General features: G+C 36.8%; 1 protein-coding gene across 1 annotated transcript; it reads left to right on the top strand.

The window, feature by feature from the left end:
* Positions 1-11,285: 11,285 nt before the first annotated feature.
* SLCO1A2 (solute carrier organic anion transporter family member 1A2) lies at positions 11,286-51,869 on the top strand. The gene is made up of 13 exons (XM_060165331.1): positions 11,286-11,345; positions 16,177-16,318; positions 18,418-18,550; positions 22,735-22,841; positions 25,773-25,919; positions 28,577-28,675; positions 29,241-29,459; positions 31,963-32,127; positions 33,460-33,655; positions 37,895-38,060; positions 45,268-45,440; positions 51,129-51,193; positions 51,748-51,869. Exons 1-13 carry the CDS (start codon positions 11,286-11,288, stop codon positions 51,867-51,869), a joined length of 1,794 nt encoding a protein of 597 aa, XP_060021314.1.
* Positions 51,870-72,089: the final 20,220 nt, after the last annotated feature.

Here is a 72,089-nt window from a genome sequence, read left to right on the forward strand (position 1 = left end):
AAAGTTGTTCATATTTTCTATTTCTTCCTGATTCATTCTTGGCAGGTTGTGCATTTCTAAGAATTTGTCCATTTCTTCCAGGTTGTCCATTTTATTGGCATAGAGTTGCTTGTAGTAATCTCTCATGATCTTTTGTATTTCTGCAGTGTCAGTTGTTACTTCTCCTTTTTCATTTCTAATTCTATTGATTTGAGTCTTCTCCCCTTTTTTCTTGATGAGTCTGGCTAATGGTTTATCAATTTTGTTTATCTTCTCAAAGAACCAGCTTTTAGTTTTATTGATCTTTGCTATCGTTTCCTTCATTTGTTTTTCATTTATTTCTGATCTGATTTTTATGATTTCTTTCCTTCTGCTAACTTTGGGGTTTTTTGGTTCTTCTTTCTCTAATTGCTTTAGGTGCAAGATTAGGTTGTTTATTTGAGATGTTTCCTGTTTCTTAAGGTAGGATTGTATTGCTATAAAATTCCCTCTTAGAACTGCTTTTGCTGCATCCCATAGATTTTGGGTCATCTTGTCTCCATTGTCATTTGTTTCTAGGTATTTTTAAATTTCCTCTTTGATTTCTTCAGTGATCACTTCGTTATTAAGTAGTGTATTGTTTAGCCTCCATGTGTTTGTATTTTTTTTACAGATCTTTTCCTGTAATTGATATCTAGTCTCACAGCATTGTGGTCGGAAAAGATACTTGATACAATTTCAATTGTCTTAAATTTACCAAGCCTTGATTTGTGACCCAGGATATGATCTATCCTGGAGAATGTTCCATGAGCACTTGAGAAAAATGTGTATTCTGTTGTTTTTGGATGGAATGTCCAATAAATATCAATTAAGTCCATCTTGTTTAATGTATCATTTAAGCTTGTGTTTCCTTATTTATTTTCATTTTGGATGATCTGTCCATTGGTGAAAGTGGGATGTTAAAGTCCCTTACTATGAATGTGTTACTGTCGATTTCCCCTTTTATGACTGTTAGTATTTGCCTTATGTATTGAGGTGCTCCTACGTTGGGTGCATAAATATTTACAATTGTTATATCTTCTTCTTGGATCAATCCCTTGATCATTATGTAGTGTCCTTCTTTGTCTCTTCTAATAGTCTTTATTTTAAAGTCTATTTTGTCTGATATGAGAATTGCTACTCCAGCTTTCTTTTGGTTTCCATTTGCATGAAATATCTTTTTCTATCCCCTCACTTTCAGTCTGTATGTGTCTCTAGGTCTGAAGTGGGTCTCTTGTAGACAGCAAATATATAGGTCTTGTTTTTGTATCCATTCAGCCAATCTGTGTTTTTTGGTGGGAGCATTTAGTCCATTTACATTTAAGGTAATTATCGATATGTATGTTCCTATTCCCATTTTCTTAATTGTTTTGGGTTCGTTATTGTAGGTCTTTTCCTTCTCTTGTGTTCCTTGCCCAGAGAAGTTCCTTTAGCAGTTGTTGTAGAGCTGGTTTGGTGGTGCTGAACTCTCTCAGCTTTTGCTTGTCTGTAAAGGTTTTAATTTCTCCATCAAATCTGAATGAGATCCTTGCTGGGTAGAGTAATCTTGGTTGCAGGTTTTTCTCCTTCATCACTTTAAATATGTCCTGCCAGTCCCTTCTGGCTTGCAGAGTTTCTGCTGAAAGATCAGCTGTTAACCTTATGGGGATTCCCTTGTGTGTTACTTGTTGTTTTTCCCTTGCTTCTTTTAATATGTTTTCTTTGTATTTAATTTTTGACAGTTTGATTAATATGTGTCTTGGCGTATTTCTCCTTGGATTTATCCTGTATTGGACTCTCTGTGGTTTCTGGACTTGATTAACCATTTCCTGTCCCATATTAGGGAAGTTTTCAACTATAATCTCTTCAAATATTTTCTCAGTCCCTTTCTTTTTCTCTTCTTCTTCTGGAACCCCTATAATTCGAATGTTGGTGTGTTTAATGTTGTCCCAGAGGTCTCTGAGACTGTCCTCAGTTCCTTTCATTCTTTTTTCTTTATTCTGCTCTGCAGTAGTTATTTCCACTATTTTATCTTCCAGGTCACTTATCCGTTCTTCTGCCTCAGTTATTCTGCTATTGATCCCATCTAGAGTATTTTTCATTTCATTTATTGTGTTGTTCATAGTTTTTTGTTTCATCTTTAGTTCTCCTAGGTCCTTGTTAAATGTTTCTTGCATTTTGTCTATTCTATTTCCAAGATTTTGGATCATCTTTACTATCATTATTCTGAATTCTTTTCAGGTAAACTGCCTATTTCCTCTTCATTTGTTAGGTCTGGTGGGTTTTTATCTTGCTCCTTCATCTGCTGTGTGTTTTTCAGTCTTCTCATTTTGCTTATCTTACTGTGTTTGGGGTCTCCTTTTTGCAGGCTGCAGGTTCATAGCTCCCGTTGTTTTTGGTGTCTGTCCCCAGTGGCTAAGGTTGGTTCCGTGGGTTGTGTAGGCTTCCTGGTGGAGGGGACTAGTGTCTGTGTTCTGGTGGATGAGGCTGGATCTTGTCTTTCTGGTGGGCAAGTCCACGTCTGGTGGTGTGTTTTGGGGTGTCTGTGGACTTCTTATGATTTTAGGCAGCCTCTCTGCTAATGGGTGGGTTTGTGTTCCTGTCTTGCTAGTTGTTTGGCATAGGATGTCCAGCACTGTAGCTTGCTGGTCGTTGAGTGAAGCTAGGTGCTGGTGTTGAGATGGAGATCTCTGGGAGATTCTCGCCGTTTGATATCATGTGGAGCTGGGAGGTCTCTTGTGGACCAGTGTCCTGAAGTTGGCTCTCCCACCTCAGAGGCACAGCACTGACTCCTGGCTGCAGCACCGAGAGCCTTTCATCCATACGGCTCAGAATAAAAGGGAGAAAAAGTAGAAAGAAAGAATTAGTAGAAGTAGAAAGAAAGAAAGAAAGGAGGGAGGGAGGAAGGAAGGAGGGAAGGAGGGAAGGAAGGAAAAAAGAAAGAAAGAAGATAAAGTAAAATAAAATAAAGTAAGATAAAATATAATAAAGTTATTAAAATAAAAAATAATTATTAAGAGAAAAAAAACGGATGGATAGAGCCCTAGGACAAATGGTGGAAGCAAAGCTATACAGACAAAATCTCACATATAAGCATACACATACACACTCACAAAAAGAGGAAAAGGGGAAAAAATCATAGATCTTGCTCTCAAAGTCCACCTCCTTAATTTGGGATGATTCATTGTCTATTCATGTATTCCACAGAGGCAGGTACATCAAGTTGATTGTGGAGCTTTAATTCGCTGCTTCTGAGGCTGCTGGGAGAGATTTCCCTTTCTCTTCTTTGTTCTCACAGTTCCCAGGAACTCACCTTTGGATTTGGCCCCGCCTCTGCGTGTAGGTCGCTGGAGGGCGTCTGTTCTTCACTCAGACAGGATGGGGTTAAAGGAGCCGCTGATTCGGAGGCTCCGGCTCACTCAGGCCGGGGGGGAGGGAGGAGCACGGAGGGCGGGGCGGACCTGCGGCGGCAGACGCCGGCGTGACGTTGCACCAGCCTGAGGCGCGCAGTGCGTTCTCCCACGTAAGTTGTTTCTGGATCCCGGGATCCTGGCAGTGGCGGACTGCACAGGCTCCCCGAAAGGGGGATGTGAATAGTGACCTGTGCTCGCACACAGGCTTCTTGGTGGCGGCAGCAGCCGCCTTAGCGTCTCATGCCTGTCTCTGGGGTCCGCGCTTTTAGCCGCGGCTCGCGCCCGTCTCTGGAGCTCCTTTAAGCAGCGCTCTGAATCCCCTCTCTTCGCGCACCAGGAAACAAAGAGGGAAGAAAAAGTCTCTTGCCTCTTCGGCAGGTACAGACTTTTCCCGGACTCCCTCCCGGCTAGCCGTGGCGCACTAACCCCCTGCAGGCTGTGTTCACGCCGCCAACCCCAGTCCTCTCCCGGCGCTGCGACCGAAGCCCGAGCCTCAGCTCCCAGCCCCGCCCGCCCCGGCGGGGGAGCAGACAAGCCTCTCGGGCTGGTGAGTGCCGGTCGGCCCTGATTCTCTGTGTGGGAATCTCTCCGCTTTGCCCCCCGCACCCCTGTTGCTGTGCTCTCCTCCGCGGCCCCGAAGCTTTCCCCCTCCGCCACCCGCAGTCTTCGCCCGCGAAGGGGCTTCCTAGTGTGTGGAAACCGTTCCTCCTTCACAGCTCCCTCCCACCGGTGCAGGTCCCGTCCCTATCCTTTTGTCTCTGTTTATTCTTTTTTCTTTTGCCCTATGCAGGTACTTGGGGGGTTTCTTGCCTTTTGGGATGTCTGAGGTCTTCTGCCAGCATTCAGTAGGTGTTCTGTAGGAGTTGTTCCTCATATAGATGTATTTCTGGTGTATCTGTGGGGAGGAAGGTGATCTCCGCGTCTTACTCTTCCGCCATTTTCCCGGAAGCCCTCATTGTAGTTTTGATTTGTATTTCTCTAATGATTAATGATGTTGAGCATTCTTTCATGTGTTTGTTGGCAATCTGTATATCTTCTTTGGGGAAATGTTGTCATAGGTTTTATGATAACTAAATGAATTGGCAACTCTAAAGCGTCTAAAACTGTGTCTGGACTATAGCAAGTAGTATATAATGTGTATATGTTGTATTATTATCTCCAGTTATATATAGTTTTACAAAAATGGTGTCACATTTTATGCAATATATTAGGGTTTGTGTTTTTCTAATCTGGTCGTAGCCCTTTAGGACAATCTGCTTCTACATGCTTTTCTTGTATGTTGGAGTCTTTGAGAGTGTCCAATCAATAAATACCAATAAGTACCAGTGCCCCCCCCATCCTAACTGTGAATCAATTGAAAAATAAGAGACACGTATGACTCACAGATTCCAAAACATCACTTCTAGCACTGACAAGCTGATGTGAGGGAATGTACCTTATTTCTGCTGGCAAGCAGGCTTTCTTACAGTTAACCTCCAAATAGATCAACCTCCCCACGTCAGCCTTCTCCACATGGAGTGAGTGAGAGTATGGAAAGGAAGGACATGTCATGCTCATGGAATTCCATCTATATAGAAGGAAATAATAAGAATGAGGAATAATAATATTATCCTTTTCCCTTTTTCTCCTCCCACCATGGAAAAGTTTTCCTTCTGACTTTAATGTACTGTTTTTACTCTGCTTGTTGAAGCATTTTAACAAAGCACTTAGTGGTAATTGAGACTATGTATCTCGAATTTCTTTGGACATTTTCCCCACATATAACTTAAATAAGAAAGCTAGATATACCTTGGTAAGTGATGATTTGGTGACAATGGCTGTGTTTTACCTGATGCGAAAGCAGTTGGTTAATATATCTGACCAGTTAAAAATCAGTTGATTTGATGACAAAATCTCATTTGGTATCACATAGAGATTGCAGGGTCTGCATATGTAATGTCAAGAGCTGGCCAATTATGCAAACTAGTTAAATCTCCTGAATCTTCTATTACTGAGAATAAAAAGAGCATTAAGGATTGAAGGTATAATATCAATAACATCAATAGGTACCCTTCACTGAATGTTGATTGTGTGCTAGCATCATATTACACACTTCTTATGTATTATCTTATTTAATTTTATTGCAACTGATTGTTGTCGTGGTCACTTGTATTGGGCCCTCTGATCCTTTCTGTCCTGCATGGGACTGACTTCAGAAAATTAAAATTTCCAGGTTCCCTGATTTCCAGTTAGGTTGTCAGTGGGAGGTATTGGTGTGAGACTGGGGTTGTAGAGGGGAAAAGCCATTTCTCCAGCTCCATGCATTAAGTGGTGCCTCTGGCAGTGGCTCGAGCTCCTGCAACTCAGCCCTTTTCCCTTTCTGATACATTCTCAGGAGTGAGAGAGACTTGCCACTGACATAAATCTCTGCGTTGCCCACCGTCTGCCAGTTTGGCTTTTTAACTCTTCCGATGCCTTTAGAACTAGTTTCCCGTAATTAAATCCTCTATTGAACTACCTGTCATGGGTTCTGTTTTCTTGTCTGAACCTTGATTTATGTAAAGGTAGAGATTATATTCATTGTATGGGTAGATTAAGTGACTTGTACAGAATCACACAACTAGTTTAAAAACAGGCTTTCAGGACTTCCCTGGTGGCGCAGTGGTTGAGAGTCTGCCTGCCGATGCAGGGGTTACGAGTTCGTGCCCCGGTCTGGGAAGATCCCACATGCGGCGGAGCGGCTGGGCCCGTGAGCCATGGCCGCTGAGCCTGCGCGTCCAGAGCCTGTGCTCCGCAACGGGAGAGGCCACAACAGTGAGAGGCCTGCGTACCGCAAAAAAAAAAAAAACGGAAAAAAAAAAAACAGGCTTTCAAACCAGTAGTGCCTCCTTGCGAAGCCCAAGTCCTTAAACTACTATGCTGTATCGAAATGATATTCCAAGTGAATGTCCAAATAAATACTTTTCATGAATTGCTTATTTTTATTACTTAGTTCAAATTGTCTGCATGATGGCACGAAACAGCTATTATTATCCTTTAATTGTCTATCTCTCCCATTAGCTTGTGAGACTGCTTGAGAGCAAGCACATATGTTATTCATCTTTGTAGTCTTAGCACCAACTACTGTGCTTGGAATGTAGTAGAGCCTTAATAAATATTTGTGGAATGAATGAATAATAATCACTGTCATTTACAGAGCGACTATTTCATTCCAGCAAGCATGCTAGGGGTCTTATGTAAAATTTATAACTCAGTCTTCATAACAATCTTGCAAGGTAGGCATAAATATTCCAACATCATAGGTAAGGGAAAATAAGGTCAGAGTTTAAACAATTCACAACTAAACTAGAATTAAACCCAAGCTAACTGGGCTTTAAAGTCTGACCTTTTGTCTACATCTAGCTGCTTCCATTAGTGTGAAGGAACAAATATATAAATAATTGGGTTGGAAAAAAATCTAACATCTTATTGGATTTCCAGTTATTAGAGGAACTTCAGAAACAGGTGAAGTCTTATCTCTATGAGAAAAAAGAGGAGTTCTGTATTTTCTTGCCATAATTAAATGAAGAAACAAGTTTTTGTATCTCAAACTATGCCTATTCAGGCAAAAGGAAGATAAATTGGGATAATAATCTGAAATATGAAATGGTTTAAATTGCCAATGTGGAAAACATTGGCTATTCCCATAATTACCTAATCATTCTCTAGAGTTACTTGGCATGAGATGTAACCCTGATGATATTCACAACTAGCTCTCCTAAAGACTTAGAAGTCAGGTTTTAGCTTTACTTTTCCATGTCTTGGTTTATTATCCAGCACGAGCCAGTAATTTTCCAAAGTACCTGGGTAGGTATTCTTATTGCTGAATTGCTGATGATGGTTTTCACTTGTGTTTCTGTGTGTTCCATACTTTGCTTTGCATGGTAAAATCATATGCATGAGTCTATGGCCCAGTTAAGTTTCTCCCTTAGTTTTACCAGAGTGATGCATTTCTAGTAACTCCTCTGAGCTTGGACTTAAAATAATACCTATATTTGTAAGGCTGATTTGCAGAATCCATGTCTTATTCTTTGATTTCTGATGAAAAGTAACTAATAGAAGCAAAATAATTTGGTAGGCGTCATACAAAGAGTCATTGTTAATTCTCCACGTGCTTCTTTGGCACATACTTGCTTGGTTTGGTATTGGTTGAAATTATTTCAGCTGGATACCACCAAGAGGCTGTTCTCTTCTTGCAGAGCTAGGAGCCATTTGAAGATTCTGGAAATAAACAGTTTTCATAAGATCTTTGCTGGCGTGACCCTGTCTTTTTTCCCAGGGAAAGGATGTTCTCCTAAATCTTCTTCATGTATGTACTACTGGTTTTGCCATGATAAAGTAAAGCCTTTATTTTGTTAATTCAATAGGAGAGATTAATATAAAATTAAATGTAGGCATTTTCCCAGGTGAGTTATAATCATAAAAGCTATGTCTATGTATTTAATACTGGGGAAAGAACACAAGAAGACCGTTTATTTGTTTGATAAAAAATTGTATTCTCTTGTCGTTGAGACACGTCATTAAGGACTGGAAACCAAGGGGTGTCAAAAACCCCAGAGTGTTGCTGTTGCATGGGTGTAGAGTTTCAGTCATGCAAGATGAAAAAGTTCTAGAAATCCACTAACCAAAAGTGTGCAGGGAGTGAACAATTCTGTAATGTGCTTTTACCACAATTAAAACAAAAATAAAAACAAACACAAAAAGCAGAGTCGTGACCAGTAGACATGGAAGAAACCCAACTACATTTGTGCTGAAGAATTACCTGCTCCCATCTGAATGTCGAGAAGGAGAAATAAACTGATTCTCTGCTTCATAACACTGCAGCAAGTCGTTTTCATTAGCAGTGATGACTGATGGAGATTGTCGGTGATGCTGTGATCCCAGGAGCAGAAGTCACCGTGTAAACAAAGCTGTGCTGACAAAAGGGGACTGTTCACAAAGCTGACACTAGCGCGGCGTTGAGAATATGAAGAAACAACGTGTGCATTCGCTGATTTGGGGCCAAAGTGCTCAGTAATGATTGTGGCATTAACTATTGGAATTTACAAATTTTAAGTAAAAAGAATAGATCTTATTCATTCATTTATTTATTTTCCTCCGCTAAAATTTTGCAAAAGTATCTGAAAAGCTAAAATGTTTTCACTGTATAAGTTGGCAAATTAAGGAAAGTTTAGTGTTAATTGAATCGCATTTAATTCTTTCCAAGTGCTTAGCTTTAAACACTACAGTGAAAAGACAACTGTTTAAAAACTTCTTTCAGGGCTGGAAACACATTTTGAAACAAACCTTTGAGACATGATGATAAAACCTGCACAACATCACAATGCATAGAAGGAAAAACAGAATTCCCTGATGTGGTGATTTTCTGTGTTACCAACTCCAACTTCTATGCCTCCTCAGGTATATAGGAAAAATAGGCATTTAGAATAGGGATTTTTTTTTTTTACATCTTTATTGGAGTATAATTGCTTTATAATGGTGTGTTAGTTTCTGCTTCATAACAAAGTGAATCAGTTATATATATATACATACGCTCCCATATCTCTTCCCTCTTGCGTCTCCCTCCCTCCCACCCTCCCTAACCCACCCCTCTAGGTGGTCACAAAGCACCAAGCTGATCTCCCTGTGCTATGCGGCTGCTTCCCACTAGCTATCTATTTTACGTTTGGTAGTGTATATATGTCCATGCCACTCTCTCACTTTGTCACAGCTTACCCTTCCCCTTCCTCATATCCTCAAGTCCATTCTCTAGTAGGTCCGTATCTTTATTCCTGTCTTACTCCTAGGTTCTTCATGACATTTTTTTTCTTAAATTCCATATATATGTGTTAGCATACGGTATTTGTCTTTCTCTTTCTGCCTTCCTTCACTCTGTATGACAGACTCTAGGTCCATCCACCTCATTACAAATAGCTCAATTTCGTTTCTTTTTACGGCTGAGTAATATTCCATTGTATATATGTGCCACATCTTCTTTATCCATTCATCTGATGATGGACACTTAGGTGAATAGGGATGTTTTTAGCCACTAAGATGAGTGAAGCCAACTTTGATACCAAGAGGAATATGTTATCTCCCTCTCTTATCTTGACTGGGTAGCTATATTGAGCTCTAATATATTGAAATATAAGCAGGCAGGAGCGGGGGAAGAAAAAAACATAAGGGAGAGAGATTGAGTTCTAAATGTATGAGAAGGAAAAACTGAGAGCAGTTGAGAGGCTTATGATAAAACCAGAGGTATTATAGATGAAGACCAAAAAAGAGCAGTTTCCACTCTTGAAAAATTATCCTATTCTATGGGTTTTTCTAAAACTAGTGTTATGTACTTGCACTATACTTAAGGTGACTTGGAATTTTATGGGAGGGATTTCAGCTTGAGTTCATTTGTATTGTCATTCAGAATTGCCAAGAGTGGTCTCTCATAATTTTCACTTATGACCTATGGATTTTTTCACCACTTACATACCAAACAATTTGTATTTGATCATACACTGTCCAGTTCTATTCCAATGTGTTTACTGAAAAGTTTTACCTTTCCCAATAAAAGTATAATTTCCTTGGGATCTGGGTCCAAGTACCTTTCACAGAGCCTTATACTTCTCTACCTAGTTTATATTGTCTGTAGGACAACTTGTCTGTCTTGTTCACTGCTGAAATCCTGTGCTTAGCACAATGACTGGCATGTAGTAGACTTCGGATAGATATTTGTTGTCTTCATAAAAGAATGAGTAAAGAGAATTAAGCTCATACGTAATTGTTCAGTGGCTGTTTCCTTAATGTGTATAGGGGAGTGGGATTCAGGTTTTAAAAATTAGTGCCATTTGGGATATTGTTAAATGGATATTGTTCAGAGGATTTTAATCAATTAACCCTGGGGATACTGTTAAGATAGCATCTGGCAACTGGAAGTAGATTTACTAGATTAAATATAGTCAGAGTGAAATACTTTGGTTTTTAGTACAAAATATTGCCCTAATTTCAAGAAACGAATAGACAAAATCTTTGACAAAGGGTTAGTAGAATTTAATAGAGTTTAAATCATCTTCTTGTTTTAGATATAAGACATTTTACATATAAAAATGTGTACCTATATATTATATATACACATAGACACACATATATCTGTATTTATTATATATGTATACATATAGGTTTCCACTTCTATGTTTGATCTTCTCTGAAACCTCACTTCTTAACTTGCAGGATTCTTTTCCAGATCATAGAATTATTTGTTATTTTTACTTAGGCGATTTCCATGATTAAAATTCCATGTCTCCCCAGGTTTCCGTGAATCAGCAGTGCCCCAGAAAGCGTTTCCCTTCCTGAGACTCCAGGGAAGTCTTGGAACACAAAGAACTTGAAGAGGGAGCCTGGCCAAATAGAGATTTTTGAGCCTTTGTAGCCTTGCTAAAGCAGATTATTAGTACAAACAAAATCAAAGTCTGTGTGTTCCCGAAAGCAGCATTTTCATGTAAGTCCAAGGAACTCACTTTAGTTTTATTTGCTTTGGCTAAAGAAATGAAAAGCTTTGTTTTAACCACGTGGGCACTATTTTGCAAGGGGATCATAACAAATTGTTCTAATCTTTAATTTCACTAAAGAGTTACTACAGTGATTTGATGTAACTTTTTCAATGGAAAATTAACAACTAAATCTTTTCTAACGTCATTGTTTTCTAGATATGAATCAGAAGCTTCCTAGGTATTTTTGTAACACAATGGATTCTGATTCTGTTATTCAGATTCAGTGTTTTCTTCAAAAGAATGACGCTTTATGACTTTGCCAGCAATTTAATAGATTTTTGTCTTCTTAAAAGAATAGAACTAAGAAATATCAAGATTTAAAGCATAAATACCTTGGAACACTCAGAAGAGTAACATGGGAGAAACTGAGAAAAGAATTGAAACTCATAGAATAAGATGTCTTTCCAAGTTGAAGGTATGGACTGCTTTGTGTGGATATATGTGTATGTACCATATATATATTTTTAAACCGAGACCTTGTAAAGTTGCTTATATCTTCATGTATTAATCTAATAATAATGTCATACTACCTGATATATTGATAAGTTCTTGCTTTAATGAAGGTGGTTTGTAACTGAAGGTGTGTCTAAATAGGATTATTGATTCAGGCAATTTCAGCAGAAATAATGTTGAGGGATTTAAATGGAAGACAGGATCTTAAACACTTTCAAGTACACATTATATGACAGTAGGATTTAATTTCCTGGATTAAAGGCCAATTTAATGTTCACCCTTCTGGGGCTTCTAAGTCAGAGGAGTATGGAGGTCTCTCCTGGAAAATGGTTCACTGGACAGAAATGCTTTGTTGATCTGTATTCAGTGATGCCTTCACAATGACCCACTAAAACAAATGTTTACTTCAACCTCTGGCAACATACCAATCATTCTTTATAAGAAAAATGCCCATTTTGTTAGCGGTTTCTGGTATTCTTGACTATTTCAGAGCAAATTCTTTTTGCGTAGCCTCAAAGCTGTTTTGCCTTCAAACAAAATTTAAATTTATTTTAAACCAAGGAATCTGGATAATTGTCTTGATTCCACAGCTAATGCCTGCAAGTGGTTTCCAAACTATGACACTGCCACCAGTTTCCTTCCTATCAAAAGTTTGTTTTCTCTTTATACATGTGTAGGAAACATCTACACATGTACTGGAAAGGGGAGAATCATGATATAGAGCTAGAAACTTACTTTTGCCTGAAATGCTCTGTTAATTATATATTTTTAAAATCCCCTTAAATTCTTCCTAATTCTCATGTCCATCTCCTAACATTGAGGGGTTAAAAATAAGGACTGAGGCCCAGGCTTGGTTTATGTCGAGTTCAACTACTGACTTGCTGTGTGACCTCCTTGTGGCTCGGTTTTCTCATCTGAAAGGGGTAACAACAGTACTCATCTCATAGAATGTTTTTCTTTTTACATCCTTCAAACAATGACTGGAATATTGTAAACATTCAATAAATATTAGCTATTATTAATAATAGCATTTGTGGATAAAGGTCAAGTATTATTTATAAACAATTGGTCCTTAATTTTTTATGACTGGAGTTTGGCAGGACTAGATATTGATCTGAAATGAGATAGCAAAATACTGCAAGCACAAGTTTGTCAGGTAAAAGTAAGAGACAATTGCTTCATAATTAGGCGGGTTTCTCTGTTTCTCTGACCTTAGACATAGGCTCATTAAGCAACATTTTTAGAAGGTATCAAAGGACTGTCTTCAACAAATTTGCTTCAAACTCTGGGGCATTATTAAAAACTGGTAGGACTAGCTTTATAAATATAGAGGTTATTTTGCACTAGACATGAGTCACAATAGCCACTGGTTGCTTTCACTCTATGAAGAAAACCGTACAGGTTAGGAAGCCCATCTAAATGTTTCAGGAAAAGCACTGGGATCATGATTTATCTAGTTTCCTTTCTTAAAGTGTTAAATAAAAGAAATTATTCTCTCAAACATGATTTGTACTTTATTTGATAGGCCTTGCTTGCTTTTAAATATAAAATCTGAATTATAAAACCATGTGAAAATTGTTTACTCTCAACAATGTGCTCTGAAAAGATTTACATTGTGATGAGAGACAGAATTTCTACAACTGGTATTTAATATAAAAGGATAAATAGCTAGAGATATAGTTATACTATCTTGGCAGTTATATAACGATATTAATTTTTTTTTTTTTTTTTTTTTTGCGGTACGCGGGCCTCTCACTGTTGTGGCCTCTCCCGTTGCGGAGCACAGGCTCCGGACGCGCAGGCTCAGTGCCATGGCTCATGGGCCCAGCCGCTCCGCGGCATGTGGGATCTTCCCAGACCGGGGCACGAACCCGTGTCCCCTGCATCGGCAGGTGGACTCTCAACCACTGCACCACCAGGGAAGCCCCACGATATGAATTTTGACTCATATTGAGCTTGATATTTAAATTTCCCAGGTCTTTTCCACATACATTTCTATTCAGATTTCCCCCAAACTAATGGGTGCCGATAACTTTTGGCTTAGTTGTATTTAATCCTATTGAATTTCATCTTATATTCAGCTTACTTTCAGCAGTGACTACTTCTTCAAGGTGTTTTTGAATACTGATTCTGTCATTCATTCAGTAAACTTGTACTGGATGCCCTACTGTTTGTGAGGCATGTACTAAACCCCAAAGATACGAAGGTAAATAATATATGGATCCTGTCATCGAGTTGTTCACAGTATAGTGAGGGAGAAGGTTATAGGCATCCAAACACATAAATAACGTGCACTGTGGGGAATTCCCTGGCAGTCCAGTGGTTAGGACTCCGGGCTTCTACTTCAGGGGCAAGGGTTCAATCCCTGGTCAGGGAACTAAGATCCCACATGTCACGTGGCACGGCCAAACAGATAAATAAAGTCCTTAAAAAAAAATAAAGTGCACTGTGCTGAGGGCTGTAATAGAGGCAGGCACACAGCAGCGTGGGGAGATAGGGAGTGAGTGGTCAAGGCTACCTGGGAAGTAGAAAGACAAGGAAGACTCCACAATAGAAATAATGATAGAGTTGAGTTTTAAATATTGAGCATATATTTATCAGATGCACAGGTGAAGAAAAACATTGCAAGTGGAGGACCATCTGTAAAAGAGATGTAAAGTGGCATGGTGAATTAAAAGAACTATAAATAGAACATTATGTTTAGGGACAAGCGGCAAGAGATGATAACAAGGTATATACGAGGTTTTATTTGCCATCTAAGAAGTAGGGATTTTTGTTTATGGGAAGCCACTAAACAGTTTCAGGAAGTGGAGTCACATGCTAAATATGCATTTTATTCATCTGTTTGACAAACATTTATGAAGCTCCAAATTAGTGGTGGCAGGAGGTGGAAGGGAGATTGGAGGTGGGAAAGACTAGAGGAGACTAAAAAATGATTGCAGTTGTCTAAGATAAACTGTGTATACATTTGAGAGATTTCAGCATCTGGGTGGTAGTTAAAGCCATGGGAATAAGTGAGATTTCCTAGGAAGAGCGTATATAGCAAAAAGTGGAGGGTATGAGACAAAAGCCTGAGAAGAGAAGACTGGATAGAAAGAGTCTAGAGATAGGTGGAGATATAGGTATGCATGGGGGGAGGGCAGGGAATTTCAGGAAGAAAAGAATGATTAATGATCTTAAATGACTCGGAGATATCAAGTTAGCTGAGGACTGAGAAGTACCTATTGGATTTGAAAATCAGGAAGTTGTTTATGACTTTTATAGAGTAGCTTCAAGAGAGGCTAGACTGAAGAGTGAGTGGAAGGTTCATGTAGGCAATGAATCTAGACTATTCTTCCAAACAGCTTGATGGTAGCTGGAGCTACCATCAGGGATGAGGGAAGATTTTTAGGACAGAAATGTCTTGGATATATTTATAAGTTAGTGGGGAGAGAGGCAGTAAAGAGTATGAGGATGAAAATAGAGGAGGGGGTCAACAATTGACGAATTAGGATCTCAGCAATGGGAAGAATGGATTCCAGACCATGGCTGGAGGGAGTTTCTTATACAGGAGGAGGGATGCATCCTTTTAAGATGGGAGGGAAATTGGAGGGGTAGGGAGGGGTAAATTTGAAGGTGAAGTTGCTGAGATCATTTGCTGGTCAAGAAGAGCATGGGGCTGAGTTGGAGACTGAGAAAAAGAAAAGATTGTGAATAATCTTGAAGGGAGTGTACAAAGTGCATTATAAATTGTGGAGTTGGTTCAAGATTGAGAAATTGGAAGATGGAGGGGTGAGGATTTTATAGATATGAGTGTACTGGCTGGAGAGTAAATCGAATGGTCTCTCAGGATGGAAGTGTCATCAGGCAATGGAAAACCCCTATGGCATAGGATTAGGGACTACCATTCAGGCTGACATAAATATATTTATCTATAATTTGTTGATTTTGAAGCAGTAATTAATCTACGTAACTTATGATTACCCAGTATACAATGCTCCTTTTTCAAATCCCTTACTAAGACCTAAATCTTTTCACTTCCAACTTAATAAAACTATCAAAATTTAAACTTTTTAGTAAAACCATACTACTTTCTGCTGATCACAATGGTTCTATCTGTTAAGTTGTCCTTGATTTTTTTGTTACAGATGGTGTCAGCCTGACTACTGTCTGGAATTATATCAATACCTAGGAAGTGTGATTCAATATGCAGAAATTTATTGTACTGTATTCATATTCGTTTATCATAGCAAGTACCTGTTCAGTTTAGAAACATTTTTGTATGGTTTATAATTAAAATATTGCTTTAAATAAATTAACTGGCAATGAGTAGCAATAGAATGTTGTATAAATTGCATATTACTTTGTTCGAGAGAACTTAAGCAAATTTGCTACAGAAATAATGTCTTTGTGTAACGTCACATTCCTTTTTAAAAATTAACATACACATATTCTTTTGTACTACAGATAGTGTTGCAATGCTGAAGATCAATTTAAATCATTTGCTACATGTTATTTAGAATGATTACTTGCTTCTGTGTATGTATAAGACGTGCCCATAAAATAATGAGGCTACAAATGACCTACACAATTCAATATCACTAATCAATTAGTCCCACTTTGGATTTTCAAAGAGAGAACATAGTATGGAAGACCAGAAGAAGAGATCACTTTAAAAGCTTCTTCCAAATACAAGAGTTACTTGAGCTGGAGACAATCAGTCTTTTGGTAGAAGATATTTTGCCAACGGGTGGCAAACGTACAATTTAAAAATAAATTTTTCATATATTTTCTTGCACTTTTTTTCTCCCTAGATGTTTCTGTTGGCAATAACATGTGCGTATGTATCCAAAACACTATCCGGATCTTATATGAATTCCATGCTCACACAAATAGAGAGACAGTTCAACATCCCAACATCTCTAGTTGGATTTATTAATGGAAGCTTTGAGATTGGTAATGAATTACTTTTCCATTACTTCTTTTTATACATTATTTTATCCAGGGAGCTAGTCTGAATTTTACTCTCCTTATTTTCCACTTTGTACCATTTAATGTATTTTCTAAAATGACTTTGTACCATTTAATGTATTTTCTAAAATGACTTAAATAGCCTAGCTATTGTATTTAATGTATTTTCTAAATGTATGTATTTAATGTATTTTAATGTATTTTCTAAATGTAATGTATTTAATGTATTTTCTAAAATGACTTAAATAGCCTAGCTCACTTTCGAATATGTTGAGAAACAATTAATTTCAATATTATCCCTGAATAACACTTAAACATCGTCACATATCCCATCACGGGACTTTTTATTCTAATAGTCCTTTGGTTAGCTAGCATGAGTAGCAGAGTGTTTAGAGTACTAATATTTAATCTATTATTTGATAACCCTTAGGGCTTTATTTTCATGTTTAGAAGATATCATGGGAAACAAAGGAATCTGTTTTCAAAAAAAAAAGCAAATATTTTTCTTCTCCCATCGTTTCTGGGAGGTTGACAATTCTCCTTTCTAAGTGCAGAGGGAAGAAGAAACAGCTTTCACATCTTGCTGAATTTATTTCAGAAACAGGTTTTAGGGAAGAATAAAGCCTTTTCTTAGGCTCTGATTTTTGTGGCCGACTGGGAAGATGTGAGGACAGAGAGAAAGAATGAAGGAGGGAAAGATTTCTTCTGTGGACAAACCCGCAGAGAAATACAAATGTCACTCCTTTACAGTTTTGTAATGGCTTTTACTTCCTTCAAGATGAAAGTTGCCTTTAATATTTTTAATCAGTATCTGAAAGAAAAATTAGGATGGGATAGAGGCAAGACTGAAACAGGTGGTGCTTGATCTTGTCTACTAGCGCTCAACTCTCTCAGACCTCATTCTGTGCCACCCGTTTGCTGGCTATGGAGATCCTGGCTGTGGAGTCAGAAGTCACTCCTTGTAGAGTCCCTGTGTAAACTCACCTCGCAGTCTAATGGAGGGCATAGGTGCAAAATAATTTAACTGAATGCAGTAAGTTTGGTGACATAGGTATATGCAATGTCCTATAGGAACACAGAGGAGGGACACAACCTCACTTAAGGAAGAGAGGATCTTGAAGTAAAAAGTTTTCTGGGTGACGAAACAGGGTTAGATAAGTGTGAAGAGAATTCCAATAGAAGAAGAAGCGTAATGTTGAAACAGCATGGTAGTTGTGTAGGAAGCAACATTCAGCCCAGTGTTATGGACTGGCCACACTTCAGGTGGCAATTCCTAGAATATAGGTCTGGAGAAATGGGCAGGGGTAAGAAATGGACTATTGGAGAGCTTCGTGTGTGTGTGCTATGGAACTGACCTTTTATCCTCTAGGTAATGGAGAGTCACTAAGAGATTGGCAGAGGTTATTAACATTTCTGTGTCAAGGACCTCTTTGGCAATCTGATGCCATATAATCTCAGAATAATGTAATTGCGTAAAATAAAAACCCTAAGGGTACAAAGGAAGTCAATTATACTGAAATAAAATTATAAAAATATTAAAAGAAGCTTTTATAATAATACTTCTTACCATCACATTAAATAACAATATCTACACTAATTTTGAAGTAATCATCAGTGTCAATAATATTTTGAAGTATCTGCAACAGCTGTAATGTTGTATGCAAATACCTGTAACTTCTGTTGGTGATAATTGATGACAAAATCATACATACTGTTAATACTAATGTAGTTTGTGTCTACTTTCACAGTCAAAGGAAATACTAATATTAAGTTACTGAAAATAAAGATGCAATTTTTTTTCTCACTCAAGTTCATGGAGCACCTGATTTCTATCCATGGACTCGTTTGGGGTTTATAGATAGCAGGTCAAGAACTTCTGTTAAAAGACATTGTGAAACAGAGCTCTCCCTCAGGGCAGGGGTTGCGTCCTATTCATTTATTTCATGCATCCCTAGCACCACTCCCAGTATTTCAGATATTTATTATACAATAAATGCTGGATAGTCAATGATTGGGTGACGTTGTTAATTTAGACTTTGTTCATACTAATTGAAATATTCATTTTTCACATCAATTTTTTCTAGGAAATCTTTTGTTGATTATATTTGTGAGTTATTTTGGAACTAAACTGCATAGACCTATAATGATTGGTGTTGGCTGTGTGGTTATGGGCCTTGGGTGTTTCTTACAATCACTACCTCATTTCCTCATGGACCGGTAAGTACTGCAGTCTCTGATGATTTCTTTAGGTGCAACTTTCTGCAGGAAATAAGCTTGGATTTCTTTCTAGGAACAATGCTCCTAAAGACACAGAGCGCTGTAATAGAAACTGCAAGGTTCAGATTCTGTTCCACCCGCCTGTTCTGTGCTCTTAGCTGCCTGGCTTCCACTTACACGTCAATTTATGAAATAGAGATTTGGGACAACTCTTTTGTGGAGTTGAGTCTGATGAAAAGATTCTTAGGACCTGGCAAGGTTTGGGATTACTCCTTTCTAGGGACTATTTAGACACTTCTAATTATAGTTGAGTTTCTGTTTAATTATGGGTCATCAAAGGATAGACCAGTCTGAAGGTTGATTTTCATTTTAAATTTTTATCAAAGTAATATGTGTGCAAAATTGTGAAAAGTAAAATTATATTGAAAAAAGCATTGTCGCCCACCCCTTCAACGTTGCTCATATTACTCCTCTCCGGAGGCAACTACTCCCGACTCTTCTAGCTCTTTCTTCTTCTATTTGCTTCCATATTTCTAAGTAAATGTTTAACCCTTTAGGTTTTGATACTTTAGTGTTCTATAATATACATATTGACTTCCTACTTCCTATAAAATCATACTCACTATTCCATGTGTGTGACTATGTAAATGTTTTTCATATTTCAGCTGAACCATGCTGTTATTTTCCCTTTCTTATATCACTTTTTATTTTCCCTGGATTTAATAATTCCCTCATTTTATATTTGATTCATTTTCTTTTTATGTCTCACTAATCAGCAAATTCTTTACCGGTAGGACAATGTCTTCTCAATATAGTCGTACATATCAGAGGGTTTCATTTTTGTCTTTGAGATCCCTCTCCTGTCATCATCAATTTTCCATCTGCAATCTGAACTGGGAACTCTCCAGGCCTGCTGCATGGCTGCTTTGAAATTTTCACTCACCATTCTCCTTGGGAATTTGTTTTACCTCTTTCTTCCATTCAGTTATTTACTTCCTGGGTAGTAATATCTTCTCCTTTCCTTTTCATTCTTACTCTTTTTGTGGAAAATGTCATCTAATAGGTTTCTGAAAAAGTGTGCAAGGAAAGTAATAATTTTAAGACCTTAAACATCGGGAAATATTCCTGTTCTACTCCCATACCCGGTGACAGTTTGGATGGTATAAAATTCTGGTTTGAAGTTTTTTCCCAAGGGATTTTTTTTTGCGGTTCGCGGGCCTCTCACTGTTGTGGCCTCTCCCGTTGCAGAGCACAGGCTCCGGACGCGCAGGCTCAGCGGCCATGGCTCACAGGCCCAGCCGCTGCGCGGCATGTGGGATCGTCCTGGACTGGGGCACGAACCCGTGTCCCCTGCATCGGCAGGCGAACTCCCAACTACTGGGCCACCCCTTCCCTAGGGATTTTGAAGACATCATTTCCAATACTTTCTAGTTTCCAGTGTTACTCTTGAGAATCCTATACCATTCTAACCCCTGTGACCAGTTTCTTTTCTCTAGGAGCTGTTGGGATTTTCCTTTAAACTCCAGAATTTGAATTCATGATAATCATGTTGGTATAAATGATTTTCCTTTATCGTGCTAGGTGCCTTCAATCTGGACATTTGTAAAAGTTACTTGTATTGTTTCTTTGAAAATATCCCCCCTTCTTCCACCCCTCTACTTTCTCTTTCTAGAACTTCTACTTGTTCTTGAATATTGTTACATCCTGAGTTAAGCTTATAGTTTTCTCATCTTTTCTCTCCAACTTTCTATCTCTTTGCCTTCTTGTTATTTTTAGGGGAGATTTCTAAAGATTTTTTGTTTTTTTTGATGTGGACCATTTTTAAAGTCTTTTATTGAATTTGTTACAATATTGCTTCTGTTTTAGTTTTCTGGGTTTTTTGGCTGCGAGGCATGTGGGATCTTAGCTCCCCAGCCAGGGATGGAACCCGCACTCCCTGCATTGGAAGGCGAAATCTTAACCACTGGACTGCTAGGAAAGTCCCTGGGGGAGATTTCTTTATCTTCCAAACCTTTGAATGGATTTCTAACTTTTGCTCTCATATTTTTAAGTTTTAAGGACTCTTGTTCTTTGAATGTATCTTTTTAGGGAACATCTTGCTCTTACTTTAAGAATGCAATGTCTTTTCCATCTACATTTCAAGTGTACAGTTTTTTATTTGTTTTGTCTTTGTCTTTATGTTATAGGCTTCCTTCATATCTGGCGGTCCTTGGTTAGCTATTCATATTTGAGAGAGAGGAATAGCAACAACAAGCTAACCAGAAGTTCTGTGGTACATGTGTAGGACGTGGTTGTTGGAGGGCTTCTTCCCAGCACAGGGACTGCGTGTTTTAGAGATGGCTCAGAACTGTCCATAACCTGTCAGTTAACTCAGGCAGGGATTCTCCAATCTGTTGCCTGAGACATGGCAGCTTGGCTACCAGCCAGGTGGGAGTGGGAGTCTCTCTTATCACTATGTAGATTTTTCTTTTACTTAATATCCCCAGGTTTTAGTATGGCCTCCTGTCCTCAGTGTGCTTGTTTTGACTCTCTGCAGTCTAAGGCCATGTTTGTTGGGATGGTGGAGGGTGTCTATTATAAGGGTTTAACTGTTCCTTATGCACACTTTAAACCAATCCTCCGATTTTTTTGGATCATACCCACTCCCGCCTTTAGAAGTATCTTGTATCCTGCCTGAAACTTTCCAGGGATATGTGGCACATGTTTGGTTCCTCCCCTGCAGGCACGCACTTAGGCTTGTGTTTCTCATATTTTCTAGTTCAGTGACCACTCATCTCCTTTCCCGTTTTCAGAATCTTTATCTTCCTGTCGAATATTCAAACTCTCTTTCTCCTTGTCAAATCTTCCATTTTCTTTATCCTTGTGGCATTATGCCTTTTCCTTTACTATTTTATAATCCATCAACTGTCATTTTGCTGAAGTTTTGGGGATGAATGAATGTTGAATGAGTTATTGGGGTTTAGTGGATAAGTTAAATGAAAATGATATGTTATCTTCTCAGGTATTTCTGAAGGGATCATAAGTGTTCAGGCAAAGAGTTTTACTGTCCTTTTAGTTCCTATCCTGTCCAAGACAACATCAAGTAATATTCAGCTATTATTTACATTTCTTTCCACTCTCTGCCAAAGGTGTTATTTTTTTTGTCTGAAGCTGGCAAGTCTCATGGGATCATGAGTATGGAGAGAGAAGCCTTTGTCCACAGTTCACAGCCACTCTGTGACCATGACTGGACAATTGTTCAAAGGGGAAGGCATTTTGACCCTTTTTGTTATGTTCTATAGCATAGAAATCAGAACTATCAGTGACATACAAGCATAGCACTCTTTAGCTCATTTGGAACTCAGAAGGGCAAGGTTGTCTCTGTGTGTGTGTGTGTGTGTGTGTGTGTGTGTGTGTGTGTTTTGTTTTGTTTTTGGATTTCTCTTATCTACTAGAAATATAGAAACCAGTCCAGCATAATTTCTACCAAAGAGAGACTTAGCTGGACATATTTTCTTCCATTATTGCAACTTATAATTTACTTTCTGTGAAAGGGAACGGGATCTTGTGGTGATTTGCCTAAGATAATATGGTCACAGTGTATTAACCCTTTTGTCCTTACGAGAAGAGAAAAACTCATTACATTGCACTATCACAGTGTTTGAATCTCCAAAGGTCTCTCATTGTGATGGGCAAATATTTTGTTTTTCTTGGGGATTGATGAATGCATGAAGGGATTATTGTTTGAATTCTCAGAAAGTGGGGTATATTTTTTACGAGCAAACCTCAGAGGATCCAAAGTTGGAAACTTGTTTGTTGTGTTGTTTTTCCTCCCAAAGCTTTATCTTCTTTATTATACTTCGTAGAGTCTATTATTTTTCTTCCTTTTAGTTCCTTATCCACAGCAATTATTTCCAGGAAATGATCACCTAAAAACCACAAAGCATTGATGTTAGGTAATCTAAAGGATAGACCATACATATGCAGATAATTGAAAGCTGGCTGTCAATGAATTGCACATTTTCGTGAGTGGCCAGTTCTTTTTGATGATATCAATCTATGATGACTGGGTGGCAAAGAGGAAAAGACATCTGCTTTCCTGGGTTTGGATGTTGTATCTTAAGTGAAGCAGGAGCATCTTCACAACGCTCACATTGTCCTCATTGGCTCCTTAACACAAATGTGTTTTCCCTGTGTTCATACAGATATGAATATGAATCTACAGTTTCAGTTTCTGGTAATTTGTCCTCAAACAGTTTCTTGTGTATGGAAAACGGAACCCAGAGTTTCAAACCAACAGAAGATCCATCAGGTTGTCTGCTTCATTTTATTACTTTAGTTAATTTGTAACTGAACACTTTCTGTGGAGGGTCTTGGAATGAGTTACTGGGTTTGGTTAAGTAAGGTAGAGGAACAAAAAGATATTTTTTCCCCTCTAAAGGATTTTAGAGGGGATCATGGAGGAGAATAAGGAAGAGGAATGGCTAATAATAGAAAATGTAATGCCTCTTATATTTGAATATACCTATTAAGACTGCCTTTTTTTTTTTTTTTTTTTTTTTTTGCGGTACGCGGGCCTCTCACTGTTGTGGCCTCTCCTGTTGCAGAGCACAGGCTCCGGACACGCAGGCTCAGTGGCCATGGCTCACGGGCCCTGCCGCTTCGTGGCATGTGGGATCTTCCTGGACCGGGGCATGAACCTGTGTCCCCTGCATCGGCAGGCGGACTCTCAACCACTGCGCCACCAGGGAATCCCGCCTTGTCTGGTCTTTAAAATGGTTATTTAAAAATCAGTCAAAGACATCCACCCAAGGGCCACTGTAAAATTAATTCCTTAGAGGAAAACATCTTAGAAGGATGGGTTTATACTGATGATTTGGTCTATACAATTATCTAAATAGGAAACAGAGGTAGAAACAAAGTTCAAAAGATTTGTGTTATATTATTGATATTCTATAGCAGAGAAAGCAGGCAAGTATGCTATAGTTCTGAATAGTCTCTTTCTTCTGAACTAGGAACTTGTCTTTTTTGCCCAGTTGTCCCTCTTTACCAGAGACTACTTCCTAATCCAGCACGATAGTGTACAATAATGGTGTTTCTTCCAGGTTCTTGCAGTCCCAGGCACCAGCATACCTGCATCTGCCCCTTCATGTGCTAAAGGACCTATATAATCTGGTGATACTTAGTCTATAGGTGACCCTGTTAATTTACCTCAGACCAGAACTTCTTTTCCTGTGATGGGCACATTTTCAGGCTGGATTCGTATTAGTGGAAGTTACGGTGGTTCCTTAGGCTGGGAATTTCACCGCCAGCATGGGATAAGAGGGAATCAAAATAGTTCAAATGAGTATAAGAATAGCTGTCTCAGAAACTCTAAATCAAAGGAACCCCCTGGGGAAGCAAAAGAAAACAGTGACATCAGCAATAGCCCGCGTTCTCTCCTTGAGTTGGCTTTTGCCAAAGAATGACTCAGGTCCTGTTTCCTATTTTTCCTAATGTGCATTGTAGTAGATAAACAAAACCTTCCCAGTTGGGTGTCTCTCCAGGGAAATGTGTTGATTCCTTAATCACCTGATATTTTCAGTTTTGCCCTAGAGGAAACCTGGAGTCTGCCTATGATCTGTAGACATAAACATTGTGCTCATCATAGATAGAAATATGAATACCCAGCAACGGAGACTATGATTTTCTGGACTGGGAATGACTGAGAGATAGGCTCACAAGAAATTTTGAGACTCAGCTGTGTTCAGGACCCTCACATCTGTGGGTGGCACAGTTTACTAATCATCGGGAAAATGCAAATCAAAAACCACAATGAGATATTATCTTACACCTGCCAGAATGGCTGTCCTTAAAAAGGTAACAAATAACAAATGTTGGTGAGGATGTAGAGAAAAGGGAACACTTGTACGCTGCTGATGGGAATCTAAGTTGGTGCAGCCACTATGAAAAACAGTGTGGAGGCTCCTCAAAAGATTAAAAATAGAACTACCACAGGATCTAGCAGTTCTACTCCTGGATATATATATACATATCTGAAAAAACCAAAAACACTAGTTCAAAAAGATACATGCACCCCAATGTTCATAGTAGCATTATCTACAATAGCCAAGATATGGAAGCAACCTAAGTGTGATCAACAGATAAATGGATAAAGAAGACGTGGTGAATACATACACAGTGGAATATATTACTCAGCCGCAGAAAAGAATGAAATTTTGCCATTTGCAACAACATGGATGGACCAGGAGGGTATTGTGTTTAGTGAATAAGTGAGAAAAAGAGAAATACTGTATGTTTTGACTTATATGTTGAATCTAAAAAGTGAAACAAATGAATAATATAAGAGAACAGAAACAGACTCATACGTGCAGAGAACAAACTAGTGATTACCAGTGGGGAGAAGGGTGGGATGAGGGGGGGAAAACAGGAGGAGGGAATTAAGAGGTACAAACTACTAGGTATAAAATAAATAAAAGGATGTAATGTACAACACAGGGAATGTTGCCAATGTTTTATAATAACTTTATATGGAGTATAATCTATAAAAATATCAAATTACTATGTTGTACACATGAAACTAATATAGTATTGTAAGTCACTGTACTTCAATTTCAAAAGAAGTTATTTGGTGATCACAGTATACAGTGGGCTCTATAGAGAAAATGTGATTACTACTCAGTTAAATATTTTTCATTTCTATAAAGTACTTAGAACTGTAGAGAATTCAAAACTCAGTGAGCCTCTTACATAAATCTTATATAGTCTCAATTCTAGGGAGAGATATTTGTGTTTTTTCCTCTCCCCAAAGTTGGTATATATATTGGGTAGCACTTATAACAGCTAACTAAGTTTAGTAGTTGCTGGTAAACTAACTCTCTGGAGGGAAAAAAAAGCCTTGATTTTTAGTGTTTGTCAATTTCTGTGGTGTAAATACTCTCATCAAACTACCAGCATGTTATCACTAAATACTGAATTGGGAAGAGATGTATATACTCATCTCTCCCCAGCCAGTAGGAACTGGCTCCAGCGTACCACTTATTGTTGGCCATACGTAAGTACTCTGTCAGAAAGTGCAAAAGGGGTGGCCCAGTGAATCATTGCTGGCATAGTACATTGTTGGCAAGGTGCCATGGTCACATAAGAACTGTGAAATGCTTACCTACCAAAAACTTAGAATTAAGTATTGCTAATATTTCACTACCAAAACACTAATGTAATGTCTTTTTTTCTTTTAATGCAGAATGTGTGAAGGAAGTTAAATCATTAATGTGGGTGTATGTACTAGTTGGAAATATTATACGTGGAATTGGTGAGACTCCCATCATGCCTTTGGGTATTTCCTACATAGAGGATTTTGCCAAATCTGAAAACTCTCCTTTATATATTGGTGAGTTGGAAAATCTGCCTTAGCCTCTTTTCAGGACAGTAAGCTCCTTGAGCATGGGTATTAGTTATTTATTTGGATGCTTAGTGATGAACAGAATGATGAACACAGTGCTTTGGCACAACTGGCCGTCATTTAAAGTTTGTTGAATGGAGCAATTATGGGCTGACTCCAAATAAGCCACTTTGCTAAACCTGCTTTTTACTATTGAAAATGCCATTAATCTAGTGCCCCTGGAGTTCTATTTGACTCCTCCATTTGCTGGGCACCACTCTATACCCAATCTGTTAAGAGATTTAGCAATGTTTTCTCCAAAATGTCTCATATTCAAAACCTGTCTCACTACTTTCATTACTTCTGTTTTTGTTCAGGTCTTCATCACTTCATGTATATGTTATTATAATTTCTATATTGGTCATTTTATCTGTAGTATTTATAATCAATTTCTTATAAAAATTCTTGCAGTATAATTTTTCTTAAGTATTTTAAATATCTTCTCTTTAATGTTGATGAAACATACTGATTCTATCTATTAAATATGAGCTCTTTACTTATTACTAGCTCTGCACTCAGTTTATCTATTTAGTTTCCTATATAGTTTCTCTTTATCACAATTTCTTTTGATAGCCAGGCTGTTTCATATTTTTCACAAATATCTGTCTTCATAATTTTGGTAATGTTTCCTGAAAATTCATTTTCTAAAATCTATCAGTATCTCCCACAATAGGCGACTTAAGATCCACCTTGTATGTTGTCTTACAATCTCCTGAATATTCTTAATTTATTACGCATAACTTGCTTATATTCCTTAGTTACTCCATCTGTTGTTGGTTATAAAATCATAACTTTGAGTACAGGGACATTTTTCTGTTAAAGTAGAAATATCTTTTTAAAACCAGAAAAGTCAAAGTGGGTGAGAGAAGATAGTAACAGAGCTACATGTAATGAGGAGATTAAAATATTTAGGAATGATCATCCCAAGCAACTTTGGGTGATTTTGATGACTCACTGATTTTGCAATAATCTTTTTCAGTGTTTTTCTATTCAGTCTTTGAAATCCATTCACATACTTATATTGAAAGATTACAGAATGCTCACCTGCAATAAATTAGCAAACACCTTGGTAAAATATGTGTTTCTTTTTTCAACAAATATTAGGGTATATAACACATAGAAACAATGGATAATCTCTACATGTATTAAGATGAATAAGACATTGTCCATATAAAGTTTAGTATATAAATAACTACATAATTATATATCAATCAAATCTGATAAATATGTGTATAATTAAATTTGAAAATCAAAGTAATAATTATTAATTAATAATCCGTGTATAATTAAATAATTATAAGTCAATTAACTATACATCAAGAAAACAATTCCATGTATGGCTCTGGAGTTTAGGAGAGAACATAAAAGCTGGACATGAAATTTAAGAATCATCTATACAGAGACAAAAAATAAAATCAAGAGGGAGAAATGAGGTTGCCATAGGAGGTCAGATGCTACATAGTGAGGAGCCCTAGGATAAAATACTAGGGAATACTTCTACTTAAGTGAATAGAGTAAGAGGAAGAAAACTCAAAGAAGGGGTAGTCATAAGGTACAAGACTAAGACAATAAATGAATGTATAGTTTTGTATCAAGTGATAGATTTGGGAGTGAAGCTTTCCTGAGGAATATGCCACAAGATATTTATCATAACATAGCATTTCGTTAAAAATCCTCCAAAAATATGACTGTGGAAGGCAACAAAAGAATTTTGCTCTATACTGTGACTTTCTTAATAGTAAGATCCCAGCTGTAATACTGAAGGAACCATAGAATCAAAATATCCACCCATGATACAGTAGTGATAATTCTATTCCAATACCGGACACAGTAATAGTTTACTCACAAGACACAACAAAACTCACCGAAAAAGGCCATCACTTTAACGAGTCTAATACCACAAGAGAAAATGGCTTTGAATCATAATAGGGACAGTCCCACTAATCTCATCTTTTTTTTTTTTTTTTTTTTTTGCGGTACGCGGGCCTCTCACTGTTGTGGCCTCTCCCGTTGCGGAGCACAGGCTCTGGACGCGCAGGCTCAACGGCCATGGCTCACGGGCCCAGCCGCTCCACGGCATGTGGGGTCTTCCCAGACCGGGGCACGAACCCGTGTCCCCTGCATCGGCAGGCAGACTCTCAACCACTGCGCCACCAGGGAAGCCCCATAGAATTTAAGGGTTCCCATTTCCTTAGTTTTATTTCAAAATTATTATTAAGGAATGAAGTCATACATACACACTGATAATTTTAAGTAAGTTAGTCTTTCATAAGAGAAAAGGAATATTTTCATCTTCGAGAAGGGCGTTTGCACACAATATGGTCACCCTGCTGCAGCCAGTCTCTTCTAACTGCAGATCTTTACCTGTAACCGAGTGTGAAAGAGAATTTGGAGGCTTAGAGAAAGTGGCTTCAAATTAGGAGGCTCCTGTTTCAACATTTAAACAAACATCCTTGTTACTTATACATACACCAAGTTTAATTTTCCTACAGATTGAACACATAAGGCAAAAATATCTAAGGTAAAAACAATTCAACCTTCAGACTCTTCATGGGATTAGAACTCTTTATGTGGGTGTATAACTTTATATTTTCCTTTATTTTTAGGGTTTATAGAAACAGGAGCTATCATTGGTCCTTTGATTGGACTTTCGTTAGCGTCATTCTGTGCAAATGTTTATGTTGACACTGGAGCGGTGAACACAGGTAACTCCATAAAATCTATTTATACAGTGTCTAAAGTACACAAAGCATCATCAGGTATGTTGTCACATTTAATTGTTACTTTATCTGACCCTCAGTTAGATAGAATCTCCACTTTCCAGGTGACCAAATTGAAGTTGAGGAGTTTAAATAATTTTCAATATTTCAAACCAGTGAGGAGAACAAGATACAGTGCTGATCTTCTGACTCAAAATCCAGTGCTCTTTCTACTGCATTAATCATGTTTCTTGTTTTCAAAAGATTTAAGCACATAGGTTTGAATTCTTTTTAAATCAAGCAATCATTTGAGGATAATGAAATAGAATTTGTAGCTCTTTAATATGTACCTATTTATAAATTCCTTACATGATAGGAGAGATAGTCAAACGAGCTTATTGCTAGACAGTATTGTAACACCACATATTTTCAGACAAGTTTTATCAATGTCTGAATTATATGCAGTTTCTTACTTGGATAGAACCTGACAATTATAATTGTAATAATTTTCTATAGTTCATAAAGGAAATAATGACTCAAGCTAATAAAAATTGTGTGTATCTCTTTACAGATGATCTGACCATAACTCCCATTGATACTCGTTGGGTTGGTGCATGGTGGTTTGGCTTTTTGGTTTGTGCAGGGGTGAATGTGCTTACTGCCATTCCTTTTTTCGTTTTGCCCAAAACGCTTCCAAAGGAAGGACTAGAGGATATTGCTGAGACCATTAAAAATGACAAAGAAGAGAAACAAAGCGAAGTCAGGAAGAAAAGGGTTGGAATCACTAAAGGCAAATATAAACATTTTATATTTTACAATTTACTTTTTATTTTCTATAGTCATGTCTGTATCTTAGTCTATTACAATATGCTAGGCTGAGTTAAAACAATTTGTCACTGACAGTCAGCAGTCAATAATGTCTAGCTGTGCTATTACAATAATGTTTTCCCATGCTACCACATGGGAGTGAATGATATAGTTTAGAACCTGACTTAGATCAGCATTTATATGAAATTTTATGTCAATCTGGGTACTCAATAAATAAATAAATAAATTAGGTCCCATCTGCCTTAAAAAATCTATTTTACAGAGAGCATAGGTCTAATTAAAAATGAAACTCAAACCAAGAACAAAAGGAGGAAAAAATATACGCTAATCCAAATAAGTACCATATAGGTCTGAAACCAAAAGTATTAGCTGAGCTGTGAGCTTCTTGGAAGTTAAGGCAGAAAAGAAAAAAGGCACCTCAATTATAGGTCATATAATTATCTATATTTGAGAGTGGAAAGGATAACAATTCTTAAAGAGAAATTGTTGCCCAAGTAACAAGTTGTAAAAAAAAGAAAAAATTATATGATGTACAATACAGGTAATATTGAGTCACATAGTTGTTTTCCAGCAAATTCAGGAGCATATTTCATGTAACAGGTTTTTTTTTTTTGGTATAGATCCTCAATAAAAGCTCAAAGCATAATTTACAGAAAGCGTATCTATGGGAAACTAAGTAAGATAATCTATGTATAGTATTCAGGAATACTGGTTCTCAAACTTGGCCACATATTGGAATCACCTAGGGAATTTTGCATGGAAAAATTTTGTAGTATTACCCAGAGGTCTGATTTAATTAGTATAAGGTATGGCCTGGGCCTTGGAATTCTTAAAGAGTGTCCATTTGGAAGGTGGTGGGGGGCTTAGTTTCCTTACCTCAAAGATAGGGATAAAATACTATTTATTATTATAAAGTTGTTGGGCGAAGGTAAAAGGAGTTCTGACACATATTACTATTATTACTGCTTACTAGTATAATTATTGTTGATGTTGCCACTTCTACTGTCACCCGTAAATTATCATATCAATTTGCACAGAATTCTTAGCAGTTACAAATTCACTTAAACCACAATTGAACATAATTTAATACTTCTCATATCATTAGGAGCCAATTCAGAATCTTACAAATTCTCAGAGTCCTTACGATTATATTCACAACACTTGTCAAAGGGCCGGTATGGACGGGTAGGGAATTTTAACACAGAATATCATTTATAGTCTGCAAGATAAACTAGGAAAGGGCTTAACTTAGTATATGACATCTAGAAAAGAAATTGAAACTACTGAGACTCATCTATTAGGACAGTATGTCAACAAACATGTGTGACTTCAAAAGCTCCGAAGAGCTGTGAACACAAGTCACTTCTCTGCCATGTACTTTATTCATAAATATGAATTCTGCAACTAGAATTCATTGCTTTGCATTAAACTATGCTTCCTCCTCTTCCAAGTTGTTTACTGATTGATACTTTGCTAGATTGGATTTTAGGCTGTTTATTAAGCAAACCAGGATAATACACAATAAGTAAGGAAATCAAGGCAGACAACATGAAGATAGGAAAAGTGAAAAGAAACTATAAGTGAGACTTTGACCCAAAATGGAGACAGTGTGAACTAGAACATTTGCTAGAGCTGGCCACAAATTTGGCTCTGAGCTTTGTCTGTCCACACAAACAGGAAAACATTCGGTTAACTCATTCACATGGTCTTTAATATATAGCAAATGAATCAGGATCTCAGGGAGCGAGACCTGGGGGTTGGTATTTTAAAAGACTGTGAACGGTTAGAAGCAAAGAAATGCCTAGTACTTGAGAAAATTTATATGTCATGAATTTCCACATCTAACTACATCTTAAATGTTCAGGAATGATTAATCAATATGTGAGTGTGAACTCCTTTATCAAATTGTTTTCCTTCCTGGCTTTAGAGGACAGAACAGGAGAACAAGCATCTTTCATTCTAGATGATCTCTAGAGAAGAGAGGATATTAGTACAAGTAAAAGAGAAGGATAGGGCTTCCCTGGTGGCGCAGTGGTTGAGAGTCCGCCTGCCAAAGCTGGGGATACGGGTTCGTGCGCAGCTGGGCCCGTGAGCCACGGCCGCTGAGCCTGCGCGTCTGGAGCCTGTGCTCTGCAACGGGAGAAGATGAGAAAGAAATGGTGTGAACTCGGACAATATTTTTGTCATGTAATAGTTATACTTTTTCCTTAAGACATGTTAGTAACTTAGTGAAGGTAAAACGACTGTATTCTGATCCCTTCCCACTCAGCTGCCTCACTGTCTTGCAGAAGCTACCAAAACAATGATACAATTTTAGCTTTCAAGGGGCAAAAAGAATCAAGAAACACAAGTGCATTATAAAACAGGAAAACATACTTTAGAGGGGAGGTTGATGTTTCAGAAAAAGTCAATCATAAAATGCAAAGCCAAGTTTGTATGACACTGTTGTCATCCTTTCCTTTCAGATTTTTTACCATTCATGAAAAGTCTTTTGTGCAACCCAGTTTACATGCTTTTCATACTAATAAGTGTGCTGCAATTCAACGCATTTGTCAATATGATCTCCTTCATGCCTAAATATCTGGAACAGCACTATGGAAAATCAGCTTCAGATGCAATCTTTCTCATTGGTATGTTTGTTCTTCTCTGCAATTGTAGCCTACCTTTTTTCCCATGAAATGGTGAACAGTGTGATGATGGGTCTAGGAAACTCCTCAATTGAAATCTGTTAGGATATTTTTGCCTCTGGTAATATCCCCCCGTCTGCTCTCCAGGGAAATCAAGAGAGGGTAAGGAAGGGAAGAAGCCAGAAAATCCTGGTTTTCTTCTTTCTTTTGCTCTTTTTGTAGTCAGAGTGCAAATCTGAAATATTTGTGGGAAGTTCAGGGAATGTACAAGTTAGATACAATTTTCAGATTGGTAATTCATTTATGTAAAAAGGCAGACAGAGTTAACGCATCAGGAATTTTGTTTCACATCCAGGTTTTACTTTTTTGGCTCCAGTTCATGAATTCCGTGGTTTCTAATTTAGTTCCCTGGCTCCCCTGGTGTTTTGAGATGTCTCTGCAGCCCATACATTCTGATTTTCCTGCAACCACACTAACCTCGGTGGTTCTACTCCACCCTGAGTTTCTCCTGGGATCTTTTTTACTGTTTTGAAAAGAGAATTTCCAGATTACATGTACCCACATCATCACCTAGAGTGTTTGTTAAAAGTTCAGATACCTGGGACCCATCTCAAATATACTAAATTAGACTCTCTGGAATGGGACTTGAGAATGGATATTAAACAAGCTCTCCCAAGAGTGTGATTCAGTGAACAGACCCTGGCACTGTAAGGATGAAACCTAGGGCTGTCTTTTCCCTTTTTTGGGGGGGAGGATTGGGGGAGGGAGAGTGCTAGTCAGTAGCAGCAAGACATGAAATGTAAAGATACTTGACAATCACAGGCTCAGCAAAGTACCTCTAAAATACCTTGAGCTGAGTCAAATTCTTAACAATCAGAGTGGGAATAAAAAGCTGCAGAATCATACAAATCATTCTATGTATGATTATATAATACTGTATATGTTATATACAAATCATTATATATATATAAAATCCCACCCGAAAGAATGGAAAGCAATAAATGACTGGTCGACTTTGACTTGTCACTTCTACCTAGATCCTAAGAAAAGAGATATAGACCATGATCTCTGCATACAAGAAATTTACAACTTACTGCTATTAATTAAATGAATGACAATGGTAACAGTCTTCCAAAATATATTTCAATATTGTGGGGCATTTAAAAATCTCTCTGTATGTAATACATAACTAAGTGGGGATAAATTTAAATTAGGCTTCTTCACTATGAGTTGGACCTAAATGGTTTTTTATGTGAGACATATTAGATAAATGTGTTATCATATTTTTTCCTTTGCTAAGTCACTTTGTACATAATATTTTACTTGCATTTATAGGTATTTATAACTTACCTCCAATATGCATTGGATATATAGTTGGTGGTTTAATTATGAAGAAGTTCAAGATTACTGTCATACAAGCTGCCCACATAGGATGTTGGTTATCTTTAATTGAGTACCTTCTCTATTTTTTGTGTTTTCTCATGATCTGTGATAATTCTTCAGTTGCTGGCATAACCACCTCTTATGAAGGGTATGTTGTTTTCTAATGAATGTCATACTCTGTCAAAAGTTAATAACATATTTTCTACAGTGATTACTCATGACCAGATTATTTGCTAATTGGAGTTAATGGCAGGAATTTGTGGTCTTTCTCCATCTTATTAAAGAGGTTGGGAATATATCACAGAGTTAGTGAGCTTATGATTGCGTGTGTGTGTGTGTGTGTGTGTGTGTGTGTGTGTGTGTGTTTGTCTTTGTGATATCCTAGTAGATAGTAAAATGAATATCACAGAAACTGGTTATGGTTTTAGGTTGTATTAGGATGTGTTATTCATACATTTTATACAACCATAAATAGGTAAAATTAAGAGTTGACTATACAGTCTCAATCACCTTTATATGGTTCCACGATGGGCTTAAATTTAATGTAACTGAATCCTAATACATGATATATCGATGCTTATATAAATTTATATATTTTATTTGTATAGGTATATCTATATTGTTGAATGGTTTTAGATTTGCATTTTGAGGGTTACCTGGGTTCACAGGAAGGTTTTGCATAGTGATATGAATTTTTAAAAGTAATTTGTAGGACATATCTAGATAATGGAGTGATTAGCTGAAATGAAGAGCATCCTAAAATGATCCCTTTAAAATTACCAAGGACTATACAATTGGAATAATATTAAATATATAATCATAAAAGTAATTTTATATATTATCTTATTTGAGTCTTGCAAATTCCATTTAAGATAGCTGTTGTTATTTCCATTTTACAGATGAAGAATTGAGATTCAGAGAGATTAAATGACAAAGGGGGTCATGGAAAACCTCTTCAACTCCATCAATATATAAAAATAGAATTTAAAATTGGTAAAATCTTAAAGATTATCTCCATCTCCAATTATCCTGATTCCCAGAGCAAATATGTAAAAAGGCATAATCTAGTCATGAGTCAGGACTTTAATTCAGTTTCTAGACTCCCATGCTAGCGTTCTTTTCATCATATTACATTGAACATAAGAAAAGTAATCTTGTTAGACCTTTAGATCTGTTTTTAAATCGAAGTATAGTTGATTTACAATGTGTTAGTTTCAGGTGTACAGCAAAGTGATTCAGTTACACACACATATATAAATATATATATATATATATATTTCTTTTTCAGATTCTTTTCCATTATAGGTTATTACAAGATATTGAATATAATTCCCTGTGCTATACAGTAGTTCTTGTTGTTTATTTTATATAAACTATTCATTTTTTATACAATTCTATTTATTTTTTTATAGTGTATATCTGTTAATCTCAAACTCCTAATTTATCCCTCCCTTCTTTCCACTTTGGTAACCATAAATTTGTTTTCTTCACCTGTGAGTCTGTTTTGTAAATAAGTTCATTTGTATCATTTTGTTTAGATGCCACCTAAGTGATATCATATGATATTTGTCTTTCTCTGTGTTAGACCCTTTTAAAAAAAACTTTTTCCCTGGTTTTATTGAGATATAATCGACAAAAAACATCATGTAGGTTTAAGGTGTATAATCTGATGATTTGATACATTATATATTGCAAAATGATTATCACAATAAGGTTAGTTAACACATCCATCACCTCACATATTTACAGTTTTGTGTGTATGGTAACTTTTAAGATCCACTCTCTTGGGAACTTTAAAACATACAGTATTGTTAACCATAGTCACTAGGATGTACATCGTATCCCCAGAACTTATTCACCTCGTCTCTGTAAGCTTGTCCCTTTGACCACCTTTCCCCATTCCTTTTCCTACCTCGCAGCAACCACCAATCTACTGTTTCCATGAGTTCAGTTTTTTTAGATTCCACAAATAAGTGAGACCATATAACGTTTTTCTTTCTCTTTCTGACTTACTTCACTTTGCATAAAGCCCTCAAGCCTCATCCATATTGTTGCAAATGGCAGGATTTCCTTCTTTTTGTACGGTGGGTGATATTCCATTTTGTGTGTGTGTGTGTGTGTGTACATGTACCACATTTTCTTTATCCATTCATCTGTCAATGCACACATAGGTTATTTCCATGTCTTGGTTATTATTATGAATAATGCTTCAATGAACACAGGAATAGAGATATCTCTTCAATCGTCTATTTTCATTCCTTTGGATAAATACCCAGAAGTGGAATTGCTGGATCATATGGTAGTTCTGTTTTTAATTTCTTGAGGACACTCCATACTGTTTTCCACAGTGGCTCTATCAATTTACATTCCCACCAAAGGTGCACAAGTTTTCCCTTTTCTCTACATTCTTGCCAGCATGTGTTATCTCTTTCCTTTTGATAACAGACATCCCCTTAAACATCCTAATAGGTGTAAGGTGATATCTCATTGTGGTTTTGATCTGCATTTCCCTGATAATTAGTGATGTTGAGCACCTTTTCATTTACCTGTTAGGCTGTTTGTATGTCTTCTTTGGAAAAAATGTCTATTCAGGTCCTCTGCCCATTTCTAAATTAGATCATTTGGTTTTTGTTATTGAGTTGTATAAGTTCTTTATATTTTGGAAATTAACCTCTTATCAGATATATGATTTGCAACTATTTTCTCCCATTTCATAGGTTGCCTTTTCATTTCGTTGATGGTTTCACTTTCTGTGCAGCAGCTTTTTAGTTTGACGTCATCCCACTCATTTATTTTTCCTTTTGTTACTTGTGCTTTTGTTGTCAAATCCAAAAAACTCATTGCCAATACTGGAGTCAAGGAGCTTACCCTTTATGTTTTCTTCTAGGAGTTTCATGGTTTCTGGTCTTAAATTTAAATCTTAATCAATTTGAGTTGATTTTTATGTATGGTGTAAGATAAGGATCCAGTTTCATTCTTCTGCATGTGGCTGTCTGGTTTTCCCACCACCATTTATGAAGAGACTTTCCCAACCCTATTGTATATATTCCTGGCTCCTTTGTTGTAAATTAATTGACATACATGCATAGGTTTTTTTCTGGGCTTTCTGTTCTGTTCCATTGATCTATGTGACTGTTTTTATGCCAATACCATACTCTTTTAATTACAATAGCTTTGTAATATGGTTTGAAATGAGGAAGTGTGATATTTACACCTTTATTCTTTTTTCTCAAGATTCCTTTGACTATTCAGGGTCTTTGTGGCTGTAGGATGGGCTCTGTGGCTGCCCAGGCTCTCTGGCCAGGCATTCTGGATGGGTGGGACTGGAGGCTATACTTAGCAGTTGGGTGGAGCTCCATGGCCAGGGTGGCACATTGACTGGGAACCCAAACCAGGCAGAACTGCCAACCGAGCTCTCTGGCCAGATGGGGTCACCACTCAGCTCTGCAGATGGGCAGAGGCACTAGCTGGGATCCCTGCTTGGGCACTGCTGCAAGCAGGAATTCAGTTTACCAAGATCTGACTGCTGGTTGCTGTAAGTCCTTCCCCCTCTCCTTCTTCAGTGGTCAAACCCCCCAGATTCTCCCAGTGATCCCCTGTGGAAAGATCTGAGTGGGCCTCCTGGAGAGCATTCAACAATCTGGGGGCACTGGGCTTTCTTTTCCCACTGGAGAAACCATAGGCTTAGGGGGACTTGTCTTGATGTGGTGTTGTGCTAGCCAGGGGGAGGGGCAATCTGCTCAGAGTGTTATTGCTCCTGTTATCCTTCTAATGTCATCCTTCTCAGTCTCTGTGGCTCAGGAGGTGCTTCAGCCTCACAACTGTGTTCTGGGATTTTCACAGTGGTGTCTTGTTTATGGATAGCTGCTAATTGGTCTTCTTGATGATCACTGAACACTTTTTATACTAGAAGAATATATTTGTCTACTCAAGTAGTTGTTTCTGGAGCTAAGTGTATTATATACATTATAAATTGCACTTACAGACTTTGCTCTTACAGATTTTGAGCCCTTGAGATTGTTTTTATAAAATATGATCTCTCTTGTTATTTTCCACCATGTGGACCAACACTGGGATTTGTTCATCTTCATTTTTGAGTTCTAATTAATACCTGGAAAAATACTTTCTGTGTAGTAGGTGTTCAGGTAATGCTTGTTTATTGGCTTTTGTTTACCTGAAAGAAATCATTGAAAAACTGGCTGTGGTCACCAAAGTAAGGTGTATTTTCTTGCAGAGTTATAGTATCCAAGCCATACATTGACAGTTGGAAGATTTATGCTTCTATTTTGGGAAGTAGAAGAAATATAATTGGGAACTGAGCTGAAAAGAAAAAGAAAATGCTCTAATATTCTTTCAACATCCATGGCATTATTTTAAATCATTTCAGAGTGCAACAAGATTTACATGTGGGAAATGGCATCCTTGCTGACTGCAACATGGATTGTAACTGTCCAACTAAAATATGGGACCCTGTATGTGGAAATGATGGTTTGTCATACATGTCAGCTTGTCTTGCAGGTTGTGAGACATCCTCTGGAACAGGAATAAACATGGTAACACATCTTATTGGCCTTTTATACAGAACTTTTGTTTTATGCACTGCATTGGCACATTCCAACTATGAACTGGGTCCATATTTGACAAAAGTAAAATTAAAGTCTTTCCTCAAAACAAAATTATAATTTTTTTTGTGGAAAAAATAAGTTAATTTCTATGTGCTCACTTAATTTATCTTTTACTTCCTAGATCTTATTTGAATTCTTCTGCATGTCTGAGCTCTGATCTTTAATTTCATAACAGTTGACATTATTACTTAATGTCATTTAAAAATACTCTAGACTGAAAAAAAATACTCTAGACTGAGATAAAGTAGGCAGTTTTGCTCTCAATTATCCAGTCAATCTCTTTGTTGGGTTTTTTTTTCTTTTTTCCTGTGTATATGTACACATGTACTTTCTGTGTTTTTACATCGTGACAGCTTTTTAAGAAGATAGAATTGGGCATGTTTTCTTGCCTAAAAAATGTAACTTATAATGTTGGTTGGTGATCAAAATAAAATACAAATTTTGATTTTTTTATTTTATTGCTGGGTCAAAACATATACAAAATTCTAACGTTTATAATGGTTATTTATTCATTTATTTAAAACATCTTTATTGGAGTATAATTGCTTTACAATGGTGTGTTAGTTTCTGCTTTATAACAAAGTGAATCAGTTATACATATACATATGTCCCCATATCTCTTCCCTCTTGCGTCTCCCTCCCTCTCACCCTCCCTGTCCCAAGCACCAAGCTGATCTCCCTGTGCTATGCGGCTGCTTCTCACTAGCTATCTATTTTACATTTGGTAGTCTATGTACGTCCATGCCACTCTCTCACTTTGTCCCAGCTTACCCTTCCCCCTCCCCATATCCTCAAGAACATTCTCTAGTAGGTCTGTGTCTTTATTCCCGTCTTGCCCATAGGTTCTTCAGGACCATTTTTTTTCTTTATTCCATATATATGTGTTAGCGTACGGTATTTGTTTTTCTCTTTCTGACTTACTTCACTCTGTATGACAGACTCTAAGTCCATCCACCTCACTACAGATAACTCAATTTCGTTTCTTTTTATGGCTGAGTAATATTCCATTATATATATGTGCCACATCTTCTTTATCCATTCATCTGTTGTTGGAAACTTAGGTTGCTTCCATGTCATGGCTATTGTAAATAGAGCTGCAATGAACATTTTGGTGCATGACTCTTTTTGAATTATGGTTTTCTCAGGGTATATGCCCAGTAGTGGGATTGCTGGGTCGAATGGTAGTTGTATTTTTAGTCTTTTAAGGAACCTCCATACTGTACTCCATAGTGGCTGTATCAATTTACATTCCCACCAACAGTGCAAGAGGGTTCCATTTCTCCACACCCTCTCCAGCATTTATTGTTTGTAGATTTTTGATGATGGCCATTCTGACCGGTGTGAGATTATATCTCATTGTAGTTTTGATTTGCATTTCTCTAATGATTAATGATGTTGAGCATTCTTTCATGTCTTTGTGGCAATCTGTATATCTCCTTTGGAGAAATGTCTATTTAGGTCTTCTGCCGATTTCTGATTTGGGTTGTTTGTTTCTTTGATATTGAGCTGCATGAGCTGCTTGTAAATTTTGGAGATTAATCCTTTGTCAGTTGCTTCATTTGCATATATTTTCTCCCATTCTGAGGGTTGTCTTTTCGTCTTGTGTATGGTTTCCTTTGCTGTGCTAAAGCTTTTAAGTTTCATTATGTCCCATTTGTTTATTTTTGTTTTTATTTCCATCTCTCTAGGAGGTGGGTCAAAAAGGATCTTGCTGTGATTTATGTCATAGAGTGTTCTGCCTATGCTTTCCTCTAAGATTTGATAATGTCTGGCCTTATATTTAGGTCTTTAATCCATTTTGAGTTTATAATTGTGTATGGTGTTAGGGAGTGTTCTAATTTCATTCTTTTACATGTAGCTGTCCAGTTATCCCAGCACCACTTATTGAAGAGGCTGTCTTTTCTCCACTGTATATTCTTGCCTCCTTTATCAAAGATAAGGTGACCATATGTGCGTGGGTTTATCTTTGGGCTTTCTATCCTGTTCCACTGATCTATATTTATGTTTTTGTGCCACTACAATATTGTCTTGATTACTGTAGCTTTGTAGTATAGTCTGAAGTCAGGGAGCCTGATTCCTCCAGCTCCTTTTTTCTTTCTCAAGATTCCTTTGTTTATTCGGAGATTTTTGTGTTTCCAAACAAATTGTGAAATGTTTTGTTCTGTGAAAAATGCCAGTGGTAGTTTCATAGGGATTGCATTGAATCTGTAGATTGCTTTGGGTAGTATAGTCATTTTCACAATGTTGATTCTTCCAATCCAAGAACATGGTATATCTCTCCATCTGTTTGTATCATCTTTAATTTCTTTCATCAGTGTCTTATAATTTTCTGCATACAGGTCTCTTGTCTCCTTAGGTAGGTTTATTCCTAGATATTTTATTCTTTTCATTGCAATGGTAAATGGGAGTGTTTTCTTAATTTCACTTTCAGATTTTTCATCATTAGTGTATAGGAATGCAAGAGATTTCTGTGCATTAATTTTGTATCCTGCTACTTTACCAAAGATGCTCGTAGCATCTTTAGGAATCTCTATGTATAGTATCATGTCATCTGCAAACAGTGACAGCTTTACTTCTTCTTTTCCGATTTGGATTCCTTTTATTTCTTTCTCTTCTCTGATTGCTGTGGCTAAAACTTCCAAAACTATGTTGAATAATAGTGGTGAGAGTGGCAACCTTGTCTTGTTCTTGATCTTAGTGGAAATACTTTCAGTTTTTCACCATTGAGGACGATGTTGGCTGTGGGTTTGTCATATATGGCCTTTATTATGTTGAGGAAAGTTCCCTCTGTACCTACTTTCTGGAGGGTTTTTATCATAAATTGGTGTTGACTTTTGTTGAAAGCTTTCTCTGTATCGATTGAGATGATCATATGGTTTTTCTCCTTCAGTTTGTTAATATGGTGTATCACATTGATTGATTTGCATATATTGAAGAATCCTTGCATTCCTGGGATAAACCCCACTTGATCATGGTATGTGATCCTTTTAATGTGCTGCTGGATTCTGTTTGCTAGTATTTTGTTGAGGATTTTTGCATCTATGTTCACCAGTGATATTGGTCTGTAGTTTTCTTTCTTTGTGACATCTTTGTCTGGTTTTGGTATCAGGGTGATGGTGGCCTCGTAGAATGAGTTTGGGAATGTTCCTCCCTCTGCTATATTTTGGAAGAGTTTGAGAAGGATAGGTGTTAGCTCTTCTGTAAATGTTTGATAGAATTCATCTGTGAAGCCATCTGGTCCTGGGCTTTTGTTTATTGGAAGAATTTTAATCACAGTTTCAATTTCAGTGCTTGTGATTGGTCTGTTCATATTTTCTATTTCTTCCTGGTTCAGTCTTGGCAGGTTATACCTTTCTAAGAATTTGTCCATTTCTTCCAGGTTGTCCAGTTTATTGGCATAGAGTTGCTTGTAGTAATCTCTCATGATCTTTTGTATTTCTGCAGTGTCAGTTGTTACTTCTCCTTTTTCATTTCTAATTCTATTGATTTGAGTCTTCTCCCCTTTTTTCTTGATGAGTCTGGCTAATGGTTTATCAATTTTGTTTATCTTCTCAAAGAACCAGCTTTTAGTTTTATTGATCTTTGCTATCGTTTCCTTCATTTCTTTTTCATTTATTTCTGATCTGATCTTTATGATTTCTTTCCTTCTGCTAACTCTGGGTATTTTTTGTTCTTCTTTCTCTGTTTGCTTTAGGTGTAAGGTTAGGTTGTTTATTTGAGATGTTTCTTGTTTCTTAAGGTAGGATTGTATTGCTATAAACTTCCCTCTTAGAACTGCTTTTGCTGCATCCCATAGGTTTTGGGTCATTCTGTTTTCATTGTCATTTGTTTCTAGGTATTTTTTGATTTCCTTGTTGATTTCTTCAGTGATCTCTTGGTTATTAAGTAGAGTATTGTTTAGCCTCCATGTGTTTGTATTTTTTACAGATTTTTTCCTGTAATTGCTATCTAGTCTCGTAGCGTTGTGGTCAGAAAAGATACTTGATACGATTTCAATTGTCTTAAGTTTGCCAAGGCTTGATTTGTGACCCAAGATATGATCTATCCTGCAGAATGTTCCATGAGCACTTGAGAAGAATGTGTATTTTGTTGTTTTTGGATGGAATGTCCTATAAATATCAATTATCTCCATCTTGTTTAATGTATCATTTAAACCTTGTGTTTCCTTATTCATTTTCATTTTGTATGATCTGTCCATTGGTGCAAGTAGGGTGTTAAAGTCCCCTACTATGATTGTGTTACTGTCAATTTCCCCTTTTATGGCTGTTAGCATTTGCCTTATGTATTGAGGTGCTCCTATTTTGGGTGCATAAATATTTACAATTGTTACATCTTCTTCTTGGATTGATCCCTTGATCATTATGTAGTGTCCTTCTTTGTCTCTTGTAATAGTGTTTATTTTAATGTCTATTTTGTCTGATATGAGAATTGCTATTCCAGCTTTCTTTTGATTTCCATTTGCATGGAATATCTTTTTCCATCCCCTTACTTTCAGTCTGTATGTGTCCCTAGGTCTGAAGTGGGTCTCTTGTAGACAGCATATATACAGGTCTTGTTTTTGTATCCATTCAGCCAGTCTGTGTCTTTTGGTTGGAGCATTTAATCCATTTACATTTAAGTTAATTATCGATATGTATGTTCCTATTCCCATTTTCTTAATTGTTTTGGGTTTGTTATTGTAGGTCTTTTGTGTCTGTCCCCAGCGGCTAAGGTTTGTTCAGTGGGTTGTGTAGGGTTCCTGGTGGAGGGGAATAGTGCCTGTGTTCTGGTGGATGAGGCTGGATCTTGTCTTTCTGATGGGTAGGTCCACGTCTGGTGTGTGTTTTGGGGTGTCTGTGGCCTTATTATGATTTTAGGCAGCCTCTCTGCTAATGGATGGGGTTGTGTTCCTGTCCTGCTAGTTGTTTGGCATAGGGTGTACAGCACTGTAGCTTGCTGGTCGTTCAGTGAAGCTGGGTCTTGGCGTTGACATGGAGATCTCCTGGAGATTTTCACCGTTTGATATTTCTTAGAGCTGGGAGGTCTCTTGTGGACCAGTGTCCTGAACTTGGCACTCCTACCTCAGAGGCACAGCCCTGACACCTGGCTGGAGCACCAGGATCCTGTCATCCACACAGCTCAGAATAAATGGGAGAAAAAAATAGAAAGTAGAAGATAAAATAAAATAAAGTAACATAAAATAAAATAAAGTTATTTAAATAAAAAATACTTATAAAAAAAGTTTTTAAGTCATAAAAAGTAAAAAAAAAAAAGAAAGAAAGAAGAGAGCAACCAAACCAAAAACCAAATACACCAATGATAACAAGTGCTAAAAACCATACTTAAAAAAAAAAACAAAAAACGGACAGACAGAACCATAGGAGAAATGGTAAAATCAAAGCTATAGAGACAAAATCACACACAGAAGCATACACATACACACTCAACAAAATAGAAAAAGGGTTAAATATATATATATATATATATATATATATATATATATATCATTGCTCCCAAGGTCCACCTCCTCAATTTTGGGATGATTCATTGTCTATTCATGTATTCCACAGAGGCAGGTACATCAAGTTGATTGTGGAGCTTTAATCCGCTGCATCTGAGGCTGCTGGGAGAGATTTCCCTTTCTCTTCTTTGTTCGCACAGCTCCCAGGGGCTCAGCTTTGGATTTGGCCCCGCCCCTGCGAGTAGGTCGCCGGAGGGCGTCTGTTCTTCACTCAGACAGGATGGGGTTAAAGGAGCAGCTGCTTCGGGGGCTCTGGCTCACTCAGGCCGGAGGAGGAAGGGGTACGGAGTGTGGGTTGAGCCTGCGGCGGCAGAGGCCAGCGTGACGTTGTACCAGCCTGAGGTGGGCCGTGCATTCTCCTGGCGGAGTTGTCCCTGGATCCCGGGACCCTGGCAGTGGCGGGCTGCATAGGCTTTCGGGAGGGGAGGTGTGGAGAGTGACCTGTGCTTGCACAGAGGCTTCTTGGTGGCGGCAGCAGCAGCCTTAGCGTCTCATGCCCGTCTCTGGGGTCCACGCTTTTAGCTGCGGCTCGCGCCCGTCTCTGGAGCTCCTTTAAGCAGCGCTCTTAATCCCCTCTCCTCGCGCACCGGGAAACAAAGAGCGAAGAAAAAGTCTCTTGTCTCTTCGGAAGCTCCAGACTTTTCCCGGGCTCCCTCCCTGCTAGCCGTGTTGCACTAACCCCCTTCAGGCCGTGTTCACACGGCCAACCCCAGTCCTCTCCCTGGGATCCGACCTCTGCAGCCCGAGCCTCAGCTCCCAGCCCCACCCACCCCAGCGGGTGAGCAGACAAGCCTCTCCGGCTGGTGAGTGCCGGTCGGCACCGATCCTCTATGCCGGAACCTCTCCGCTTTGTCCTCTGCACCCCTGTTGCTGTGCTCTCCTCTGCGGCTCCGAAGCTTTCCCCCTCTGCCACCGGCAGTGTCCGCCCGCGAAGGGGCTTCTAGTGTGTGGAAACCTTTCCTCCTTCACAGCTCTCTCCCACTGGTGCAGGTCCCGTCCCTATTCTTTTGTCTCTGTTTTTACTTTTGCCCTACCCAGCTACGTGGGGGAGTTACTTGCCTTTTGGGAGGTCTGAGGTCTTCTGCCAGCGTTCAGTAGGCGTTCTGTAGGAGCTGTTCCACATGTAGATATATTTCTGATGTATTTATGGGGAGGAAGGTGATCTCCACTTCTTACTCTTCTGCCATCTTGAAGCTCCACCTTCCAAATTTTGATTCTTATTGAAACCTGGGAACATAAGAATTCAAAAAGGGTTGACTTTGTTCTGTTTGTGAAATAAACTATATTTTTTGAAATAAAACTTTGTTTATTGGTAAGTAAACATTTCAACTGAGCATTCTGAAACAAATTTTATTTGTCATATTTAGCATGTGGCAAAACAGCATGTGTTTCTAGAAAGCATGACTTTTAGGCAACAGAGCTATTGCAAATGTACTCAAATTTAGAAAGAAATACCCTTTTTCGGAAACCACCTTCTATGTTTTGTCTCACGAGATAATCCTGAGACACAATAAAGGATATGAGAACAAAGGGAATAAACTGTCTATCTTGACCTAATTGGGCATGCAGAAAATATTTGAGATTTGTATTCAAAACTTTCCTTCCTTAAATAGGATAATATATTATTTTTGACAGGTGTTCCAAAATTGTAGCTGCATTCAAACACCAGGAAATTCATCTGCAGTTCTTGGGCTATGTGACAAGGGACAGGACTGTTCCATGATGCTCCAGTACTTTTTAATCTTGTCGGTGGTCAGCAGTTTCATCTATTCTTTATCTGCCATCCCTGGATATATGGTTCTCCTGAGGTACAAGAATTATTTTCTTTATTTAGATTTATTTCTGGTTATTTAGTAAGGGAGCTTTTTCTAAGAAAGCCACTTAAGTCCACAGTATCTAAGAACCTGGTGCTCTATATATACCAGTTATTAAGATTTTCCCATTAAGCATTGTTGAATTTTACCAAATTTTAAAGTTAGCAATAAAAATGTTTATCTGTTGGTATTTCCCTCCCTATCTTTCCTACCTTATTTCTTAGAGTTAAATTAGTGAACCTCTCATTGTTTAACACAAGAAGAGACACATTTACATTTTAGGGTAAACCATATGAAATGATCATTTTCCTAGGTACAGAGTGGTTGCCTAGCTGTCATTTCTTATAGTTCAACCTATAGGACAGCAGAGTTTAAAGCTGTCGGAAGTCTCAGTTTCACCAATTACTACCCACAGGGCAAAAGGCAGGTCAATTGATCTTTCTGAGCTCCTTTTATCTTTAATTAAAAAATGGATATATAATGAATGCTCAACTGTCTTATAAGGCTACTGTGAGACACAAACATTGAAGGGCTTACTGAAAATAGGAAATTGCAGAGCTAGGATTCAGACTTAGGTTTATTACATGTATTTTTCCAATTACAGCAGCTTCATGCCTTGTAAACAATTCTAAACATGCCTAGTAAGCAAAGTGCATTGTTTTCTCTTTTCTTCATCTTGAAGCAGAGTTAAGTTGATCATAATTCTCAGTTCATAGTTTATCCTAGGTGAGGTAAGGTTTCCCTCTTGTTTTATTTCATTTTATTTTAATTTTTTTCATTCCATTCCCCACTTCCTATTACCACCAACATCTATATTAATATGATAGACATATGTTCTTAAATACGTATTTTCCTTTGTAAAATATTAAGTTTTTTGTGTATTGTGTTTTATATTCACACAAATAGTGTTGTGCCATAAATTTGTTTTGGTTCAAAAGGCACATGGATACATAAATTCACCAAGTACTGCTAGTACTTATGAGTTATTCTCATACCATCAATGCATGGGAATTTCTACTTCCTTATAGCCTCACCAACACTTAGAATTATTGAACTTTCTGACTTTGACTCTTCCAATGGGTGTAAAATGGTAGCTCACTGATGTTTTAATATGTGATTTCCTAATTCGATGAGTTTAAGAATTTCTTCAAACTTTTTTCTAGCTATTAATGCTTCTGCTTCAAGATGCTTATTCATTATTTTTGCCCATTTTCATTATAATTCCTATACTTTTCTTGGTGAATTATAGACATTAATGTAATATTGTTTACTCGCTACAATTATCTTTTCCTGGTCTCTCATCTTTCCTTTGAATTTTTTCATAGTATTTTTTATGAAATTAAATCCTAAATTTTGTTGTAGTGAAATCTAACAATTTTCTTGCCTTAGGGTTTGTGTATTGGGGAGTTACATTTCAAAAGGGTTCCCATATTCCTAATTTATAAAAGTATTCCCGTAAATTTTATCCTACCAGCTATACAGCTTTACCTAGTTCTTTAAGTCATCACAAGTCTATCTTTATGTGTGGCTCAAGAGAGAGAGATATTCAGTGTTATTTTTCTCCAGAAAATAAAGTAGCTTTCCCAGCATCATAGCACAAATGAGAGGTCTTTATTCCATTGATTTGTGGTGTCATCTTTATCGTATTTAAAGTTTTTATATAACATGGGCCATTTTCATTCTTATTCTGTTCCACAGTTTATTTGTTCTCATACCAGTGACATTGCATATGTTAATGTCTTATACAGTACCTCTTCCTCACCCACCCAACACTTTCACCTTCACTCTTCCTTTATTCTTTTCTTCCTAAATTGATTTAGCTATCAATGCATGGATCTTTATACTCACATATGAATTTGATTGTATGGATTCTATATATTAATTGGAGAAACTCTGACATCAAATATTTGTGAACATGGAATATTTTTTCATTTATTTAAAATTTCCTTTATAGATACTACACACACACACACACACACACACACACATATAATATGTATATACACACACAAAATGTTACCATGTACAATTGCAAATATATATGTACCCATATATATCCAAGCATACATATATGGACATGTACTTATTTGTAATTTAACATGGTGTTATTTTCTTTTATATTTTCTGGTTGGTTATTGTTGGTTTAGAGGAATGCTGTTGAGTTTTTAAAGTTTACTTTTTATCCAGCAACTTTTCTTATTTTTCTAATAACTTGTTGATTTTGTTAGGTTTTCTATGTAGAAATATGTGCACATATGGAGAGTTTTATCTCTTCACTTCCAAACCTTACACATCTTAGGTTTTAAAAATTTTCTTACAGCATCAGGTTGGACCTCCAAAACTGTGTTAAACTATTTGGTGATAGTGAGTATTCTTGTTCTTTTCTAATTTTAATGGAAACCATGTAAAATTTTTCCATTAAATATGATGCTTGCTATAGATTTTTAGTATGAGTTTTCATCTAGTTTCTGAGTTTTTAATAATAGAATCAGTATTCAACTATCAATATATTTTTCTTCATCTAGGAAAAAATTTACATATAATCTTCCAACTCAGTACTTTTAGTGTAGTGGAAAAAAGTGATAGTTTTTTTCTACATTGAACTGCTTGCATATCTAAGAAAAACCACACTTAATCACAATATATTTTTATATATGATTTGATTTAGATAATAATTTATTTAAAATTATTATATCTATGTTGATAAGTAAAACGTACCTTTTATTTTCTATTCTTTTTTGTTTGTTATTTTTGGAATCTTTCTAGGCCCACAAAATAAATTAATAAATTTTCTATTTTTAAACTTCTGGAACAACTTGCATTAAATATCTGTTTGTTGAAAGTTTTATGAATTCACCTGTAAAACTATTTGTACTTTGGGCTTATTTGGTCAGTGATACTTGGTTATTATTTTCATTTATTTAATGTTAGTGTCTATTCACATTTTCCATATCTGCTTACACCAGTTGTATACTTGTTAGTGTATGGTGTTTATAATATTCTTTTATCATTCTGATATTCTCTGATATATATATATATATATATCAGAGAATATATATATATATATATATATATTTCTTTTTTAAAGAACCAGTTTTGGGCTTTGATAATCTTTATTTCATCTGTTTCTGCTCTTTATTTTATTTATTTAAAAAATTTTTTCCTTTTGGGCTTGCTCTGTTTTTCTTTATTCAACTATTTGAGTTTAACACTTAGATAATTTGCTCATTTTGATTAATGTAAATAAAATCATACATTTCCTTGCAAGTATTGCTTTAGTTATATCTGAACTAGTATTTTCCATGAAGCTTACTTCTAACTCTTTTGTAATATCTTTTATGTTTGCTCCACCACACAAAAATTTATTTATGTGTTATATAATTTCCATATCTATGAGAAATTTCTATAGGTATCCTTTATTATTGTTATTTCATTTTCACGTTCAGAGAATATAATCTGACAGATGTGGGGTTTGGGGGGAAATATTGAGGCTTTCTTTGGGGCATAATGCATGTTCAATTTTTGAGTGTTTCATGTGTTTCTGAAAAGAAAGTGTAACTTCTGCATTTTGGATATACAGTTTCCATATTTCTTGGATTGAAGTTAATCACTGTTATCTAAATTTTGTAGATCTATGCTTGTTTTTGGTCTGCTTAATTCAACAGTTTTTTGAGGATGGATGTTAAAATCTTTTAAAATTGCTGATGTACTTCTTCCTATAATTCTGTCAGTTTTTTAATTTATATATTTGGAGGCTATATTGTAGGATGTAAATGTGTCTTTATCATTATACTTCTATTATTAGCAGCACTTAATTTTCTTCTTTATCTTTTAGTCATTTCTTTCAGGCAATTCTATTTTGTCTCTTATTAAAATTGCAGTACTGGCTTTCTTTTGGTTCACTGCTTCCTGTTACACCTTTTTCCTTCCCTTTCTTTTCAATCTTCAATCTTCTATTTCACTTTATAGACAATATGCTAGATCTGATTTTGTAATTTCAGATTGGTGAGTTTAACCCACTTAGATTTATTGTAATTAATGTGATAGGGCTCTTTTGCCACTTTATTTCATATATTCTATTTATTTGACTTTTTGCTTCTGTTTTTGCTTTCCATTGTATTTATTGGATTTTCTTCTGCTGCTTTAAAAGTCAAATCTTTCCAATGGCTAGCCTGATTATTGAAATTCTTAGCTACATTTCTGTTTTACTTATCAATTTCAAAACTTTTCAGTAATAATATCTACTTTCTATTAAGATGAATACTTAATCATGCTCTCATATCTCTTCATATCTTTACTCTCTTCCTCCAGCTCTTGCCAAGATCACATTGTTGGATTTAACACCTGAATTTTTAGGGATATACTTATGCTTTTCTCTATTTTTGTGGAATCTTCCTGGATCTCCTACCATGATGGTAGAGGGATGCAACATCTATGCTACTCTGCCAGTTTTTAAGAACTATTTTAATTTCTCTCAGCATTTTCCCATAATTTGAATTTTAATTTTTCTTTCTTATTTCTGGATTCTAGAATTAATGTTGTTATCAATGTCAAATAGTGACAGCATTTGGAGAACAGTTTAAACTGTTTACAATTTCTTAGCTATAAGGATTTCATACTTTTGTGAGATCATAAGGTGGTATATTAGAAATAGAGGAGAAAGAAAAATTCTTCAGTGAAATTTAAATGCCCTATTTTCTGTATTAAATGGTAACTATGGGAGCAAGAGGGTCATGCTAGGTCTCCTGGCTTTTCTTACTTCCTTCTCAGTAAAATCCTTGATGCTGTCTAAATAACCTACGTGTTAGATAGATAATGACCAGATCAACTGTATTTCAGTCTATGACGCTGAAGAGTTATTTGAATTGGTAAAATACTTATGCCAGGAAAATGCCAATAATATGATGTTTTTGCTAAAAATGTACTACGTCCTTTTGTGAAGAAAGCTGCTTTCATTTTCTCAGCTTTGAGTTAATCAAAGAAGGGAAGGGAATACAGAGGAACTCTCCAAGTGAATTCTTGGAGCAGGTAGCCATGCTGCTGATGAAGTGAGTGGAGCACAAAAAGTGCCATTGGGGAATTATAGTCTTCATTTCTACTCATAGGAATTTCAGGCAACAGTGAAAACATCAGGGAATTTCTGGAGAGAATGGAGGAATCTATGCCACTCTTGAAAAGATACCAAGTCACTTAAAATATGTTAGCTTTGGATTTTTTTCATCACTTTCCTTTGAAAATTTTTATTCTGGCTTTCTTTTCTCCTTACATTTATTTTTTTAAATTCTTGGCTTTTCTGTATTTTGTTAATAGAAATAATTTAAATACACCTAGGGTTGTACTGTTCTTGTTTTAGGCTAAAGTTTTAACCATCAGAATCAAGAAATACTATTCAAGAAGAGGATACTGGGGTAGAAATCAACTGATATGAAACATTTTCTTCCTTGATAACTTTATGATAGAAATGAATGAGCAAAAAGTGATGGATAAAATGCCAAGGACCAGAGGTGGGGCTCCTGTGAAGGTTATGAACTGGATAATCAGGCCTTGAATAACTAAGACCTGAGCAGGCAGGAAAATTTTCTAAGGCTCAGTGTGTTACTAGCACACAAAGAGTTCTTTTAAGAAACTGTGGTAGATTTTAAATGTCTACTTTTTAAATTTATGAATTCATTTATTTTTTAGGTGTATCAAGCCTGAAGAGAAGTCTCTTGGTGTGGGATTACATGCATTTTGCACAAGGGTATTAGGTAAAAATAGTTATTTTTCCCAACATCACATCAGACCACTATTAAATACTAAGTAGATGAAATCACTCCCTCAGAGTAACAGTCTAGCAAATATCCCTTCTGCTTGTAAACAGCACTTTGTAATTAGTGTGAGAATGAAGAACAAAAAGAAATAGAGAACTTCTCTTTTTTATTTGAAAAAGACCTATCTGACCTTAATTCTACTTTTCATCAATGCAATTTGAAAAGCAAAGGAACAGGAAATGCTTTGTTAAAGTATAATGTGCATGTGATTGGCCCAAAACATTGCAGAAAAAAAATGTAAAGAATCATTAATTCAGTGTTTTTCTCTACTGATGATTTTTATTTTGCATTTATCCTTCCGATTACTTATTTTTTATAATCTAAAAACTTTACAGTAACAGTAACTTCCAGTTTCTAAAAGTAAAATTTAAAGCAATAGATGTATATTTTGTTGAACTTTATTTGTTCTACGAATAAAGTTAAAATGTTTCCAAACAAAATATATCTTCTTCCCTTGCTAATGGATTCTTCTTTCTCCCTTTTAATTGTAGCTGGAATTCCCGCACCTATATATTTTGGAGCTTTAGTGGACTCCACATGTTTACACTGGGGTACTTTGAAATGTGGTGAGTCAGGGGCATGTAGGATATATGATTCCACCAACTTCAGGTAAAGATAATTTTTTAAATTGCTTTCTAAGCATAGGCAGTGTGTAAAACGGTACCATTCATATCTAACATTTTCTTTGTCAAGGGACTAGATTACTTTTGCCTTTGTTTCCAGAATAGATAGTGGTACTGTATCTCCAATTCTTATTTATATACTAGAATTTTATTTCCTCAATATTTTCAAAGTACTTGATAAATATAAGCATGGGTGGCTTTCAAAAGCTTGTTCCTTAAATTGGTTGCAATCAATATATTGTTGAAGGTCATGGCTGTACAAAAGCTGTACAAAAAATGGGGATACTTGAGAGTAATATAATTTAGATTATAATCTAATATAATTTAGATTAGCACTGCTGGCAATCCAAGGTAGATGTATCTATCAAAAAAAGTTAAAACATATTAAAACTTATAAAGATAGTTTTGCATATTGTTAATTATTAATATTTTACTCTCATAAGGAGAGCAGCAGCTAATTGTTTTGCACGTCAACCTAATGAATTAACCTCATGAACTCACTTATGAATTCTAATTTTGTTAAAATGAGTTTTGGGATTTTTTTATCCAGACGATCGAAATTTATTTCCCTCTTCGCTAATCTTTTGTTACTGTTTTTATTTTATCTTTTTACATTGAATAGACTCCTCAACTTAAATTTAATACTGACAGGGATAGCAGTTTTATTTCAATATTTAATAAGAATGCTTCCAAAAATCACCACTAATTATAATATTTACTCCTGTGTTTTCTTAGATGATCTTAATCAGGTTAAGGAAGTTTCTTTCTCCTCTTTTGAGTTTGCTCAGAGTTTTAGTTGTGAATTTGTAAAATATCACTAAATCATTTTTCTGTACGTAATTAGCAGAATATCCAAGATTATTATTATAATTCTATAACAAACTCTATTTGTTAGTTTTTATATCTTTTTGGATTCAATTTGATAATTTTTTGCATGTATATTTACAAGTAAAATCAGCTTATACTTTTTTCCTTATACTGAACTTGTCTAATGTCAATATCAAGGTTGCACTAGCTTTGTAAAATGAATTGGGAAATTTTCCCTCTTTTTCCGTTTCTAGGAATAACTTGTATAATGCAGGAATCATCAGTTCATTGAAGGTTTGTAATACTTGCCTTAAAAGCTTCTGGACTTGATGTCTTTGGAAGATGAGAATTTTTGACTGATTCAAATTTTTTAAATGGCTATGAAAATATTCATGTTTTCTATATATTTATAGTAAAATTTGATAATACATATTAATCTAGAAAACTATTTAACGTGTTTCCAAATTATTATGTATAAAATTCCTAAGTATCTGTACTTACAGTTCCTTTTTAGTTCCTAATAGTGTTTATTTATGCCTCTTCTCTTTCTTTATTTGCCTTTCCAGATTATTGTTATTATTATATTTCAATCTTTTAGAAAACACAGCTTTTTTGGGGTTACCTCTATGGTGTGTAGTCTATTTATTAACTTCTGCTTCTTATATTCATGTTCTACTTCTAAAATTTTCTTTTATTAGGAAACATTTCAAGAATTCAGGAAAAAAAGAGTTAAGCATATTTGTACTCACCATCCAGGTTTTTTAAATGATTAAATTTTGCCATTTTTGTTTCAGACCAGGTTAAAAGAAAATATTTAATTCCTGTGATCCTACTACATTCTAACCCATCCCAGGTGTAACACTATGTTGAATTTTATGGATTTTGTTCCTAGTTTATTTTTATAGCTTTACAAAGTATGCATGTATCCATTCGTAATTTATACAATTATTGTATATATTTTTACATTTTAAATAATTGGCATAATACTATATTTTTATTTTGGAAGTTTTTCTATCAGCCCACCATTTTAAAACTAGGCTCATACATGTAGTTCTACATCATTTATTTTCAACTGTTGAACAACGCTGTGATGTATGAACATGAAAGCAACTCTTCTGCCCGTTTCCTGTTTACCCATTTCTGTCCCCCTCTAACTTTAAAACCCTAATTATAGGAATGAAATCACTAAACAATTGAAACTAACTCCTGACTTAACGCTTTCTTTAACGCACACCATGCTTTGCCTAGCCTGTTGATTCTTTTCCTAGTTAAAAAGAAGTAAGAGTGAAGAATTAAATAGATAAAGAATGGTTAGCTCTCTGCTCCCAACAGCTCGCTTAGCAATCCTGCAGGCAGATCATTCAGGCAAGATAACATCCGAAGATAGAGTCAGCCAGTCTGCACTCGGTGGGAATGATGCAGAACAATCTCCTGCCTCCATGATTCACTGAGATTCTTCCCACCCTCCCCCTCCCCCCAAACACTTTTTCCTTTAAAAACTGTCATGGCTAAGCAGAATCTTCGGAGTTGGTCTCTGGACACGAGTCCACCTTCTCCCCAGATTGGCAGCTTTTCTGACTAAAGCACCTTTCTTTTCTACTGACACTGCCTCTCAGTGTATTGGCTTTTGAGTGGCTAGCAGCCGAACCTGAGTTCGGTAGCAAACACACCACGGCTTATTATCCATTTTCCTGTGGGACGCTTTTGTTCAAAATTTTTTAAATATCAACAAAACTGCAACAAACCTTTGTTGCCATGTCTCCTTGTGCATGTGAGCAAGAGTTTCTCTAAACTATGTGTAAGCATCTTACAGGATGCAGCTTAGTAAATATTGCCCAAAGGTTCTTTTCAATAGTTTTTATTCACCGCCAGCAGTGTATGAGAGTTCCAGATGCTTCCAGTTTGTGTTCTATCATTCTTCACTGTCTATGGTGTTTTCTGTTGCAAACATTTTTAAAAATTTTATATGTAGTCACATTTGATAATTTCTTGCTCTCTGGTTTGTGTTTTTGTTTCAACCCAAACCCAGAGCAATAAGGACCATAAAGATATTAGGACCCATGGTTGTTGATGACCTATCTGCTATTGGTCTAATTGTTATTTCTTTATAAGCCACATGTTTATTTCTCTGGGTAGTGTTTATGTTTTTTCTTTATCTTGAGCATTTGTAATTTCACTCTGATATGTCTATTTAATTTATTCCATTAGGCATTTGAAGTGCACTTTTGATCTGAAAATGTATGACTCTGTTAAATTCTAACGAATTCTAAGCCATTAGTTCTTTAATTTATCTCTGCCATTTCCTCTATTCTCTGTTCTAGAAAATTTCTGAGATATATCCTTTAATTGCTAATTGGTCTTTAACATTACTTATGTAGTTCATTTTTGTTGAATCAGTTCAAATCATTGATTTACATTCTAAATTCTTCTGTACTCTCTTCCATTTCACCAATTCTTATCTTATGTTGACTTGAAATTTATTATGTATTTAGGATTCTTTTTATTTCACTGCTATCCATTTAATCTCTAATATTTCCAAGAGTTCTTTTTGATATTCTTATTTCTGCTAGAATTTTTTCATAATTTCTTATTCATTTTTTAATGGGTATTATGCCATCAATTTATTATTTTTAAACCTATCGAGCTGGTTAAACATACTTATTTTAAAGTCTTTGTCAGATTCTTATATTAGATTAAATTTAATCTGGAATCAAGTCATGTTTCAATTGGTAGTTTATGTGCTTGTCTTTCTTACTGTTGGATTTATTCATGTATTTTAACATTTCAGTTTACAAGCTCTTCTTGAGTATTTCGTTGTTGTTCTTTGTTTATTTTGGTTTTCTTTGCTGTTCTATTTCTCTGTATTTACTCCTCCAAATTTGATCATTCTCCCTTTGCTTTTCCCTGTCCCCCAGGTTCTTAGGCCTTTCCTAGTTCTTTTCATAGTGATACTGGGAATAATCACAGAGGGAGTAGATCACTCGGTCTAGTTCTTGGGTGTATCTGTATCTTATTCCCTCCTTAGAATCACAGCAATAACGTGCAAAAGGGTTTCTTTTTAAATCTCTTTTACAATGAGGTTTGCATTATTTTCCCATGGTTGCTGTTAGTTGGGTTAAAAAAAATCACGATAGGGCTTCTCTGGTGGCGCAGTGCTTGAGAGTCCACCTGCCGATGCAGGGGACACGGGTTCGTGCCCTGGTCCGGGAAGATCCCACATGCCGCGGAGTGGCTGGGCCTGTGAGCCATGGCCGCTGAGCCTGCACGTCCGGAGCCTGTGCTCCACAACGGGAGAGGCCACAACAGTGAGAGGCCCACGTACCGCAAATAAAAAAAAAAAAAAAAATCACGATATATCTACCAATAGATAATTTTTGCGCAATTGGATGGTTCAATCTTCTATATTCTCACTAATTTTTCATCTGTATTTTATATTCACTTGTAGAAGTGTGTTGAAATTTTCCTAATTGTAGATTTCTTCTTGTAATTTTGTGAATTTTTGTTTTATATATTTGAGTTTATGTTGATAGATTTATATGGATTCATGATTGTTATATATTTTTGGTGAAGTGCTTTTTTTATTATTAAGTAATATCCTTCTTTAATTCTATTAATTCTTTTCACTTTAAATTGTACTTTGTCTTACAGTCATTAATATAACCACAGAAGCTTGATTTAATATTTGTCTGGTATACATTTTCTGACCTTTATCTTCAACCTTTCTTTGCATTATATTTTTAGGCTCTCTCTTGTAAACAACATGTAGCTGGAATTTGGAAAACTTCAATATGAAAGGCATTATCTTTTAAGAAGCGAGTTCAATTGGTTTACACTTATTGTGAAACCTGGTATATTTAGGCTTTATTTTCAATTATTTTGTGTGTTTTTATTTTCCTATGCCTTACTTCCATCAAATTTTCCTTAATCCTTTCCCCACTTTTCATTAGATGGTAATAAATGTAAGTGATCATCCTTACATTTTTGGCCAATTTTTAAGTTAATCAGTATTTTGTTCTCAAGAATTGTAAAAGAGTCCTAGATCTTACCTGGATTTTAAGCTAACAAGTTAGCCTGCCATAGCTGCATGGAAACTGGCAGAAGATACAAGCCTCCTTGGTCAGAGACAAAGGACTTTTTTACAGCAATCAGCACAAGCTTCATGTTCAGGTTAGTTTTCACCCCCCAAGTCCCGAAGTGGGGACACAGGAGACCCAGGTGGATGTTGTGCACACACTGCGTTCGGGTCACAGCTAAGCAATCCTGAGTTTAGGAAATCCCTATCATTTAAATGGGTTGCAAGCAAATCTGCCAACATTTGCCCCAGAGGGGGATGTTACCTTTATCATCCTGGACAGAAAACTCTGCTCCAGAGGAAAAGACCATTTTTATCTTCCAAGGTCACTTACTGTTCAAACATCTTTGAAAAGATAGTTCAGAACAAAAGCTTCTGCTGACAAGATATGCCAAAATTCAAGGAACCCATGAAGAATTGTCCATCAACATGTAACTCTTGTTTCTACATTGTATTAGTTTCTGATGAATTTTCTCATGAGTACACTTCATTGGTCACTCTAATTCACCTGACTGACAGAGGATGGTACCAAATATAATAATTTTGTCTGAAATATCATTTAATCAAATCTACTATAAACAGGAATCAAAGCAGCAGGATGAGGCCAACCTACACTAGGGATCCTTGGCTTTCCTCAATTGTGATGCAAACCCATTGCATGCACAGTATGTATCTGTGCCCACCTCCATATTACCCCTGTGGAACTTTAGGGGAAAGGGGAACTGATGAAAACATGAATCACATTCTGTCTGCTCTCTTCACAGTTCTTGACATATATCCTTTTACTGATCAAGAGAAGACCTTAGACTATTTTAAATAATGCTAAATCATTTTTAGAAAATGAGTTTTCTTACTGCCCCATAAGGAGAAATTAATATAAATTTAAACAAAATCCAGGTCTCTAAATGGAAAAGAATGTGAACATAAAAAGAGAAAAATGGAAGAGTTTTGTTAAAAAACAGGTTAATATTATCATATGAGGTTTGTTCAAAATCAGGTCTGTTATTAAAAAAAAATAAAGCTTTAAGAGACATGAAGAATATTGTGCCAGTGAAATTTAATAAGGGAGAAAAAATACCATTTTAGAGATCAGAAGTGGATAGTGAAAGGAAGTAAGGATTTAACCTAGTAAGAAGTTGAAACGATGTAGGATTAAATGGGGATACTTGAGAGTAATATAATTTAGATTATATTTAGATTATATTTAGATTATATTTAGATTTAGATTATATTTAGATTATATTTAGATCAAGCTATATTCCAGCCTTTTTAATCCTCATTATTTTGAGGAAGTATCGTCTGCCAGAGGAAAATGCCTCTTCAGAAACTATGCTTGAGGCCAAGTTTACAGGGAAGGAAAATGGGGGCAAAGAGACGGACCAAAATTCCAAAGTTTTGAATGATGATGAATTGAAAACTAAACTATAATGCTCTTTTATATCATGCTTCGCAGAATTGGAGAACACGCTACAACTTAATTGTTTTTAAAATCAATAGAGGTACTTACTGCAGGTAATATTTCCTTGTCTTTAAGAACCTCAACATTTTTCTTTACTCAAGGTAAAAAAATGTTCACTGATGGTATTTCTGAAGGAACAATGGCATTTGAGATTTTCCTCAGAGGGACATTTATAAACAACCTTCAAAGTAGGATATTAGAACCAGCTTTATTTTTATGTTAACTTGTTAAAACAGCAATTTCTCTTTTCACTTATGCAAAATAAGGGCATATTTCCCAAATCTTTTCCACATGATGCTAAAAATTTCCTATTATGAAAATCTATTTAATTCCATTGAATTTCTGCTTTGATATCAGGATTATTTCAAGACTGAAATTCTTATCTTCTTATGTGAATATTTAAGTATTTTATTCAAATTTATCACTTCATGTGAAAGAAGAGTAAATCTTTTAAATCTATTTTGGAATTGTTCTTTACCTCTTCCTATTCATTCCAGACATGATTCTTTTAAAATAGATTACTCACTAATATGCCATCACTTGATTTCAATTCATTCCCTGCTTTTTGACTCATGTCATATATTTGCTCATTTTGTTCAGAGTACTGACAAACTTAATCAGGTAATTAAAAATCATGTAGCAAAGATTGTTGGATTTTTTTTTCAGCAATTCAATGGCAACTGAACTCTCTCTTAAAAACAAATGTCTAAGTCAAAGTGTGAAAGGTCAATATTAGAAAATCACTAGTCCTTTTTTTTCAGTATTTTTAAATTAATTAATTTATTTATTTTTGGTTGCGTTGGGTCTTTGTTGCTGTGCATGGGATTTCTCTAGTTGCGTCGAGCAGGGGCTACTCTTGGTTGCGGTGCGCAGGCTTCCCATTGCAGTGGCTTCTCTTGCTGCAGAGCATGGGCTCTAGGTGCGTGGGCTTCAGTAATAGTGGCACGTGGGCTCAGTAGTTATGGCTGGCGGGCTCTAAAGCGCAGGCACAGTAGTTGTGGTGCATGGGCTTAGTTGCTCCGCGGCATGTGGGATCTTCCCGGACCAGGGCTCGAACCCGTATCCCTTGCATTGGCAGGCGGATTCTTCCCACCAAGGAAGTCCCGAAAGACACTAGTCCTTAAAGGCTGTTTGTATTGCCAGATGTTATCCAAAAAATCAGTTTCCCAGATTCAGGAGGCCTCCTTAGTCTAATGTTTATGTCACCCAACGTGTCCTAAGTTAGAACACAAACACAAATTTTCTTTATGTCCTCTTAGAGAATGAAGTGTTTAAAAAGTAGCTTCTGTTATGGAACTGAGGTTAAGAAAATTCAAGATGTACATTTAAAACTAGATCTACACTTATTATTATTTTGTAGCTTAGGGATACAATAAAAGTATGAAAGGATTTTAGAGACACAAGAGGCCTTACGGGTGATATGGAGTTTCTGGTTCAAGAGAATAGAATGAACAGCCATGTTTATCTACTTATTCTCCCTCCCACTGAAAGGACAGTCAATATAGATGCAATGATAGAACTCCCTTAAGGGTGAGGAAGATGTGGAGAGGGAGGATTGGAGAAGTGGTTGTCAATATACTCTGATTATTTATGTGTCATATAAAGGGAATGGGAGTGTCTCCAGGGATAGAACAGGGTGGCAGGAGCTGTCATTCAGGATGCACTTAGAAGGAGCCTGGGATGTAGGTGGGAACCTCTGAGTTGAAAGTTCAAAGAATACAAGTTAGACAGAAAATAGACCACAAGCTAGACAGGAAATAGGCCAGTTAACTGAGGGACTGTCTATGTATACTTTGCAGACCAATATGATTTCCTGAGAATTGGATACATCATTTAAGGAGAAAGCAACAGAGAGGACTGGGTAGAACAGGTTTGGGGGGGAAGATTTAAGAGTTCAGTTCTCTGCTCACGAAGTCTGAGACTTCATCAAGACTGTGATTCAAGACAGGAACAGTGTTGACACTGGAGAGAGGAGCTAAAACCATTGGAAGTGAGGAGTTCCAACTCAGGGGACGTGTGGCAGATGAGGGACAGTTCTGTGTTAGGGTCAGATGACATGAAACTTGGAGCTGCTTTATTTGGGAAGGGAGGAAATGGGGAGAATGCTCTGGAAGCTAAAAGAGGAGAAAGAACTCACCCTATATCCAGAGAGTTGTGAGAAAAAGTCAACAGTTACCACATGAGATGCTTTTGGGGGAAGCATTGTCCTCAGGAGAAACCCAGATTTTGGTGAGGCTGCAGCCGTGAAGAGAATGCTGGTTTTATGAGTTTGAGAATATGGACAGTTTTGGAGATGAGGGACTCTGAGTTCCAGGGGACAAACTGAAAGGGGGCAGATTTCAAAATTGGAGTCTGAGAGAAAAAGTTGATAATTAGAGGTATATGGAAATTAGAGAATGAAAATTAGAAGAAGGGGAATGAGAGATCATCTGGAATTCTGGGACTTTTTAGGTAACTGACATAATGAGGTTAGTCCTGATAGATTTCAAGACAGATAGTGTTGGTGACACTGTGAGTGTCAAAATTAGGAGGGGTCATGACTGGGCTTCCTCATGACCCCTTGTCATGGAGGCAAACTGGAGAATCAAAATCTTACTTGAGTACCTGTGGGTCTTTCTTGACTTCTATTGATGGGTTTAAGTTGATCAGAGAAAGCTGAGTCTTAACTCTATGCACAGTTCACCCACTTGAATACCCTCAGTGGAGCAGGGTAGGCCCAGAGAGACATGATTTTGCACCCAGTGTCTTGGGCTCACTCTTATCGCCTGCTGGGAATGATGGCATTTTAGTCTAGGGTTCTCTCTAGACACTTCTTGGTGGAGGAAAGAAAATCAGAGAAAGTGGGTATTGGAGTCCTCTGTGACCTCTCCTGACCTCTGTTGTTCAAGTCCATGAGGCCTAGGGAAGTCAGTTATTATTCTGAGCATTTGTCCTCCCTCAGGATAGGGTAGAAGTAAAGGCACAGCAGACGGAAGTAGAGGAGAGAAACAGCAGGAAAACCGGTAGTGGGAAGTCTAGGATCGTTCATTGTCTTATTTAATACTGTGAGGAGTCTAGGTTTATGGAATTAGAAATGGTTTAATATATTATTTATAATTCTCAATATAACTGATATTTATGGGAACTTTAAAAATAAGTACATAGAAAAACCACAAAAATTGGGAAAAAACATAAAGGGAAGGAGAGGAATTCTTCATATTTTATAGCATGGAGTTAAAATATATTTTAAGCTTAATAAATTCAGATAAAATTGGCAAACACATCTTATCAGAACTGCTGAGAAGTGGTTGTCTGTGTAGCGTTGGAAGCAGGAAGAAAAGCAAAGAACAATGCATTTGCCTTTCATTTTTGCCCCTTTTGTACTCTGATTTCTCTTCTCTTTTGCATGTAAAATACAATGAAAAAAATTTCATAAAGAATACACATCAGCAAAAACAATAATAATAAAAGAAATAAAATAGGGCATTTTATAGAAAAGGAAGAACTGAGTCCTCCAATTGTGAGATTTTCAAAGGTTCTCCAATGGGTGTTCATTTATTTACTTATTATTTTAGTTTATTTTTTAACATCTTTATTGGAGTATAATTGCTTTACAATATTGTGTCAGTTGCTGCTGTATCGCAAAGTGAATCAGCTATACATATACATATATCCCCATATCTCCTCCCTCTTGCATCTCCCTCCCACCCTCCCTATCCCACCCCTCTAGGTGGACACAAAGCACTGAGTTTATCCCCCTGTGCTATGCGGCTGCTTCCCACTAGCTATCTATTTTACATTTGTTAGTGTATATATGTCCATGTCACTCTCTCACTTTGTCCAATGGATGTTTATTGAGCAATTTTTTTCTTGTTTCTGTCCTTTGTTCTAGAGGATATGTGTCTTGGTGTGTGTATGTAAGGAAGGTGGTGATGAACTAAGTTGTAGGCCTTAAAATTCAAGTGGGTGTCATTTTATTAGGGTGAATAAATATATACAGAAAACAATGACAGAATGACAAATAACAGCACAAGGTAATTTCAAACCCTATGGATATATGGTGAGTCACTAAGTAATCAGAGATTTTTGCAAAAACTTCCCATTCTGTTTTTGGGAAACATTGCAGAAGCATGCTAATTGGTAAGGGATTTCTTTCCAAAAGAAGAAGACAAAGCTTTCTAGGAAGACATTTTGCCCTTTTTCCTTCTTCCTTCTGGAACTGAAGATATTAGGCCTCAAGGAGGAGCAAGAAGCCATCTTGCCACCAAGAGGCAAAAGCATAGGGTTGAAAGATGATGAAACATGGTGTAGCAGGAAGACAGTGAGAGCCTGGCCACCAGCAGTGGAAGGGCTGAGTTTTGCGGGCTTTTAAGTTTACCAAATGTGAGAGGAAGGCCTATAAAAAATTTCAAAATGATGAATACATAATAAAATTAAAAGTGATAATTTACTTAGAATGAGAACAAAAAATCACAAGTTCCATATGATATGCTTTCAGACATGATCATGATTTCTTTTTTTAAAAAAGCACTACTGCAAACATTAGAGTTAAATGGGATATTTAATTTTAATAAAGCTTTCCTGCTGACGTTGGGAGTGAGAAGGAAATGGCTACTATTGCCATTTCTATTCAACATTATGTCCTAGCCACAGAAATGGGAAGAAAAAGAATTAAAATTTGTAAGGATAAGAAAAGAAACAAAAAATAAAACTATCAGTGACACGTTTGTATTGCAGAAAATCCACAAGTTACTATAGATGAGCTATCAACGTGATTAAGTGAATTTTAACAAAGTTCACTGGTTACAAGGGCAATCCACAAAATCAAATGCAGCTGTTCATATATCAATAGCAATTAGGAAATGATATTAGTAAAGCATATTATTTAGTGTAGCATCAAAAAAACACAAAAAACAAAAAATAAAACCACATTGAAATCCTAGCAATAAATCTTATTGTGTCTAAGACCTCTATCCCCAATACTGCAAAGCAGTATTTAAAGAAATTAAGACCTACATCATGTTCATTTATTGAAAGATTTAATATTTTAAGGATGTCGGTTCTCCCAAATTTTATCTATAAGTTCAGTGAAATCTCAAACAAAATCCCAGTCGTTTTTGAAATGTGGATATTGACAAGATTAATTTGGCCTTTACGTGGAAATGTAGAGGGCCAAGAAGAAATCAAAGCAATCTTGAAGGGTAAAGTTGGAGAAGCCCACCACCAGATATTAAGACCTATAAAGCTAAAGGAATTAAGCCAGTGTGATATTGACAACCAGTCTCCCATCCCTGGTGCCACTCTCTTCCTTGCAGAGACCTTCTTCACCCCACGCAGAGTCCAACACCATGTGGTGCTGGGCTGCTCTTTTCCTACCTGGAAACCCTTCTCACCCTTTTCGGGTTCCAGCACCTCACATCCAGCCTTCACTCTGCTCTCCCCCACAGTGATGTCTTCTGCACCCTATTCAGGTCTGACACCCATGGCAGGGTGCCCCATGTGCGATGTCCCCCTTATACTCCTGTGATGGTCAGTGCTGTGTGTCAACTTGGCTGGGACATAGTATCCAGATATTTGGTCAAACATTATTCTAGATATTTCTGTGAAGGTCTTTTTTAGATGAAATTAACATTTAAATCAGTAGACTTTGAGTAAAGCAGATTACCTTCCGTAGTGTGGGTGGGCCTCACCCAATCAGTCAAAAGCCTTAATAAAAAAAGACTGGCTTCCCCTGAGGAAGAAGAAATTCTCCCAGCAGACTGCCTCTGGACTGAAATTGCAACACCAACCCTTCCCTGGGTCTCTAGGCTACCCCCCTACTACCTATCTATCTATCTCTATCTATCTATCTATCTATCTATCTATCTATCTATCTATCTATCTATCTATATCTATCTATATCTATCTATCTATCATCTATCTCCTCTTGGGTTTGTTTCTTTGGAAAACCCGACTAATAGACCCTTCCTTGGATTCTGACACCTATGCTAGACTATCCCTCTTATGGACACTCTCCTAACACGGCTTGGACTCCTGGGCTTTTACACCCACTCAGGTCCCTGTAGTTCCCCTTAAACAGCTTTCCTCCACCTGCACCTACCTACATACCTACTTTTTGGCCCCATCTAATGGCTCAGGATTGAATTATTCTGGAAGGAAAAGGACAAGACAAAGAAAGAGAAAGAAAAGAGAAGACCAGGAAAGGAAGGAGGGGAAGAAAACAATTGAATATTTGATAAATTTTAGAAAGTGAATATTATGTTGGATGTTATGTATCCAGAGAGTAGATGCATATTGCTAAGTGTATTTTACACGAAGTTCACCTATGTCTAGGTCGAGATTAATAAGTGCTATTACACAACATTGTAGCCTTGAAATTTATGTTGATTTCCTATTACCTCCTGCTCTAGGATGAATAGAAACAAAGAGCTTCTTTTATTGATTGTATATTTAAAATGTTTTTCCATTTGTTCAACCACATAGTAGGCATAAGAAATCTTGGAAGTGATTTTTTTAAATTTATGAACATGTATCTAATTTTTAAATTTATTACTCGAGAGATTTGTGGATCCAACAAACAACTGCCTGAGATTATTTTTATATTTTTAAACAAGGCACTTACTTTCCTTTTAACTGTTCTCAAATTTATAGCCTGTTATATGTGTATATGACTTATATATGTGACTCATACAGGACACAAATTATAGAAATGGCCCAAGTAGTACTCAGAGCTTTATTATAAACAAAGCTACTGAAGTAAAGCCTGGTGTGTGATAAAAACAAAATATGAAACTTTTCTTGCAGTCAGCCCTAAGAAAAATTCAAGCAAATGTTACTTTAAAATAAAATGGAATAAAATAAAAAGGAAATCACAAGACTCTTCAAGCACTCAGATGTCTGTAATTCCTATGTGTATGGCTATTAGCATACCATCTTGAGCACTAACAGTTTCTCCTGTCCTTCTGCTGACTCTACACAGGACTGTACTGTACAGTAAATCACTTCTCTGTCATGAGGGGATTCGTGGTTAATAGACACTGTTTACTAATCATTAGGAACAGGTAGCCTTTAGTCCCCAGTGATGGAAACCTTCCCTGACGTATTCTCAGCATCCACAAGACTAGTTACCCATTCATAAATCTTGACTTAGGAATGCCCGTCCTCTTTCCAAGCAACTACCCCTTTCCCTAGATCAACTAAAATCGTCCCAGTGGCCCCTTGGCAGTGTGAGTGCAGCTGTGAACCCTTCTGGATCGTTGTCTGCCCAATCCTATCGTGTGAATGTTACCCTATAATAAACTGATCCATTAATTATATCGAGCTGCCTGCCTTGTTTTTCGGTTTCAAAATGCCTTATCAGTTCAGTGGGCATTTTTCATTCCTTCCATCCTCCAACACTGTTGAAGTCAATTTCTGAATAAAATAATAACAACATATCCTAATGATATATCAAGCTTGATAGATTCAAAAGACATCCTTCACGAATTCAGAAAGATACATGCACCCCAACATCCAGAGCAGCATTAATCTCAATAGCCAGAATATGGAAACAACCTAAGTGTTTATGAATGAATGAATAAAGAAGAGGTGGTATATATATATATATATATATATATATATATATACACACACACACACACACACACATACACACACACACATATACACAATGGAATATTTTTCGACCATAAAACGAAAATGAAATCTTGCCATTTGTGACAACATGGATGGGCCTGGAAGGTATATTATGCTTAGTGAAATAAATCAGAGAGAGATAAATATTGTATGTTTTTCCTTATGTGAGGAATCTAAGAATAAAACAAGTGAATGAATATAACAAAACAGAAACAGGCTCACAGATACAGAGAACAAACTGGTGGTTACCACAGGAGAGAGAGGCGGGGGGAGGAGCAAAATAGGGGAAGGGGATTAAGAGATACAAACTGTCAGTTATAAAATAAATAAGTCACGGGGATGTAGAGAACAGGGAATATAATAAATATTTTATAGTAACTTTGTATGGTATGTAATCTATAAAAATATCAAATCACTATGTTGTTCACCTGAAAGTAATATAATATTGTAAGTCAACAATACTTCAACAAAAATATACATCCTTCACCAGTATCATTTTTGATAACTAAATGAAATGACAGTAATAGAAATTATGAAGGGAGGGGAAGAGAGAGAGAGATTCTTCCCAAAGTAAAGATATACTATGCTGAGTTTCTTAGAATGGTTAGTATGGGGGAAGACATATTTAAGTGGCTTTAATATGTGTGGAAAACCTCATTCTTTTCATAGCTCTGCATGTTTCCTTAAGACCTGGGAGAAAAATCCCTTGCAGACCCAGCATAGTACACACCTAATAACATCTAGCAACTTCGCCACATTGGAAATATTCTTGTAGTCATCCCAAACATCAGATGTATTTGCAAGATTACACCTTTTCTTCCACCTTTATTCTTAATGGCGTTATTCGTTGTTTTCTTATCAGTTGTCTGGAGACTTTATATTAATGAACAGATCATAAGAATATGGGAGATATTGCTGGGTGAACATCACTAGAACTCTTTATGCACAGGTGCTAGGGATAAATCTTTGGGTAAAAAATCCAGCATAACAAAACCAGACTCACTGTTTTAAAAAAATTTCCAGCCAGTCTTAAAACATTCAACTGAGAAGATAGAAGGAACTCAATAGAAACAAAATAAAAGACTTCTTGCCTGATGACTTGGCCCTGTGGAATGAGTGAGTTTAGGAAAGATCTATTTCAGAATGATAGCTGTACTTAGAATTGTTTACCAAATAGATAATTTCCTAATTATTGGAGAATCTATTGACTAGCATCAGGTGAGGGAAAGGAAGAGAGGTACTCTCATATAAGTCAACTAGGTCTTGAAAATTCCTAAAGTTAACTGAAACACACTTTCCTTTACATCAAGGGAATAAAAGTGAGACTTCTGGTTTCAGCTCAGACATTCAGAGAGCAGGAAACAGTATTGCATCCATACTCTTATAATAAGAAAAAGCTGGAAAAAATGTAAATTACAACTTTTCTTGAACCCATCAGTGAGCTGAGGTTAGTGGATAAACAGCTAACTGGATAGCTAGAGTCAGGATCCCACAGGGAGAAGCAGGATTTGAACATTTACTGACTTGGGGCAGAAACCACTTAATACCAAATAAGTCAGTACAAGATTCAGATGGAAATTTTTAATGAGTTGCTAAAGACCAAGTGTGGGTTGGCATGAGAAAGTGAAGCCCCTGAAGGTGGCCAGCAGAAGGGGGTTCACACCTCTTGCAGCCAATTCCTCCAGAACCTCCACCAGCCATTCGGGGGAGGTTAGAGAGGACACCAGGGGTGCCAGCTGGGGCAGAACAGCAGCTCCTTTTCCCATTCTGCTCAGACCAGTCTCCCTTTTCTCCTCTAAGGAATGGAAGCTTTCCTCTTCAGTGGGGATGATCAACAAAAACTGTAGCTTGAGGGTGCTGGTGAAAACTCCTGCAGCTGAGAAGGAAAGCAGGAAGAAAAGCTCCACTCCTGGGAGAGGGGCACGTCACCCGCAAACGCTGGTTTACCCAGTCTGCCTGTCTCCCTCCTCCATACCCACGTCCACCCATGGTAACAAGCATACAGAGACTTCCCTGGTGGCGCAGTGGTTAAGAATCCGCCTGCCAATGCAGGGGACACGGGTTTGAGCCCTGGTCCTGGAAGATCCCACATGCCGCGGAGCAACTAAGCCCGTGCGCCACAACTACTGAGCCCACGCACAGCAACTACTGAAGCCCACGCGCCTGGAGCCCTGCTCTGCAACGAGAAGCACCGCAGTGAGAAGCCGGCGCACCGCAATGAAGAGTAGCACACAACTAGAGAAAGCCCGCGAGCAGCAACGAAGACCCAACACAGCCAAAACTAAATAAATAAATTTAAAAAATATATATATATTAAAAAAAACCCCAAGCATACAGTAAAAATAAAAGTGGGATAAATTGGGGACAGCAGCAAGAGACAGATTGTTTGTGGGTAACAGGGCAAAGGGAGAACCAAATCCACATGGGGAGTAGACCCTAAATACAAGGTTTCCCTAGAGGAATTTGAAGCCCTTGATGCACTGAGGGTAACCACAGCAACAACAAACTTCAAATCCAGCCCCACTCCTGATAGAAACCCCATGCTACAGGCCTAGTAGAAGGAAAGATATGCTCATCTCCAAGTAGCAAAAATATTTACCTCTGTATCAACTGTCCTATACTACATTTATGACCTTCAACAAAAAATTATGACATAAAAAGGTAATAAAAAACACAGTCTGAATAGGCAAAGCAATCATCCAAACCAAACTCAGATATAAAACAGAGTACAGACATATTATTAGAATCATTAAACAAATGAAGGGTTTTTAAAGATGAATGTGACTCAAAGGAACATTTTTACAGAGGGTTTAAAAGTATAGAAACATTATTGGTAAGATCAGTCTTAAACAAAATGGGGAATAGACAAAAGATTTTTGGTGCTAATCATCTCACTTTTCTGTTACCTTTGCCCTTGCTTTCTGAATATCTTCATTGTTTTCCATTTCCACTCCTTTTAAAAACCTATTGCTTTAAAATGATTAGAATCTCACTTCTACTGTGAAGTACCTGATAAATATATGATCTCTTCCAATTTAAACAAAGTCTCAATTCAAAGGTATAAGCTTCTAAGGATAGAACTTGAAACAGCCTCGAGTTTAACAATGGAGACTGGTTGGGAGTCAGAGGTGTGTCTGTGGGTTTTTGTTGTTGTTTTTTAGTGATAATTTTTAAATTTCTACCTTTCAACTACTTCTACCAACACTCCCTTTACAAAATATTTTAGTCTTATAAACTATGACAGTCAGGTTTGGAGTTGGTGTTGGGGAAATCACACTGCTTGTCTAATCATCTTCTTGGTTTCCAGGTGGTGAGCAAGTCTACTTAGGAAGGGTAGAAGGCACGCAAGAGGAGAGTGACAATAGCCACTGCCAAATTTGTTGTGATAAATTCTCAATCCTTTTTTTTGGAGGGGGTAAAATCTCCAGAAATATATATGTTGAAATTGAAACAGAGAGACTAGCATGGTCCCTATGAATGAGATACATGAACACTTTTTGATTCTATTATAGTATTGATTACAGTGTATATTATCCTACATTTATATGCCTATTCTCCACCTCATTTGTGGGCTCCCAAAGGGCCAAGATTCTATTTCATAAATATTTTTTTTTTTTTTTTTTTTTTTTTTGTGGTACGCGGGCCTCTCACTGTTGTGGCCTCTCCCATTGCAGAGCACAGGCTCCGGACGCGCAGGCCCAGCGGCCATGGCTCACGGACCCAGCCGCTCCGCGGCATGCGGGATCCTCCCGGACCGGGGCACGAACCCGTGTCCCCTGCATCGGCAGGCGGACTCTCAACCACTGCGCCACCAGGGAAGCCCCTATTTCATAAATATTTTTATCTCATGCTTAGCATGTAGATGGCAGTCAAAAACCACTTTTTTGACATTTAAAAAAAAATTTTTTTTGTTGAAAGATATTAAAGAAAATCTTCAAAACATCAGAAATCATCACTCCCTATCCAATGACTTAATACAGCTATTTTTATTTTTGCACATGGTTTTTAGTTCTTATTTATAACATTCATGTGACTGGCATTTTTGGAGTTCATTCACTCATTCATTCTTTCAAAAATAATTGATAAAGCATCTATTTGTCTGGCACCAAGCTAGATCCTGGGAATAAAATAAGTAGGTAAAATGAGTTCACTTCCTACTTTCCTAGAGCTTATGACTAGCGGGGGAGACAGACAGTTATTAAATAATCATAATAAATGTAAAATTACCATTTTGATAAGAGCTGCATTACTACAAATACACTGGAAAATTTCTCACCAATTAAGAAGTCTGAGACATTGAAGGAATGGTGATTAGCTTAGATCTGAATTCTGAGAAGCAGTTACATGGTAAAAAAGAGTATTTCAGGAGAGAGAAATATCATGATCAAAGACTCAATTGCATGAAAATGGAAGGGAGTGTGAAGACATGGTGTAAATAAGGAGACCTCAGTCTGGATACTCAAGTCTTTCTTCAGAGCAGGAAGGCATTCTTCCACTACATCTCTGATTAATGCTTCTTTTCCAACTCTGATTTCTTCCTCAAAAATAGATTTTTTAGGTTGGTGCTTTAGTTTGTCCTCTAAGTCACCTACCTTTCTTTTACAAATTGTTTCTTTACCTTTTTCTTCCACATTTTCACAGATTTTTCAAATGTATCTTCTTTATCATGGATTTGGGGTTTTGGCCATTGTCTTCTTTCAATTTTATCCAATGCATATTTTAACTACATCTTGCATTATTTTGCTTCCTTGAAAATTTTACTTATCATATTCTTATCTCTGTTGAATTTTTTCCCCTAGGATCTGTATTCATGTTTAATAAATGCCATTGAATTAAATATTAATATTTATTTTGGATTCCTGGGTTCTGAAGTAGATCAAATAATCTACTGTATATGTGTTACTGTTCCTTTCCTTCACTGCACATATCACATATAAATTTATTCTTTTAATTTATAGAACATTATAACATTTTATACTTTAATCTTGTTAATGTTCTTCTTCCCCTTTAAAGTGTAAGTTCATCAAGAAAAAAAAAGGGAGAAGACTCCAATCAATAGAATTAGAAATGAAAAAGGAGAAATAACAACTGACACTGCAGAAATACAAAGGATCATAAGAGATTACTACAAGCAACTATATGCCAATAAAATAGACAACCTGGAGGAAATGGACAAATTCTTAGAAATGCACAACCTTCCGAGACTGAACCAGGAAGAATTGGAAATATGAACAGACCAATCACAAGCACTGAAATTGAAACTGTGATTAAAATTCTTACAACAAACAAAAGCCCAGGACCAGATGGCTTCACAGGCGAATTCTATCAAACATTTAGAGAAGAGTTAACACCTATCCTTCTCAAATTCTTCCAAAACATAGCAGAGGGAGGAACACTCCCAAACTCATTCTACGAGGCCACCATCACCCTGATACCAAAACCAGACAAAGATGTCCCAAAGAAAGAAAACTACAGGCCAATATCACTGATGAACACAGATGCAAAAATCCTCAACAAAATACTAGCAAACAGAATCCAGCAGTACATTAAAAGGATCACATACCATGATCAAGTGGGGTTTATCCCAGGAATGCAAAGATTCTTCAATATATGCAAATCAATCAATGTGATACACCATATTAACAAACTGAAGGAGAAAAACCATATGATCATCTCAATCGATACAGAGAAAGCTTTCAACAAAATTCAACACCCATTTATGATAAAAACCCTGCAGAAAGTAGGCATAGAGGGAACTTTCCTCAACATAATAAAGGCCATATATGACAAACCCACAGCCAACATCGTCCTCAATGGTGAAAAACTGAAACCATTTCCACTAAGATCAGGAACAAGACAAGGTTGCCATTCTCACCGCTATTATTCAACATAGATTTGGAAGTTTTAGCCACAGCAATCAGAGAAGAGAAAGAAATAAAAGGAATCCAAATCAGAAAAGGAGAAGTAAAGCTGTCACTGTCTGCAGATGACATGATACTATACGTGGAGAATCTTAAACATGCTACCAGAAAACTACTAGAGCTAATCAATGAATGTGGTACAGTAGCAGGATACAAAATTAATGCACAGAAATCTCTTGCATTCCTATACACTAATGATGAAAAATCTGAAAGTGAAATTAAGGAAACACTCCCATTTACCACTGCAACAAAAAGAATAAAATATCTAGGAATAAACCTACCTAAGGAGTCAAAAGACCTGTATGCAGAAAATTATAAGACACTGGGGAAAGAAATT

The sequence above is a fragment of the Lagenorhynchus albirostris genome, chromosome 11 (assembly GCF_949774975.1).
Source record: "Lagenorhynchus albirostris chromosome 11, mLagAlb1.1, whole genome shotgun sequence".
NCBI lineage: Eukaryota > Metazoa > Chordata > Mammalia > Artiodactyla > Delphinidae > Lagenorhynchus > Lagenorhynchus albirostris.

What these genes read in the sequence shown, in the direction of transcription:
- SLCO1A2 (XM_060165331.1), top strand. Translation starts at nt 11,286, where the DNA reads ATGGGAGAAACTGAGAAAAGAATTGAAACTCATAGAATAAGATGTCTT. An exon ending in ACCAACAGAAGATCCATCAG is followed by an intron (nt 22,842 to 25,772) that starts GTTGTCTGCTTC and finishes CTTTTAATGCAG; the next exon opens with AATGTGTGAAGGAAGTTAAA. An exon ending in AAACTCTCCTTTATATATTG is followed by an intron (nt 25,920 to 28,576) that starts GTGAGTTGGAAA and finishes CTTTATTTTTAG; the next exon opens with GGTTTATAGAAACAGGAGCT.